The sequence below is a fragment of the Ambystoma mexicanum genome, chromosome 13 (genome assembly GCF_040938575.1).
Source record: "Ambystoma mexicanum isolate Mex_15411 chromosome 13, UKY_AmexF1_1, whole genome shotgun sequence".
NCBI lineage: Eukaryota > Metazoa > Chordata > Amphibia > Caudata > Ambystomatidae > Ambystoma > Ambystoma mexicanum.
The window spans coordinates 408223855-408295943 of NC_090938.1; positions in this window are offsets into that span (position 1 = coordinate 408223855).

The window sequence follows — 72089 nt, forward strand, 5'->3', positions numbered from 1 at the left end:
ACTTGTACTCCTCGAGCAGAGGAGAAGTTGCAATATACTATTATACAGCAAGCTGAACCATAGGCCAGGCTTTGGGAGGAAAACCATGGGGCAGGCGCCATAAAGTTATTACTTGGCAACTCATCTATCAGATACCATCAAGTGTTTCCATCAAGTGTTTCCAAACATTCCATCCAAGTAAAACATGGTTGCTCAACTTGTCATGCAACAAAAACTGAATAGTTACCCTCGAGGTGACCCTGTCTCCACCAAAATCCAATAGAATAATGAATGTCCAATGGAACAAAAATAGGGGAGAAAAACATGTCCCCCCTAAAGAGCCTTAAGCCCTGCAGACCTCACTAGAGACACTCTTTTTTTCTCCTCATGTTGTGAGAAAATACTGTAGCTTAATCAGCACGGGTATTGGGTGGAGCAATTGAGGTCGGGGAAGCAAACCTAAGGAAAGGACTGAGTTGTCCTGAACTAACTAAGGTAAAGGGCGACAGAATTTTTAACTAAAAGACGAAGGATAATACCAGACAGATGGTTAGAGACGAAGGTACAACCCCTCCATATGGGTCTGTTTACAACCACTTCCACACCCTCTTTTCTTCAAAGTACTTAATAAATAAATAATATATAAAATATATAATATATATCCAACGAAGAGGGTTTACGCCCTCACAGGGGTCCGAACCCCAGGCCCTTATATAAGCTGATACTCACTGAGCTATCCGGGCCACTGACAATTCTGAAAAACGCAAATGTGCTCCAGTCAACACTTAAACATATTGTTTATCAAAAGCGTACACTGAGCAAGTGCACCTCAACTGCTCACCCCAGCAGGGTGTGGCAACTAATAGTACACGAGGGAGCACCTCGCAGTATAAACCAGGCGAAGCCTGAAATCGACGGTTACTGCACGCCTACCAGAACAAACAATGGCGTCAGCCATCTGCAGCACTTAAACAAAGCTGCCGACCTTAACGGAGTAATACACTGAGCAAGTGCATCTCCAACTGCTCGCCCGAGCAGGGCGTGATAATCAGCAGTATACGAGGGGGTAACCTTGCATTAGAACTCAGGCAGAGCCTGAAACCGAGCAGGTTATGGTGCATGCCAGTTAAGTTAATTACCCAAGTTGCTGACTTTAAGGGAGGAAACACTGAGCAAGTGTACCTCAAACTGCTCACCCTAGCAGGGCGTGGACCCAGCAGTATACGAGGGGACCCCTCGCAGAAAACACAGGCAACCTTGCCACCGAGCAGGTGACTGCACCTTTCCAGGGAAGATAATGACATCTGCCACCAGCAGCCCCCAAACAAAAGAAAACTGTCATGTTTAAGGTAGGAAACACTGAGCAAGTGCACCTCCAACTACTCGCCCGAGCAGGGCGTGATAATCTGCAATACACGAGGGGGTAACCTTGCAATAGAATTCAGGCTGAACCTGAAACCGAACAGATGGCACCTCAGTGAAGGCAAATCACCTAACTTAAGAAATAAGTAAATAAATAAACAACAAAATAAAAACTGCAGAATTGGCAGTGTATGAGGCTCTGCAGTAGGCGAACCAGTGTTAATATAAGTTGAAATATCAATATAAACACAAAATAAAATATCAATGTTTAAATATATGTATACATAAACATTCATATTCAAAAGTAATTAAAATTACATATAATCTTGTTAAAGTGGAAAAATGCGGACTGGGCTGTCTCAAGTGGTCTCGCATAACTAGGGTGAACAGGCAACCCGGATTCCATTTGAGAAACCCCTCTGGGATTTGCATGGTTGGGCGGTATGGAAAATAAAATTGTAATTATTTACCCCAACACGTTCCGAATTTAAAAGTTGGAGGATTGGTTCGAACCTGGAACCTTCCAGGTACCAGTGACAACCTCTACTGCCTGTGCTACAGAGACTGGCTTCAAAATAATAGAAAAGAAGGAAACATAGGAAATATATAGGACCAAGCACGCCCGCAGCACCTGGCAGTCCCAGGTGTAATTCAATGAAAAAAAGAGGCGCAAATTAACCATGCATACATTTTTTAAAATATCCATGATGTTCAGGACATTGTATTAGAACCCTGGCATCCAGCCTCTCAACACCAAGCACTTAGCTGTTGAGCCACTGGAGGCTGTGTTAGCCCACCAAAGGGCTTTGTAAACAGGTCGCCAGCAGTGCAGGCCCTGAATAAGCTAATGTAACAAACACCATAAATAACCATAATAAATAAATATATACATAAATAAACACAAGAATGCTCCGCGCGCGCACACCTGCACAAAGCATTAGCTTCTGTTAGCCAATAAATCTTTACATAAACAAAGCTTCCATTCAGACCAGTGCGCACGGGATAAAGAAAACAGTACACACTTAAACATAATGCCCAGAGGCAAACCAGCGCGTTGGAAGTTAAACAAACAGTACTTTAAAATATAAAGGACTAATATATATCTTAAATGTAACACAAAGAAATGCTACAAGCATACAATATTTTTCCCATAATATAACCAATTAAGGTTTAGCTTCTACTGACAACATGTAAGACACAAACTGAAAGGAGTGTACTTAACTGTGGTGTCAGCAGCAAAGAAAGAGGGGTTGGGATTGGAGTAATGGACTTATATGGGGAAGGGCCCCTGCTCATTGGTCGCCTGCAGGGCATGATCTGTCCTCCATGATGGATTGGGGAGCTCCCATACATTGCCATTGAACTCTATTTAGTTCTGTTCTTTACAACTTGTTTGTTTGTAAAGTTTTTTTCTTTGCTGCTGTGGTTTCAGAGTAAAGATTGTAATGCATAATATGAGCCTCCTGTCTTGTCATAGAATTGAGTGATCCTGGCCAAATCAATGTTAGCTAGACCTGGTGTGGTGACCAGGCTGTTTCCAACTGGAGTCAGACGCCTAAACACAAAACTTGACTTGAAATGCATGGAACATCTGTCCCCAAACCTCATCAATGTCGCACCTGTGACAGCCATTAACTCCTCCCACCCTATTCTTTGTCTATCCAGCGCCCTCTATCAGTCCTACCCTCTGCCACTTCCTACGTGAGCGGGATCCTTCCTCAGTTCACAATTGTTGTCCATTAAGCGTGAAGCTTGAGCTGCTACTTCTATTGAGGGAACAATAATCAATCTTTCGCAAGGGAAACGTGAGCTGGCGACGCTGCAGCTGCGCTTGCTGTACGCCTGTGAGGGAAAGTTTGTTACTCTGCTGAGCCAATGTCGCACCTGTACTCTGCAAGAGGGAAGCTTGCCCTGACCATGAGTGTTGCAATGACAGTTGTCAGCGTACTCTTGTGTATGTGTCCATCTGTAGCGGGAAGGAGAATATTTTCCAAGATGGTACCCTGTTCGCTATAAACGTGTTAATCACTTTATCATCCAACATTTCCATGCATGTATGGTGAGACTATCTGCCTGTCAAATCAAGTGATATGGAAGTCAAGGGGAGGCCAATCCAAAAAGAATGCATTTTTAGGTGAGAGTGTTGGGGGGTCACTAACAGAGAAGCATGAGGGTACACCATTTTGCCAATAAATCATTAAATAAGCCCCATTGTTAGGGTGTATTTTTTTATATACAGGGTGAATTGCATCACTTTTTGAAGGACTCCAATTTGTCCAGTTAAGTCACAGTGAAATTAATTATTTGCCTAGGATCACACTCTGTGGCTAAACAGTGAAGCAGAGATTGTACCCACTATGCAATTTAAACACCTGATCACACACATTCCAGGCTTTACTTTAACGTTTGGATTTTAAAGCCTACAATAATTCTCTAGTAACCTGAAAGCATGTAAATTTTTATAGACAAATGTTAAGCTAAAAAAATATCACTGTAGCTTTATTTTTCACATTCTGAAAGAACATTTGACCATTGAAATAAAGCAACCACGCTGGCCCCGCCCCTACCATGTGAACTCGAAAACATGGGTATAAGCAAATGTTTATAAGAGGACCTTTTTCAAGTAACGTAAATAAACTCCAGATGATTTGCTGTGCAGTGGTTATAAAATTATAATTACCTCTGTTATTAGAAACTCAATTGATTTAGTCATACATCTTTTGATAGTGCAACTTAATTCAAAAGTAATTTATTAATTAATCTCAATGATGACAAAATTATCCACAATTGAATTGAAGCAATAGTGACAAAAGTGCCATGACAAAAAAAAAACAATGATCTGAACAAACACCTACATTAACTCATTAGCGAGCATGTGAAAATGTTCTGCCCATCATGTCTTTAGGGCCCATCAAGGATTTATCCAGGCAGTAACCATATAATTGTAATTGGTTATTTATAAAATGCATATATCTGATATGGCATGTGCTTACTACCCAGAGGTTTCTAAGCATAGACCTGGGGATCGAACTTGTGTTGCCTCGTGTCCTCTTGCTTCCAAGGCAAGCTCATTGCCCCTGAGCTATCCTCCCGACCCTCAGTGCAATTCCTAGCAATACTACGTTGCTTCTGTAAGCACAAAATCATAGTACGCACACAATCATAGTCATGGAATTACTCTCCCTCCTTTTAGATTAGAGATCAGATAGGTTTCACTCTGAAATGGCATTTACGCAGCAAAAATCAATGTACAACCGGCAGTTATTATTGTACCAAGGTGGCCCAGAGGCATATGCGTGCCGGGAACTTAAGACCCTAGGAGGAGGTTATGGATAAAAACAAGGACACAGGGCCATATCAGAGTTCTATGCCAATCTAATGCCACTAATCAATGAGTTGGTGGAAACCCATGGAACCACCAAGTTTATCTCCACTCTCAAGTTGAATAATGGATATTGGCAGGTTCCCTTACACCCCGATTCAAAAGAGAAGACTACATTTTCCACACTGGAAGGCCTGTTATAGTTCACGGTCCTCCCGTTTGGATTACATAGTGCCCGACTTCCTTTTAACGTCTGATGGATGTCATCATAGAACCATGAGAGATCTTTTCTGGAGCTCATCTGGACAATATTGTCATCTTCAGTCAAACATGGGAGCAACACATAAAGCATCCTTGTTTGATCTGCAAGTGTCTAAGGGAAGTGTGACTAACCTAACAGCCAATCCAGCGTATAACCACTTAGCCCAATCTACCCTGAAGTACTTGGGAAATGGGTGTGTCTTGCCCTAAGAAACAAAACCCCAGGCCCTACACAAGGCCCTAAATTCAGAAACTAAGAAAGATATTCAGACTTTTTGGGAATTGGTGGGATACTACAGAAAGTTCATCCTTCATTTTTCATCAATTGGTACCCGCTTGGGGAATCCCTTTTGCCAAGGACTAACCAAACCTGATTTCATGGGAAAGCTATGCGCAAGAAGCTTTTGAAACACTGAAAACTAAGCTATGCAATCCCCCAGTCCTAATCATGCCTGATTTTGAAAAAGTGTTTGTCTAACAAGTGACCCTTCCATTGTAGGGCACAGAGTGGTGTTATCCCACATGAACGATGGGGAGGAAAAACCAGTTTGTTTTATTAGTCGGAAACTATCTCCTAGAGAGCGGAACTATTTCATTGTGGAATTGGTGTGTGTAAGTATCGAGTGTGCGGTGGACAACTTAAGGTACTATTCTATCAGGAGACTCTTTAAGTTGGTCACAGTCCATGCCCCACTAGTATGGATGTCTCGTAATGAAGACAGAAATCTCAGAATCTTGCAGTGGTTCCTAGCCCTACAACATTTCTACTTTTTAGTGGAGAAGTCTTAAGGAAAGAAGCAGGAACATGTAGATTTGTTTGTCAGCAGATCCCCAAGACCTGGTTAGTGGATGATTGTGGTCCAGAATGTGCCTCTCTCCTGTGGCTCAGCTGTTGTCTCACCAGCACCTTCTCTTTGGTGTCCAAAGGTGCCCATGAAAGCAATCGTCAAAAACATCATATTTAAGAGTTAATATCAGCCTATTCAAAATTCGAAGATGTGAACCAGCGGTTTACAAAGATCTCTGCAACAGATGCATTAACCTCCTGGGTATCTTTCCAGGAAAAGGGATGTGCGTCAACTCCACACTTTTGAGTCAAATATATTTTAAGAGTGTGTCTCTGACGGAGATACAAATGCACAAACAAAGTCAGCCTGTAGTAGCATTACAAGAGCTCCATGAATCTCTCTGTAGTCCGAAATTAGGGCACGTGGAAGGTCAGGGAAGATTTGCATTGAAAGAGCTCTCTGCATGTCTCAATCCTCAAACAGAAGTGTGGAAGAGAGTTGCTTTGTGACATAACTATGTATATTTAGTGTTGGGATATAAATGCTTGATGCTAATCTGAACAGCAGTGCATTCTGACTGGACTGTCAGTGTTTCCGAACTGTGATGCAAGCGCATACTGCAGACCAGGAAAAAGCAGGGACGTCATTTCACCAAAATGCCAGGAGTAGCAGAAGTGACACCACACGACCTTTGACCTATGATGACATCACAGGAAATGATGTAATTTGACCCCACCCTGAAGTGACATCACGGGAAGCGATGGAACGCACCCTTTCACCCCTTGACAAAACAGGTAGTGGCATCACATAGCATTGTTCCTAAGTACACTATGAAAAATATGGTTATGATATCACTGTAATGTGATATACATTTCCTACAAGAATGGATCACCAGATGTATCGTTAATATGAGTGGGCATAGGCCAATATTACCAAATTCCTGTGAATGCAAGCAGACATCCAAGGCCAAGTGATCATGATGTGTTATTATATAGCACTTACGCTTTAGCATTTTATATAGACCATATATACATACAACATCACCCAACCCGTGTTGGTACTCATTTATCAACCTCAGTGCAGCGAGCACTCAACCCACAGAACTATCTTACCGGCTATACTATCTTACCGGCTATAGTAAAAAGAGCAATTACATGTACGAATGTTCTCAAAGTCAGAAAGCAAATTACACTCTGTAGTGGATACCATTAAACTGGTAACTGATATTTAACAGCAGGCCAGTTCATCTGTAGGTCTGGGGAAAAGTTGGGCACATGTCAAGCCTGCGTGGATCTACTTTTCAGGCGTCCTAGGTTGGCAAAATGCATACCATTGGGAGGGTTCACAGCTGTGTATTAATAAATTTAGAGTAGCGCAGGGAAAGCAGCGCACTCACACGGCGTCCCGTTCTCTGGGCACTCGTTACCTCATACATGCAAGCAAACATTCTGAACAGCATGCCATGGAGATTGGAAAAATAGACAGCATTAATTGTGGCACAATGAAATCAAGGGCCACTTTATGTGCTATGGTCAAAGATTTCTAAAATGTACACAAGCTTTTCGGCACAAGGATTTTCTTAAGTGGCCGAGGACACTGAGATGGAATGTCTTGTGACGATCGTAACAGACAATGGCAACAAAAAAACAGGCTATAACTGCAACTTGCGAAAAGCAAAATACATAGTCCGAAATGGATGATTATTCTACTCTAAATGCTTTTTCGAAATGTTTGTTTGCATTGTGATATTGAGGTGAATTGTGCAAGAAATAAACCTTTAGTGAGTCTAGCACTTATTGTATAGAATTCCAGAAGGACAAATTATTTGTTATTCCTATTCTTTCTTATTTAGGGTCACTGGTCAAAGTGTTACACTTGTGGAACCCCTGTTTTTTTAAGAGGTCTGAACAAGAAAGCCAGCCACTCCAGAAACAAAGGGCCACATGGTTCTGGCCACAGCCCAGGAGCATCAATATAAAAACGTTTTTTTAAAAAAAGGGTGTTTAAGGGTAGCAAGGGAGACCACATGGGTAGCAAGTGAGACCTCAGGGGTCGCATATGCGACCCCTAGCGGCCGCCAAATGACATCCCTGATTGCAAGAGGTGAACACCACGGATACACCGGTACTCGGATTGTGAAACCAGATAGTATGGAGAAGCCTGGTTTGTTATCATTACAGAATCATTGCCCATTGTTAGAGAATCATTACCCATTTAGGGATCCAGTTATCCATCATTAGTACTGATTAGTAGTGACATGAAGTAGTGACATTAGACCATCCACATTATTCTGCCACTTTGTATGCATTTGCAATTTGCTATAGAATGAGGCCTGTTATATTTGAAGTGCCATTTAGAGACACGTTATATTTGTAGACACATGTAGAGATATGTTGTTATGTATTATGTATGCATGTAGAGAGACAAGCATGAGTGTGCACTTCGAATATGCATTGAGCTTTGAGTATAGTGCTTGGTATGAATGAATGTGTTAGGCACTACATTCGAGAATAGAGAAAGCATTAAGCCATTTCAATGAGACAAACAGAAGCGCTGCGGAGTGCAAAGTTGTTTTGAGTTATAGTGTTCAAGTATGCATAAACAGTTTGCTTGGCAGACAGATAACGCAACCTTTGTCCGAGTGGAGAAGGCATTGAGGCCTTATCAGGCCCTGGGCTGGTGTTTGCAGACAGAGAGAAGATGGGGGCAGGCAGCGCCATGGAGGGAGAGCTTTTGCAGGCAGAGACATGCAGGAAGAGAGAGGGATTTGAATGGAGAAATATGAGGAGATGGTAAGATGCTGACCGCAGACAGAAGAAGTTATGGTATAGATATGATGACACATGTCACGATGACAAGAACATGCAGTGATTTAAAAGTACAAGACATGCATCACAGACATTTAGGCACTGCTCAGATTTAGAAATGCTGACAGACAGAAAGAGAGGCATTTTAGCTTAGAGAACGAGTGTAACCATGGATATGTATACGTCATTGAACAGTATAATGAGAGGTGAGGCTCTGAGATTTGGGGGGCTGCGCTCTGCTGGTCTGCTCTCTGAGGAGAGAGGAAGTTGGAGTTGTAGATGGCACACTGACACTTTGAGAGATCGAGAGATGACTTGGAGAGGCATTTGGGAGTGATTGGATGTACTTTGGGAAGTACAGGCCTGGCCCTGACTGACTGACTTGTTGCAGGAGTTAGCAGGAGAGAAGAGACAGAGCAACACAGAGAGAAAAAGGGGAGTATTGCTGAATAAGACACGTGCGTGGGGAATTAGAACAGACACTCACACAGAGCTATAGGTGGGGTAATCAGACAGGGTTTGTCTAAGAGAGGAAGTTTGAAGTATGGTGTGAAATGGAGAGGAATCGTGTGGATTGGAGTTGTTATTAGATTGCTTGCATTAGAAGCCTGCAAGGCTTACATTGATTGCATTGCTAGTAGATTTGCACCAAAAGCATAAAAAGTGCAAATTCGAGATTTGCATTATAGTAGTGTTTGCATCATGCATTGCTGTGTATGAATAAAAGTGTTTCTATTGTTGAATCGATTCATGTGTTTTCTTTGTGTCTTATGTTAGTGTGTCCATAGGATAGTAACTTAGGAGTAACACAGTGCACAATTGCCCTCAGATACAAGAGCAGGGGGGCATTAGTGATTCACCCCCCCAGGTAGATTTGTTGCAGTGCCACATGATACAAATGAATATTGCATTTCAGGATAGTGGTGAGTGGTTAGAGCTTTGTGGGTGTCTCAGTATTTGGATACAGCTTCACACTGCATGTAATAGGTGCATTTTGAGAGATGTGTGGGTGTCTCGTTATTGGGATGCAAGTGCACACTGCTGGTCTGGAAAGGGGCACATGGAGAGACCTCTGTGGCTGTCCAAGTACCATGCCTCTTGTCAAAGATGTTTGCAGGTGTTTTTCTTCTTGTGACAGATCTGAAGCGATGGCAGATTGTCGACCTGACCAACCCAAGAGAAACGAAGGAACAATGATCGCCCACATAAAAAACAAGTGCTACGGAGCGACCCTCATGCTAGAGCTGCCCAGAGAACTAGGGAGAGAGAGCTGCGGCGGAGCGCCACGCACAAAAACAGCAGTCTCAAAGACAGCACAGTCCAACAATACTCACCAGAGAGAGTCCCTGCATACATTCACTAAACCACAAGGAAAATTATAATACTTGCCGACACTGTCGGGTAGACCGCGTTCCGACATACTAACTGTTGTATTGAACCTGGTACACCGCCATTATGAGGTAAACAACTACAAAACCAGTGGGCGCGGCTTAAGCCCCTTTTCAAAGCTTCCCTGCACACATACATCTTTCAGGGCAGGGAGAGCAGCTCAAACTGGATAGGAAAAGAAGACCAATCCCAAAGAAGTAAGGGATATTTAAAGGAAGACAAGATGCAGGAAGTTGTGGGTGTACTGGGTGAGGTCAGTGGCGGATGTGGAGGTTAACCAAGAGAATAGCAGGACCATGGAAGTCACAAAGGATTGTGGAGGTGATGGTTGGAGAAGGTGAGGTGTTGGTTAAGGAGTGATAGTGATTCTCCAGTGTGTGTGTACTTAGGTGTGAAACAAGTGTGTAGAAAAGGTAGCGTAAGGTGTGAGCGTGGGAAGGCTGGTACAGAGTGAAGGGAAGGTGGTTGAGTAGTAGTGTGGGAAGAGTGTAGTAGAGGGCAAAGGAGGGTAGTAGTGTGAGGGGGAATGTGGTAGACGGAAGAGCAATGTCATAGTGGGAAAAGCGGTGTCATAGTAGGGGGTTTAGAGCAGTAACCAGGGTAGGGGTGCAGTCAAGTGGATTGGAAGGAGTTGGTACATCAAAGAGTGGAGCCAAAGAGTAGGAGGAGTGAAACATCAAAGGTACCGAGGCTTGGTGAGAGGAGTAAGTCGAGGGTAGTGGTTGAAAGAGTAGTAGATAAGAATTGAGTGGGCATCACTGATGTAATTTTAATACGTGCACGGTTCTATCCAAACCCCCCTTAGAAATGTTAACCTATTGCTGGAGTAGGGACCGTTAGGAAGTCCCTGAGGGACCATTTAGGGTAACCATCATTAGTTTGAGAGTAGAATGTAGGTGGTAGGGTTGTCAATCTCTAGAACTAACCAGGGGTGAGGGACGCCTGGGTTATGGAGGAGATCCAAGGGCAGACGGGAGAGAGAGCAACGGCCCTAGAGCCCTCAAATGAAAATATATAGGGGGTAATTCATGGATTATTTGCGGCGAAAAAAACAGGATTTGTGATCCAATCTGCCCGCAAATCCCTGTTTAACAAATGGGGATTTGCGGGCAGAATAGCGCACAAATCCGTTTTTTTTCAGCACAAATAATCCATGAATTACCCCCATAGTTTCGTAATGTCCTCAAGGCTCTGAGTGGTTTCTGTGCAATCTGGTATATTTTGTTGCATCTTTAAGTCTGGAAAGTACATTTGCAAGTACATTTTGGGTGTCCCAAAATTGGTTGAAGTTCATCAGCGATGAAACAGCGATTATGATAGCAGGTCCCCCCATGCTCGCTCTTTCTGGCATTCTGACTTCTGGCCTGACTCCCTGGAACCCTGTCCCTCGGTTAAGAGTCTAGGGGTTAAACTTCCCCCCTCTGGTTCCAGAGAAGGTCAGATTGCGGCAGTTGGCAGTTCAGGTTTCTGTAAACTAAGACTTCTCAGAAAAGTGCTGCTGTTTGTGCCACCACAGTTCTGTGCGCATGTGGTCAGTTTCGATTATGGCCGCGCTTGATTACTTTAAGGGAATTTGCTTGAGTCAACCGGAATAAAATGCTGCTGTGCGCCTGGGACTGAATGCCGCAAGCCGGTCCTCTGCTGCACTTCTGTTGCCCAAACTTCATTGGCTCCCTGTTAAAAGCTGAATAAAGTTTAAGGCGCTTTGCATTACACATCGTGCCTTTTTTGTCTAATCAGGACCTCTTTCTTTCGATTTAAATTGACCTGCTATCTCCCCACATGCTCTCTGCGGTCATTCTCTGCCGAGCCTGAGCTGGAAGCCGCTCCTTCTCAGTATTAGCTCTCACATTGTGGAACTCTCGTCCGGCCTCCCTCAGAGAGAATCTGGATCATTTGTGCCTTCGTAGAGCACTCAAGACGTTTCTGTTCTGAGACTAGGGAGGGTCTCTTTGCTTGTTCTCCTACCTGATGACTAGCGCCCAGGTGCCTTTTTGGCCCCGGTTTGAGCTCAATATATTATATTACATCACATTGCATTACTTAAGGTGCAGACTGGCCTCAAATCCCAGCTTCACCACTTAATTGCCTAAGGTGTGTGATTCTCTGCAACTAATGTTATCTCACTGTGCCTTATCCAGAGAGTTTTGATGAAAACTCTACATTCTGTTTTATGTACTGAATAGATTGTGACCTAATAAACAGATCAAGTGTGTGCAGTTATTTTTAATTGTTAGCCAAGCAGAACTATTCACGTTTGTCAAGATGGAAATAAATTAGCAATGCTAATACTAAGATGCAATTTTTGCATTACTTTTTTCAAGTTCCTCCATGTTTGCAAATCTTTGGTTTGAGAAAAGAGAGAGAGAGAGAGAGAGTGAGAGACAGAGAGCGAGAGAGAGAGTGTGTGTGTGTGTGTGTGTGTTTGTGTGTGTGTGTGTATATATATATAAATATTGGGCTGATCCCTTTCATTTTGACATAGGTGAAAATGTGCATCCTTTAGAACTTGTGCAGAGAAAGTCACTGGATGGGTTTGTACCGCATAAGAAACAAGTTGGGCACAAAGTGGTGCAGATGTGCCTTTCGCTGGTTTGCTGTATATCCATCTAGTTTTTTTTTTTAATTAAATTTGATGTAGAAGGAGGTGACTTAGCCCAAAAAGCAATTATATATCTCCCATGGTGCATTGCAGAACTCAAGATCTTCAGAAACGGTAAATTGGCATCTGTTTTTATCAATGCGATCCTTCCTCACGTGAATTTCACAGTAATTTCAGAAATTTGTGATAAATTTGCAGGAAACTCACGCAAGAATAAAATGGTGGAAGGGGGGGTTCCAAAAAATGTTTTTCAAAATGTATGATAAAACATACATTCTGTTGGTTCCCTGCATGCCATTTTTACCATTCTTTTCTTTTACTCTCTGTTTTTGGTAAAAATGTTGCTTTGCAGACAGCATTTACAATGGATGGATTCCTATGGAACCTGCCTGCTTTTATCCAGGGTTAAACACAGGTGGATTCGATGCTTTAATCCTGGCATGAAAATCTCACAGTGTTAAAACCATGTGCTCTTTAAAGTGGAAGGACAGCAGCTTGGCAGAAATGTTAATTCCACCTTGTGCTACCTCTCTGCTAACAACTAAACTGCCCTGGGGTGTAAACTTAAGGCGAAAATGGCGAATGCTTTGCTGTAGCACCACGAGGCTTGTGAAAGAACCAAACACACCACTTTTCATACCGAATTTCAAGGGTTTTGTTGCATTGAACCATCAAGATAAGGTCAAGAACTTGTGAGAAACTAGTGAGATCTTGAGAAAATTAAAAAGAACGTATATTATGACACCTACTGAATTCTTATAACATTTTTAAATGCGAAGTAGGATTTATGTAAGATCGAAAATCAAGACGAAATGTATGTATGGTGGGGTGACCAGACGTCCTGGTTTTGCGGGGACTGTCCTAGAATTTGGAGCTCTGTCCCCCTTTGTCAAGATTATGTTTCTATTGGAAACTGCAGTGGTCCCAGTTTTTGGGAGTAGGTCTTCATAGCTGGCAGGCACAACTCGCAACGAAGAAATGCTGCATTTTACAACTTAAGATAGTGTTCGTTTGTGATAAATTAGTGAGAAATTAATTATAGTATGTGTTTTTTGGAATAGTAACACTTAAACCCTCTTCTCCTCGAACCGCTACTGAAGTATAGTGCCTTGAACAGCCACTTTCAAGAGTTAGGGCCTCATTACGGCTTTGGCTGTAGCCATGCCCTTAATAAGGGCATGGCTGCAACCAAAACCGGGTCCGGGTTCCCTTAATGGGGAATTAGCGGGCCATTCCGAGTTTGGAGGGCCCGGTAATTCCCCCTACAGGGAATACGGGCCCGGACCTTCCCCATTCCCATTCGAGCCCTCATAGTGCTCAATAGGAATGGGTACAGGGAGCTAACACCGGGGCGATTACGACCGCCCCGTTGTTAGCTCCCTGGTCCCCTCGCGACACCCGGTAAGGCCGCCTGGTAAAACCAGGCATCCTTACCGGGTTCCGCGAGGGGACCTCGTAATGAGGCGGAATGGGTTTAACGGGTCCGCATCCATTTGCGGCACCCGTTAGCCCATTCCGCCAGGGTCGTAATGAGGCCCTTAGTCTTATTTTTATGTTAGTTGCCCTGTCCTAGTTTTTTACATTTTAAATCTGGTCACCCAAATGTATGGGAACTAACGTTTTTTTCATTGGATATATCTGTACCCTGGGTAGGGTGAGGGCAGAGTTTAAAGTGTATATGGATGCTGGGAGGCGTGTGTGTACCAAACGAAGCAGACATTGCAGAGTTTTTGGTTTTCAAATGAAGGCAATTTTGGTTTCCTTCGAAGGGTGAGTTCAAGGCACTAGGCACAGTCAAATCGAAGGTGATTTGCGGTAAATTCCTCAGAACATAGTTTGTCATCCACCACAAATATTTGTATCACCATTTACTTCAATGGGATCCGATCACCGCCCCTCTTTGGGGGGGTCTAACAGAGGTGGGAGATGTGTAGCTAAATGAACATCTTCCGGCAGAATTGGCGCCTACAAGGCTCAGGCTGTACATGTATTAAAGGCTGGAGTAGACGAGACCTGATTCATGGAATTATTTGCGCTGAAAAACGGGGATTTGTGCGCCATTATGCCCGCAAATCCCTGTTTGTGAAACAGGAATTTGCGGACAGAATGGTGCACAGATCCCCGTTTTTCGGCGCAAATAATTCCATGAATCAGCTTTTGGTCCTGTTGGCTGAGACTAATGCTCCCTAAGCGGCGCCTCTGCGTTCTAGAAAGTTCTCTGAGTGAGAAGGCACTGGGCGGCGAGGCTGTGTAAAAACAAAAAGCAGAAAACCTAGCCAAAAGCAAACGTCTTGGAGACACGCTCCCCCTCCCTTTCGAGATGCGGTGAGGATGATATCTGCGCGGACACTCCTCTGAGGTAAGCTCACCTCCCTGCCCCCAAAATGTATACTTGTGAAATCTTCCGTTATTATTTCTCGCTATTACCACATTCTGCGATTTCACAGAGGCCGGCGTACCCCGTGGGCTTAAACTGAACCGAAGCGCGAGGCCGAATCTGCGCAGCACGCTGCCATATGGCCGCCGGGATACCGTCCATACCGCTCAACTCACATGCATTTGCGGGTGCCAGCCACCGCAGTCGAGTCACACAAACGGCAGGTCCAACACACGTCTATAAAGCCCAAAACAAAACCTGTGTGCCCTCGTGACTCAAAGGTTTTAAAGATGCATCATCACTCATTACTGGAGAGGATATTGGTAGGCCCAACTCTGACTTTTAGACTGGGCAATGTCATGACTTCACTTGACTCCAGTATCTAATCCCCCAAGGCTGCTATTTTAAGGTTTCCCCTCTGCATGTGAACACAGCTTTCCATGCTTTGTAACCTGTTGAGTGGCCAAGTAGGGCGGAAGTCAAATGGCAAGCCCTTTGATGACAGTGGGATAACATGTGTTGAAGGTGATAAATGTTTGTATGGAAGCCAATGTGGACCCCATTGAAGGCTATGAAATCCGTTGAGCATTTTGGGAGGGTGAAATTAGCCTCAGGCAGGCGACACTCTTCAAATGAGGGTGGCTTTACAGGCCTGCTCTTCATTTTTCCTCAAGTCAAGACATGGCCCACCTGAGCACCTGCAGTACAGTAATGCGTTTTTATTATCATGATTACAAATAACCACTTTCTGCTGTACCCTCCCTCCCCCACAGTCACTCATGTAAACCAAAGGTTAGTTACTCACAGACTCTAATCCACATTTGGATTTGCCAAGCCGCAAACCGCCCAGGCTTGCAGGCCTCCATTGGGGGTCACAAACAGATGGGTAGATGCTCACTAGGCCACAAGAGATGGGGCCACCATCACCCTGTCCATTAGGAGCCGGGCACCTCATACTTGACAATACATGTGTGGGGGGGGGGCGGGGCAACCACTTCCCTGTCTACCCTGATGGTTTCAGGTGTGGGGGTTTTCACCCCTGGCAGTTACATCTCCAAAGGGGCTACAGGGGATGCAATGTCGAGTGAGTGCTTGACCAAAGCTGTCGAAAAGAGGAACACAAAAATGACCCATACTGATAGCTTTTATTTAGTGCTTGACCAGATTTTGATGTTTCCTTCCGTTTGCTTTTCCCTCAAAATAAACACTTTTTTGCATAATGCTACAAATAGTTGCATACAAAATAACTTTACCCCCAGCTGTGCGGGTTTTGCTTGGCATCTCAGGCGGCAGGTAGTGAGGCAAGCGCCACCATGAGTGGTATGGTGTAGATGTACATAGTTTTGCAGTCGTGGTAGTTAGTGGGTACGAGGGGAGCACCCCATTAATTGCTGTGGGCATTTCACAGCCTGGTGAGGCTGACAAGCTGTGGTGGAATCAGTGGAGCCACCTGTTTGCACCAACTCAGTATGCAGAGGGACAGCTGTGGCCAACCGAAGGTCAAGGTTCAATAGCAAAGGTCATCTGTTCCCCATTCCTCTTCTCAGGGCCAGGGAGAACACAGGGCTTTTTCCCAGGTGCAAGGCTCTATTCAAGGTTGAAGCAGCCAAGACTGATTATGTATTCTTGAAGGCTGTGAGATGCTGAATCATCACTTGTTAAGGTGAAAAGAAGGAACACCACGAGTGTCAATTTCTATGGACCAAATCGTGGTCTCCTGTCACGTGAGCCAAGGATGGAAATAGAGTTTGGCATGGAGGACCAGAACAGCGATATAGTGCATGCTCGCACTCCCTTATATTCCCAGAGACCATGATCTCTGCAAGGCCCAGTTTAAAGACAATCTTCATGGCAGAAGGCATGGGTGATGAGAGATGTTGGGATAATTGGGTGGGGAGGTAGAGTCAAGTCCACCTCCTCGCACCTGGGGTATGAACTTACGTGTTGCTAGTGAGCTGAATGTTCCAGACTGGCATGAGTGTGCCAACCAATTGTAGAGGGTCCTATTATGAAAGGCCTTATAGCTTGAAAGTCAATGATATATCGTGTTCTTAATAGTGTTGAAGATGACTTGCACTAGGGGTGGGCATGAGTTGTTCATCTGACAGTAGAGATCCAATCACAACCCAACCCCTTATAGAAAGTATACCTAGATGTTCCCCTTCAACGTATCACAATCCTTCAAAGGTGTCCCTTATTTGCCATGTAGTATGACGTCACATGACACATTTTTACCATATAAATGGAATTTTTGTGTGATGCGCCTAGTGCACTTGCACTGTCCGTTGATGTCCATTGTAACTCCCTGTTTTAGACAATTGATATTAAAACAGAAAACTTTGCCATCTTCCTGAGTTGGTTCCGTTATTTGGTGAAAGAGGTTCTGTGCTTCCCATCCACTGCATGACACGCTACCCAAAGGGCCTTACGTTCATGTGGCAGCAGTGTCAAGATCAAAACAAGTTCAGCTCCAGTGTTTCAGACGATCGGGCATCCTCCGCCATTAAGCCGGAAGATCACGGGGTTTCCTGTGGAGAGTGGCTGAAAAGAAATCTTGCAAGAAGAACTGAGATGGTGGGCAGGTCCCCTTTTGATGAAATTCGTGCCCGGTTTCCACGGGCGCTCTGCGGATGGAAGGCAAAGTGGTTTGTTGGAGCGGGAGACGATACCGAAGGCCTTGAGCCGATTAATGAACGAATGGTGAGTAGACTAAGGGGAATGGCAAATTAAGGGGGCGGGGTTGTGATAATTTTAAGTAACCGGAAATATTGTGTAAAGATAGAGATAGCGCCTAGAGGCCTGTCTCAAGGAAGCTTCATAAGGAGACATCTCAAACTCCAGTTGGAGTACAGTGAAATATGTAACGTGCAAATGGGTTTGCATAAGGTGATTTCTCAAACCCTATGACAGGGTATTTAAAAATAGAGGTGAGAGGAAAAAAAGGTGATCACAGGGTGTTTTTATTAATCTGTAAAGTCGACTAGTCTGTGTATTGAGTAAAGGTGTCGAAAAGTGGTAAAAGTTGTGAAGGAATTGAGACGAAGTCAAGGAGCTATAGCAACCATCTAGCAAAGTGGTTGGTACCAATCCAGTGGTAGACATAGCGAATTGAAAAGGTAGAGGCTTGAGCGGCGATTGTTGGTGCACGCTCATATTTGTTGTTTTAAAAAGTATTGAAAAAGTGGTGAGGGTATTTTATAAAGACTGATAAGTATTGACAGTCAGTTGAGACTTGCATTAATGGGAGACAATCCTTCGATGCATTTATGCAAGACACTGCCAAAGCACATGCCCAAGCTCAAACAGTACAGTGCGGAATGGGTGAAAGGCACAGCAGATAAGATGTTCAGGCCGTGGCCACAAGGGAGATCACTATCAAAAGCGCTATTGCAACACATGACCACATATTTGCATGCTGCGTACACAGGGAAGAAATTAGAGAAGACATAAGCAATCCTAGAGCTCTGGAAGATGTACCAGGGAGAGAGGAAAGATCCGCCACCTGAGGAGTGGATGCTTAGCCAGTGTGAGAAGGAAGGTGTTGAACCTTCAGCTCCCCTTACCTCGCCTGAAGTAAAAGGCGCTAGTGTGGAAGAAGTAGGGTGGTATCCTTTAAAGGAACTAAAAGTGGCTATGGGGTATACTAATCTGATATATGAACCGCCCGCTTATAGCAGTGATGATAGTCCAGAGGAGAATAAAAGAAAAGATGAGATCTTTAAGATCATACAAGACAAAGAAGAGAAGAGTTAGCGATCAAATGCATTGACAGAAACAGAAAGAGAGATTAGGAGATTGAAAGGGGACAAGGATAAAGCTGACGAGGTAACGCTCTTGCAGAATGAATGGATGGGAGGACAGATATTACTCAAGCTAGATGGGAAAAGCATTGAGGAAGCTAGGCAAAGAGAAGATACGGACAAACCGGATAGAAAATACAGGGAATGAGAACAGAGATTGAAGGAAGATGAGCACAAAAGGAAGAGCAGGGAGCAGCGAGAACAGATGTATGAAGAGGAGCAAGCGAAAAAAGAGGAACAGGCAGAAGAGCAAAGAAAGGTTGACAACAGGCAGTGAGAGATAAAAGATAGGGATAAAAGAGAAGGAAGAGAGAGGAGGAGGAAGCCCAGAAATTGAGGGACAAAAGGATAGAGAGGCCAAGAGAGGAGGAAGAAAGGAGGTCAGGAGTGAGGAGAGAAGAACGAAGACAAGAGGAGGAGACAATTAGAAGCGAGGCGAGAAATCTAAAAGAATTAGATGAAGAATTAGAACGAAGGAGGAGACAGCAACATCTTGATATTAGTCTCATTCGAAAGGAAACAGTAGGGCTAAGCCAAGCAATACGATGGGACAGAACAGAAGAGTTGCTTCAGTTAAAGGGAGCAATGTCAGGGGCATCTAGAATAGTATTAGAAGAAGAAAACTTTGATGCAGGAAGCATCAGAGACAGGATCGATAAGGCCAATCAAGAATTAAAAGAAAGTAGCAAATATGGAAGTCGAGGGAAGCAGGATCAATCCCTAGCATTTCAATCACAAAGCGAAGAATACAATCCATTCAGTCTCGAGCATAGAGCCTTGTCCTTAAGCAGACTGAACTTACATAAGGGCAAAGGGGATGACAGTCACATCAGTTCGGGAATATACATGGTAGATACGGAAAGAGAATCCTTCCTTGGGGAAGAGAGAGGGAGTGTGTGCACTCCTGAGGGAAGCCTGCAGATAGACAAAGAAGTAAGATGGTCTGATCTAGAGCAACCTAAGGATAGGACGCCAGATCTCATAGCATATCCAGAGCATCCCTGAGGACGCTCATATGGTGAGAAGGGAGAATCAGCGCCATATGTGAGCAGGTTAAGGTCGCTACCAGCAAGGAGACAGTCAGGGACGATCGTCCCTGCCATGGATAGGCTGACGATGGGAGCCGACTATGGGTTAGGTTTTACGCTGTTTCCCTTATTGGGAAAAGGGGGAGCAAGACCACAGAATATTCCATGGCCGCAGATGGATTAGGACAATTTAAGGTTCAAGCTCCTAAGATTGACTTCATTTGATGGAAAATGGATATATGAGTTAGAAAAAATGACAGGAGGAAACACATTGGCCATAGGGGACATAAAGGGTCTCTTGGCAGCTATTCTTGTGGAGAAAGCTGATGATATATGGAGGAGAGCGGGGTATGCAAGTGTGACAGCACAAAACACAGTGCACGTCTGAGCGCTGTTTAATAATTGCAGAGCGAATGTTTGGAGGGCTCTCAGGGTACAGTATCCTGACACATGAGATATGGGTGTAATTATGACACGTAAGATGAAGGAAGATGAAGACCCTTTTTCTTACATTCAGGATATTTAAGAGCGATGGCAACTTGAAACGCACAAGCCATGTGAAAAGACGGTGACATTATTTTACCACATCTTATGTCAAGGGTTACCTGAGCCAGTGCAGAGACAATTGAAGAAAGAAGTGGGAATGGAAGCAAAACCGTGGGCTGAGATACAGCTAACGATAGTGCATCACTGTCGGTTGTTGCAAGAGAAAAATAAGAAGAAAGATGAGAGTAGGAATATTGTGGAAGCCAATTTAGTTCAGAAATAATTGTCAAAGTTTGCCATGGAAGGGGCAGTATTGACAAGCGGAGAAGGACAGGGAATGCAGGACGCAGTGGGTGCATCACAGGCGAATAATCAGCACCTGATGGACCAAGGTGGTTATAGGTTTTTACCACGAGGCAGGGGTATGGGCTACAGATGAAGAGATGGATTCCAAAATAATCAAGGTGGGTTTCAGAATGCACAAAATGAGAATCAGAACACACAGGGAGGCTTTAACTAAGGGGACTAGTCAGGCGGGCTCTCCCTGTATGTTGGACTTGCGGGATGACAGGGTACATTTCACGCATATGTGGGAGCCAAGGGAAGGTCCAATTTTCAAGAGGGGGGACAACTTATCCTCCATCATAGAGCACACAGTCGCGAGAAGGGTTTTCCCAAGATCAGACATTGTATCAGACACAAGCGCTGCAAGTTCAGCAGGTACAGCAACCAGAGAAAGTGCAGATGAATCCACCGCAAAGGCAGTCACAACAAGCCCCCATGCAGATACAACAGTATGCAAACACAGGACAAGTGCTGTCACCCAGAATAGGAGGTGTCACTGTGGTAGGAGGAAATCCTTTCACAGGAACGGGGATGAGCATGTAACCACAATAGGACAGCTCACAGGGTGACTTGATGTGTTCAGTACTGTCGGTGACACCAGACCCCCAAAAGGAACCAAGGGTTGATGTGACGATAGGATGCAAATCTTTTATTTTTCTAGTAGACACTGGGGCTACTAGTTCATGTATATGAGAGGGAAAATATCCAATGTCGGGAATTGCCATTAATGCTCAAGGGTTCTTTGGAGCTACAAATCGAGTTCCTTTTACTGATGAATTACCAGTCTCTATAGGAGAGTGTGACATGTCTGTTCCTTGGTTGTATTCACAACAGACACCAGTTAACATTTTGGGAAGAGTTTTGTGGACAAAACTAAGCATGACAATTCACTGATCAAGCAATAGTATGTTCCACTCCAGAATACACTATTTAAATGTAGGAACATTTAGACTGGCATTCACAGGGCTGGTGGCTCGGTGAGGCATTCCAGTAGATCCAGATGTTTGCCTATATGGGGTGAGCATTCTATTGACATGGCTACCTGGCTTAGTGGGAAAAATTGTGAGACTACCTGATGAGTTCTTCTTTAGACCTATGGAGGAAGAGGAGGGACCGACAATCCCTATAGAACTGGAAGCAGCCATGGTACGAACAGAAATGGCGATGCTTGAAGGAATGGACGATGCGGGTAGACCATTGAGGACAGTAGTAGCTCTTGAAGAGGGGTACAGATTGGCTGATATAACTGATGATGACATGTTTAGGGAAGACCGAACAGATGATGAAGTGGTGTTTTTTATGAGCATCACATGCTGGATAAGAATAAAGAAGAGGTAAGTACCACAGCGAATGGCGATAATGCGGCATCGTCCAGCATTTGTCCAGGAAGTCTTGGAGAAGGTACCCACGTCCTTTGGACTACAGGCCCTTATGATGTAGGGTTGTTAAAGGGGATAGGGGAAGTAAAAATAAAGCTAAAACCAGGAGCAATTTTACCTTAAGCAAGACAATACCCCATGTCTTGAGAGGCTAACGAGGGTATATTTAGGACAATTTCAGCACTGATGAAATAAGGTATTCTGGTTCCATCAGAATCATTGTGCAGTATCACTGTGTATACTATCAAAAAATTGAAGGGAGGGTCGTGGAGATTTTTTCAAGATATCAGACGGATTAACCAGATTGTAAAGGCAGAGTTTCCTCTAGTCCCTAACCCGGACGACGATATTGTATAGTATCCCAGTGGAAACTCTGTCTTTTATAGTGATCAATTTGAAAAATGCGTTTTGCACAAGGATTCAGAAGACTTGACTTCCTTTATGTTTCGCCAAACTTGACTAAAACATATTCATTTGCCCCAGGGGTACTGTGAGTCCCCTTCGATCTTTAACAGAGTCCTACAGATGGACTTAGACAATATTGATCTTAAGAGTGCAGTGATACAGTACATAGATGACATTTTAATTTGAAGCGCCATAGAAGATGAGTGCAGACAAGATTCGATTCCGTTGATGACTATCTTAGCAGACAAAGGATGCAAGGTAGACAAGGAGAAACTGCAATTCTGTCAAGAAGAGGTGTTATATATAGGACAATTGATCTCACATGAAGGAATGAAGGTGACACCTGGAAGGGCTGAGGCAATTATGAAAACTGCAAAACCAAACACAGTAAAACAGATGTAACAGTTTTTGGAGCTAAGTAATTATGTTAGAGCCTGGGTGTTTGACTGTAGTACGTACACAAAACCGCTTTTGAAGGCTTTAAAAAAAGCACAGGTGAACAAAGTAACAATAGAATGGACTGAGGAGATGGAGGAGGGGTTTCAGGAGTTGTAAAAAGCAATTTGTACAGCCCCTGTTTTGGGAATTCCCAACTATGTTGAGGAATTTTATTTATTTCCGCACACGAATGGGACAGTCATCACAGCAGTGCTTACACAGAGGACTACATTGGGGTACAAACCTCTTGCGTATTACACTGGGATTTTAGACCCAGTTATGAAAGGACACTTTCCTTGCGAACAGTCATGGCATTATGAGCTGCTCTATGACTCTCTTCGTGAAGCATGCCCCGCTTGCCAATTTAGAGGTCCCCAAAGGTACATTGACATCTAAAAGAACTTCTGCCTATGAACTAATGATTTCAAACCCAGCGATCAAAATTGTCAAATGTAAAATAGTAAATCCTGCCGCGTTTGTAGCTGAGCCAGTAGCAGAAGGTGATTAAGTTATGTTATGTTATGTTACTTTGCATTTATATAGTGTCTTATATACCATTGGTATGGTCTGAGGGCGCTGGTAGGTTGAACGCCTTTGGGAACCGAAGTTCAGGTCAGTAGAGAATGTAGAGAGAGTCAAAGGTGCGTGTGAGCACCAGATATGTGTGCAGCTGATGTGGTATTCGTGTAATAGCTGCTTCTTAGCGGTAGGTGTGGTGGTTGAGATATCAAGAGTATGTGTTCGTTCTGGCAGGATTTATCCAAACTGATTGTGGCTGCATTAGGCCTGAGGAGAACACCTGGCTGGGGGTGTGTAAACAGCAGTGTTTAGTTAGAGTGATGGGGAGTATGAGGCAGATGTTGGTATGAGAACAGTTATACCGAATGGTGTCATAGTATCTCTGTGTTCTAGTTGAATGGTGGTGTAAAGAAGAGAGTAAGCGTGGTGATGGGTTACATGCTCTTCAAACGTTCCATGCATTCCAAATCATTTCATGTAAGTCGCGCAATTCTATGCACTCCAGTCTGCTCCATGCACTCCAGTCAGCTCTACGTACTCCAGTCTGCTCCATGCACTCCACTCCGCTCCACGCATTCTAGTCCGCTCCATGCACTCCAGTCCGCTCCACGCACTCCAGTCCATTCCATGTACTCCGATGCAGTCAGTGTATTTCTAAGTTGTTTTGTGCACTCAATCCACATATTTCATCCGTACCATCCACACACTTCCCGGTACCTTTCACATATTACACCAGTACCTTCCACTTACTTAATCCGTCCCATCCACATATTTCCCTTTCCATCCACATATTTCACCCATTTCATCCACATACGTCACTCGTTCCATCAACATACGTCACCCATTCCATCCACATACATCACCCATTCCGTCAACATATGTCACCGGTTCCATCCACATACATCACTCGTTCTATCTACATATGTCACCCATTACATCCATAAACTTCACCCATTCCATCCGCTCTAGGCACTCAACGGCTCTACGTAGTCATCCGCTCAACGCACTCATCCGCTCTACGCACTCATCCGCTCTAAGCACTCATCCGCTCTAGGTACTCATACGCCTTACGCAGTCATAGCTCTATGCACTCGTCTGCTCATTGCACACGTCCGCTCATGGCACTGTGCATGACTGTGCTAATTATGTTGAATTTTATGATGATATACCCCATGTGAAAGAGAATGTTTTGTCAGGGGGGGGATTTCTCTTTATTGATGGTTCTTCAGCAATTGATCAAATGAGTGGGGAAAGGCATTCTGGCGCAGCTGTAGTGAGGCATAGATTAAATGGAGAATTTGAAGTTGTAGCAAGTGCCAGGCTACCGTCTCACTTTTCAGAGCAAGCAGCGGAATTGGTAGCGCTTATTGTCATGCTCGAGAAACACAAAGGGCAGGAAGTGACTTTGTACAGTGACTCCGCCTACATGAGATCAACCGTACACGCAGGGGTAGCATGTTGGAAAAGGAGGGGCTACCTCTGTGCTGATGGCACTCCATTGAAACAGGCATCCTTATTGGACAGGCTTATTAAGGTACTACAACTCCCAGTGGCCATAGTGGTAATTAAATGCGCAGCTCATAGTAAGCAAACAGATTGTATTTTTTGTGGGAATGAAGCTGCAGTTTCTTGAAGGCAAAAGGGTTGCATATTCTCCAGAAATGTCAGGTTTTGATACACAAGTATAAGGGAGAAATTAGTCACAACCATGGTGATGCAAGAAGGGTTTAATAAATTACAGATGACCCACCTAATGGAGATTCAAGGAAGTGCTCTGCAGGAAGAACAGGAATTATGGAAACAAACGGGGTGCTCTTTATCCCCCACAGAAGCATTATGGTGACAGGATAGTACTGGAACACCAGTGATGCCAGTAGCATTATTGAAGGTCGCGCTTGAGCAGCTGCACTACCCCGCGCTTATAACTAGAGAAAGTCTTGCTGCAACTATTGCAGAAGACTGGTTCGTTCCGAATCTGTTGGAACACATTGCACTATTTATAGAGAACTGTATCGTGTGTCAAAAGTTTACTACTGGGCATACACTAAGAACTATAAGAGGGGTAATAACTTGACCGAATGGTCAGTTTCAGCACTTACATATTGACTATGTCGATATGCTGCAGATATGTAATGGATATAGGTATCTAATGATGGTGGTGTGTCCCTTCTCTAGGTGGACTGATGCAGGTCTGTTTACACACCCTGATGCCACTTGCACAGCAAAGTTGTTAGTACGTAAAATCTTCCCGAGATGGGGCGTGTGTGAATTGCTGAGATCCGATAATGGCCCACATTTTTTTAATGAAGTATGTGAACAGATAGGGCTCTTATTAAGTATTAAACACAAGTTTTCTTTTGCTTATCACCTGCAAGCAAACAGATGTTTGAGAAACTCAACGGCCTCCAGAAAGAACGGATTACCAAGATTAAATTGACACTGAAGAAGGGATGGCTATATTGCCTATCCTTAGCTTTATCTGCCCTTTAAAATCTGCCTGGTTCAGACCATCACCTCACCCCTCACCAGCTAGTGACAGGGCAGAGAATGAGAACGCCTCTTACACCTACGTCTAGGAGTAGAAGTGATGCCCAGAGTGTAGCCAAAACGTTAGGTGATGAGTTGCACGACTATTTGACATGTATGAGCTCTAGCATCTCTCTCATCTCAGATCAAGTCAAGCGCCAGGGGGGTCAGTCTCAGAACACAGATGAAGACCATTCAGCAACCAGATCATGTGAACTTTTATCGACACCCAAGATATATGTTGGCGACTCTGCCTTTATAAGAAACTTCACACGAAGCTGGCATGAGCCCCGTTTTAATGGCCCCTTTTGTGTTGAAGACATAACCCCAGCAGCAGTAAAAATCCAAGGCAGGTGAGCTTGGCTCCACTTGAATGACATAAAGGCCTCCAAAGGTGAGGCCTACCATCCCACTGGTGTCAATCCAGAAGCAAGACCAGAAGAAGAATTTCAGCGTGTGCAGACTCGATCAATGACCAAGAAGCGGACAATAAAACAACCAGCTGTTAATGCAGATTTTGCATTTGGAATGTGATATGAACAGATAGTCCTTAAAGATAATTTAGCATGAGTGCAAACCCTTGCTGAGGATCACAGGAACCTTTAGAAAAATGAACTTTAGAATCAGATTGATGTATAAAGGTTATGCCTAAAAGTCAGTTCTTAATCAGAAATTGGAAACAAGATCAGTATCCAGATTCATTCCTTGGTGCATACCTGTTCGGAGTGGTCAGCTCCATGGTGTTGACTGATAGTGATGTGCATAGGCTTGTGCTTGCTGTTTTTGTATTTATCCTTCAAGCTTATACTGTTCTTTTCAGAAGAGACATGTATATTCACACTTTATTTTACAGGATCCTAAAAATATACCTGTAATTAGAAGGTTTCTTATCGCTATAATAGAACAGATACTGCAGTTGCAAAAATAACATTATTCTCTTATTATTATAGTAGAAATGAGACATGCAGAAGTTGCCACGATTTTAGAAAATGAACACATGCAGCCAGCACCTGGATGGTGCGAAAGATAGATGTCCATGGTCTTGTGCATAGTGTAGGCCTGTACAATTAGTCTTTTTGTCTTTCTGTTCCTCCTGTTTCCCACTCTCTATCATATTGGTCCTGATAAGGCAGATGTCCCTTTGGTTCGTCCCATTATAAAAACTACTTTTGATTCACTTCCTGGACAGTATACAAACCTTGCATATGGGAGATATAGAAGAAATGCAGAGGAAAATAGTGAGGGGATAAACACCTATCTAGACTATGCAGCACACTTGGCTAATAACATGTGGTATCAGCACATGAGAAAGGTGGGAGAGAGAACATGTAAGGAGAGTTATTACGTCTGCGCTCTCATACCCTATGCCTTGAATACAGTACAAACTTTCATCTCTAGAGCAGTTTCAGAACATGATGCCAGGTGTCTCATTCATCTTGCAGCATGTATGACCAGAGGACAATTCCAAGGAGGTTGGGCTACTCTACGATGGAAATCGAAATGGTCGTTTCCATTCCAGGATGATTATATAAAGGCTACACAGATGGAAAAGGAACCTGCATGGAAAAGCAAGATGCTCACGTATATGGTGACAGGACAGGAAGAAGAAGTCATTAAAGGGATGAAGAGAATGGATTGCCCTGGTAAAACAGAAATAACTGGATCGCCTGGATGTTGGGAACGAACTCAAGTCTTAGTCTGTGGAAGAGTGAAATCCAAGAAGGGATGGGAAGAGGGACTGATGTCCTGTGCAGCTCATCTACTGAAACTAAAATGTGTACAAGTGGTACAGAGAATGAACAATGGGTGTTTGAAGTCATGGGCCAAACATGCCAAGCTGTTGACATGGGTAGAAGATGAATTGGGTCCCTTGGTTGTGATCCCATTGGAGAATGCAACACTGTGCTTCCGTAGAAATGGAAAGAAGCATGTGGGAGATAACATAGGCTGCAAAACTACAGTTGGTGTTACTAGAATGGGAGCAGGAACATCTGTTCTGATGGATCGATATTGGGCTTGTTTGCCCAGGACCTACATGAAGCTGCCCAAGGATTGGGGAGGGCAGTGTTCCTTGGTGCTTTAGTGATTCTTCAGAGGGACCTGAACATTGGAGAATTTCAGAAAGTAGATGCCCATTTGAGAAGGAGCAGATTCCTCAAATGTCTTAATTGAACAAAGAGAGAAAATTACTTCTTAGCTAAATCAATAGATGCATATGAGGCTATTCTGTATGAGCATAGGCTGTTCAGCAAGACTGCCTCAATTTTAACAACTATCTTCATGCTTAGGATCCAGATGATGGATAATGCTAAATGGTTGCAAATGTCCAGATGGGAGCTTTTGCAGACAATCAACACCACCATAAAGGGATTCAATGCTATCAAAGAAGATGGAGGGCCATACGACTAATGACCCTGCAGAACAGATATTTCCTTGACATGATCACTGCGATGGAGGAGTTTGCGCCAAAATTGGGCCATCATGTTGCACATTCATACCTCCTCACAATGATGAGAATGGAAACTTGACAGAGGCCATAACGTTGCTGATGAACCTGCACAAAAAGATGGAAGATGAGACAGAGGACTTTGCAGATGACAGTTGGTGTGCGTCTATCTTCTCGTGGATTCCACAATGTATGGTGAATATTTAAAAATGTCTTGGAGCAGTACTAGTGATGGTGATGTTTGGATTCTGTGTGTTAAGGATAATAATTACACAGTGCAAGAAGACTGCAGAGAAAGCAGTAGGGATGAAGATAATGATCAATGTCGAATCAGGTTTTGGACCCAAGGAATTGACTGATGATGTTGTAAGAACATATGTAGAAGCCAGCATAGTAGCACCTGAGGGGACGAAGTTCCTGCATCCGAAAAATCACAATAAATATGTAGGATGATGGGTCTATTGTAATCCGAATGGACAGGGCAGTTACAAGACCTGGAGTGTGTATCAACATGTAAAATCAGCCGGTTCCATGAAGGGAGTAATGAAGAGCTGGACTCCAAAGAATCACTTCTTCAAGAGATGGTATCAAAATGTGGAGACCAGTGAACGTGTGGTCGATGACTCAACCAGAGGGGTAAGTGTTGAGGAACAGCTAATTGCCTCTACAGGAAGTCCCACCCCCGACGATCAGTATGCTGGAAGTCTGAAATTGTGCCATGCCCGACACCAGCTTTTGCAACCATTCAACTGCGAATATTTGAGAAAATGTATCCATTGAGAAAACCCTATTAGATATATCCCTGAAGAGATGATAATCTGAGGGAGGAGCACCCCGAAGGAATATAAAAATGAATGAAACAGAAATTGGTGATGTCACAAGAGATGAGCGTGATGCACTGAGAGACTGGCTGAAGAAGAGAATGTATGGACCTTATATAAACTGATGACAAAGTAAAGAACCAAGTAAACTTTCATATGTGAAAAGAAGATTGCGCGTGTGAAGAGCACCACAGAAAATACAAGTCGTTCAATAAATGTACAGATGCTGCAACGCAAGTAGATCAAGTAATCTTAGAAGCAAGCTATAGTAGTCAATAGACTGCAGGCGGAGCAGCCATTATATAGAAACTGGACATTGGTGTCACATATTTTGTAAGCTCAAACCCATGAAGAGAAAAGCTGAGAGCTATGTCGCAGCAAGGAATTAGCCGAGATCGTGGATGAGTCTAGAAGGGCTGTCTGGCCTGGTGTCAAGGCTGAAGCAGCCAAGACTGGTTATCTATTGTTGAAGGCAGTAACTGTGATATGCTGGATCATCCCCTGTTAAGGTGCAAAGAAGGAACACCATGAGTGCCAAGTTCTATCCATTTAAGACAATTAAATGCTGAAATATGTACCAAATCGGAGCCAAGGATGGAAATAGAGTTCGGCCTGGAGGACCAGAACAGCAATCGTGCATGCTCAAGCTCCATTGTATTCCCAGAGACAATCTGCAAGGCCAAGTTCAAGGACCATCTTCATGGCAGAAGGCATGGGTGATGAGAGATGTTGGGCTAAGGTGAGGAGTTACAGTCAAGTCCATCTCCTGGCACCTGAGCTATGAGCTTACGTGCTGCTAGTGAGCCGAATGTTCCAGACTGGCACTAGCGTGCCAACCAATTGTAGAGGGCTGTATAACTAAGGGCTTTATACTTTGAAAGCCAATGATATATCATGTACTTAATAAATGTTGAAGATGACTTGCACTAGGGGTGGGCATGCGTAGAGATCCAATCACAACCCAACCCCATATAGAAAGTATACTTAGATGTTCCCCTTGAACGTATCACAATCCTTTGTAGGTTTCCCTTATTTGCCACGTGGTATTACATCACATATGATGAATTTTTACCATATGAATGTAATTTTTTGTATGATGCGCCGAGAGCTTGTGCGACATCCGTTGATGTCCGTTGTAACTCCTCGTTTTAGACAATTGAAATTAAAACAGAAAACTTTGCCATCTTCCTGAGTTGTGACCTTTATTTGGTGAAAGAGTTAATCTGCTTCCCATCCATTGCATGGCACGCTACCCAAAGGGCCTTACGTTCAAGTGTGTAACACATGCTTCATCTATAAACTCAGGGGTTTCTTTGAAGAAATTGCACTAGATTTTATATATTTTCTACAACATCCCTCAATGATATGTGAATTATTTTAAAGAGACACTCAGTGTGGCTTCCTATTTTATTCACAGTGATAATAGTGATACCTTGATTCTTGCCCTCCCGCCTAAGTGCTAGGTTGATCGCTCTGACAAGCCTTCCCTCGCGGGGTCCAAGGAAGCGAATGGGAAGACTTGTTTTGATCAGGAAGTGAATCCCCCTCTTAGACATAAGACTGGAGGAAAACCCACAACAGCCAGCCAGACAAAGGCGCCAAAGCAAACTTAACCTTCTTCTCACCATGAGAACGAGTTAAAAGGCCAAACAGTTGTTGGCCATTCAAATGGCTGCACTGTGCAGTGATTGCAGGTTGGATCACATAACTTTGATTGGCCCCAGTTTTCAATCTTGGCTGATGCTTGCACAGGCCTAGAGAGGGGCTGGTCTACATATATTCAGGTTCAAGGGCTAATGCTTGGGGGCTTCCAAGATTCAGGATTGAGTGCAGATGGTGTATTATGCTTATTTGGCCATCAGAGCAATCAGCCAGAAGAAGGATCAAACCTCCCCTGGTCAGAGACTGCTGACTACCATGCTTTGCTGCCTTAACCCATTGTGGATTGTGGAGAATGTGTCTTGTTTGCTACTGTGGAAGAAACTCTGGGAGGAGACTGCCACAACACTCAAGAGTGATGCTGGAAAGGTTCTCAATGTATCACAAATGATTGTCAATATTCTGGGCAATCATCCACACCATCCTTTTTCAGCCTGTCATTCCATCACAGAAGGGGAATGACCTTATGCAAATCAGGCTTTGTCCCACCTCAGTAGGGCAGTTCAGCCCAAATTGCAAGGGCATATCCTTTTTGCCCAAGATCACAAGCTTTCACAAACATGTTTAGGTCTCATTTGGCAACATCAATGTGGTATAGCTTCGTTCTCTAGGCACGGCAAAGTTGGGACCCCGTTCAGGGTAAATAATACAACACCAACGAATGATGACCTGAAGTTTCTGGGGATAGGTTGATTTAATGGCAGACTATTACCACAAGTTCGATTTCATAGCATCTTTTACAACTAATTGCAGCAAAAATATAGATGGGGTTGGGTTGGGGTATTCAGTAAAGTGGGGATGTGAGCGGGCAGTGGGGGTGTCTCCACCTGCTTTTATTTTGACTGAAATTCGCTGTTATAAAAGTGATGTAATCACATCTGCAGTGATGGGTGCAATGTAATAACGTAGATCCAAGTTTCTGAACGATACAGAAACCAATGGAAAGCTCTGGGTAACCCGCCGCAGCATCACTTTTTCAGTCTGCTATACAGAAGGGGAAAGATCATATGCAACTGTCAACTGGGTCCACTTCGCCCTCCAATTCCAAAGCCAACCCCGCCTCCTCACCTGGACTCTGGTGATACTCCTGATACTTCTTTTTCTTCTTTTTCCAGGGGGCTCCTTTTTTTTGTAGAGGTATGGCCTGCCCCGAAAGGAAGCCACTGTAGATACTGAAAAGTAACAGCAGCCCACTGGCTCCTTTTTCGAGACAAGCCCTGAACAGGGGAAAAAAGCCAGAAGGCAGAAAAAAAACATAGATATTTCGGTGTAGATGTGAGCACAAGGACCGTTAAGGTGGATGTGCGGCAGCAAGGATTGGGTACCGTAGCCTGGGCTGACAAATTGATGGACGAATGCTGGAGTTCCAGTATCACCTAGAAGAAGGGGAGAAATGGAACCGGAAGGAAGCAGAGTGTATCCAAGGAGCGCGCAAAGTAGAGCAGCGGTGAGAAACAGACCCAAAAGAGTCAGAACGGAGCAGAGAGGTAAGGAGCGAGAGGGAATGGTAGGAGTAGCCAGTAAAGAAATGGGAAAAAGAAAGAAGAGAAATCACTGCGACAAGCGGGGAAAGTCAAGAGGGGGATAGCAAAAGGAAAGCAGAAGCTGCACAACGCGAGGAGACAGAGAGGGTGCGGTGCGCACCGAATGGGAAAACTGCAGTGTATTCAATGGAATGAAGGCAGAAAGCAGCGGTTGCAACGCAAAGGCCGTCGGCAAGGAAAGAAAGTTAAACCTCTCGGCGGCCGTGCAGCCGCAACAGTAGACCGCTAAAGTGCGTTGGGGCCAGTAATGTGATGGAACCCTAATGGCGCCCGAGTCACCAGCGGTTCCAAATGCGCTGGGATGCCCGGCGCATGACAGCAACTCAGCCTTGGTCACATCCCAAGAAGGTCAGGCCAGCCAAAACTGCAAGGTTACATCCTTTTTGCACAAGAGCACATGCAACACCAGACATGCTTCAGTCTCATTGGGTGTTATAAGTTAGGTACAGCTTACGTCTCTAGGAAAGGCGAGCTAAGGACCCACCTCTTGGCATACCCGTCCCACTCGAAGTGACAAACACACTACCTAAGAGTGATGGCTGGAAATGTCTGATTGAATCAAAAAACATTGGCAAAGCTCTTAGCAAGCCTCCAGATCATTGTTTTTATCTTGCCATGCCTTTACAGAAGGTGATAGGCCATTTCCAAATCACGTTTGGTCAAACTTGAACTGCTAGGACACATCCCTTCTGCACAAGTACACAAGAAACCGCAGACATGATTCGGTCTCACGTATGCAGACTGGCCACAGACAGCGTTCAAGCTCAGGAGTGCACCAACAGACCTACACAAAATTTCTATTGACCATAAGACTGAATGAGTGATCATATTAGCCTCACAACCATACCACCTTCACTGCTTTATCGTGGCCACCCAACCACTGGAGCCTCTCCCACTGTGTGCACCTTGGGAATGAATTTGTGAGTGCTATTCAATGGAAGTCTTATTTTTTACCACATGTTCAAGAGATCAAACTTCATCATGTTTCCAACTCGCAATGCTTAAATGCATTCTTTTGTTTTGCTAAAGTCAACCCAAGTGGGACGGGTATACCCAGACGTGAGTCTCGAGCCTGCTGGGCCTGGAGACCCAAGCACTGATGATGCCGAATGAGGCTGCAACATGTCTGGGGATGCTTGTGATCTCGTACATAAGGGATGCAACCTAGCAGTTCAGGCTGGACTGCCCCCTTTTTAGTGAAGTCAAGTGTGATTTGCATATAGTCTTTCCCCTTTCGGTAACGGCTTGGCATGCTAGAGAACAATGGTTTGGAGGATTGCCCAGAGGTTTGCCAGAGTTGAGATTCATTTTAAAGCTTCCAGCCATCACCTTTGGTTTTTTTCTAGTCACCCCAAGTTGGTACGCATATACCCAGAAGTAGGTTGCGAGCCGGCTGGGCCCAGAGGCCTAGAGACCCAAGCTACGTCTCACTGATGATATCAAATGAGGCTGAAACATGTCTGGGGATTTGACACTTTTGGTTTCGAAATTGTATATCCCATTAATCTCTCCTGTGCTGCCAAGGAAATAAAATTGAAAGCAACCACTTGGGATAAAGATGCCAACATTAGAGAATTGGACTGGAAATCTACCTTTGTTAATGATGTAAAGCCAGTCAACTATATCACTAAGATATCCAATTCTAAAGTGAGAAGGTTTATCCTCCAGCTTTGGGTGGAACAGCTTTCTACCCTGTCCCGGGTAGGCGCTTCGACGTATTTCCCGAGACAGGAACCTTTACGTAGATTGTGCCATATGGAGTTAGAGACCTCCAGACACCTTCTAACCGGGTATCCTAAACTTAGTGAAGTATACAGGAAGGGATATGGAGGCTTCAAGGGTATTGAAAATGTGCAAGGTGACCAAATTTAGCAGTATATTTATTCTGGAGAAAATGTTTTATTAAGTTGGTATGTGTACTATATATGGCAGTTTCTGATGAAGAAAATTGATGAGCTGAAGTGAATATATTAAGGACTCTACATAAGAACCTACAATTAGGTCATTTTAAATAGATTTTTATCTGAAATTGAAGTTTGGAACTATTGAAATATGAAATTAGAAGATGTTGGTTTAAATGTATATTAACATGCATATAATATTCATAGGGATCATCTGTTATGAAGTGTATATTTTATCTGTATGTAGTGTTTAAGGTTTATTTTCTTTAACCAGAAACACTTTAATACAAAATTAAATAAATCTATCAAAAAGTATTGAACAGGGGGTGTGGCCAGCAGCAAAGCAATGCAGACGTGAGCCTTCTTTGCTCTCGCGGCCACCTGCACACATCCTGATAATCCAGCCTAAAACCGAATAATTTTTGACATTCAAGAGACCACCACTGGTGCTATAAACTCTGCTACACCTAGGGCTGGTGAAATCTGCAAAAACCGCACACGCTTCACAGAGTAAACAGACTTTGAAAACTCACCCCAGAGTTCGGAGAGGGAAACCAAGATGGCCGCCCGGTGAGGCTCGTTTTCGAGGCCGGACACAGAGAGAAGCTAAGCGGCACACAGTGTAAGTGCAGCGATAGCCCGAGTGGAAGTCAGGGCGGAACCCCGGAAGAACCTGCACCACCGGCGCAGAACAACCGTGGCGACAAATCAAGCCCCACCTGCAACCCCAGCAGTGTCCCGCCGATGGAGCGGGGTGCATCTGAGATGCACTTGCGGCACCTCTTGGGGATCGTCCGCCAGCCCTAAGCTGGGGGCTGCTAGTGGAACAAGAGAACCAGTGGTGGCGTAACAAGACCGGACCGCTGAGGCTGCGCACCGAATAATCATCCGAAGGAGAGCTGCTCCGCGGCATAGTACGCTGTTGTGGGGTGACCGCGACCACTGCCTAGAACCGCAGTAGCTGCCTTTTGTGATACTGGTGGACCCAATAGACATTCAGCGTCCCACACACACACAGATAAGGACAACCGCAAGTAGGAGAATTTACGCCCAACCTGCAACGTCCAGCACACGATCGGCGGCAAAGAACCCGATCCCCGGGACGTAGGCCCGGCACACGAGGTACAATCGGCAGCCAGACATTGAAAGTGGCTTGCAAACCCTGCCCGGCGGTGAAGCAACACAGTCGGAACAGACGAGAACGGGGTTGGTGTGCTACATCCCGCTCTGCGTGAGCCACCTGCAGAGGGACAACAACACTGAAAGGAATCTCCGGAGCCCCCTGCGAGAAACCATATACAAGACCAGCAATACACAACCTGATGCACGGGAATGCCACATAACGTATCTGCAAAACCACGAAGAACCAGATCACCGGACCCCACAGTCCCGAACCCACTGGGCGGCATGGGGAAAGACAAAACCAGGAAACACTCTGTACAACACAACATGGACCAATATACTACGACCACACAAAGTCAGGAAGAGCTGGACCCGACCATTGGTGCCCCTAGCCCAGAAGCCACAATATCCCTATAGGATGTCATGGCCGCCATAGCAGACTCACGTGCCTCTATGGAGCAGAAAATAGACGGCATAATTATAGATGTATCGCTCCTCTGTCACGACCTGCAAAAACTGACGTCTTGCATTGGGGAAGCGGAGCAACGCATTTCCAACGCCGAAGACGGAATACGCGACCTACAACACCAGCTCGCCAGCGTCAAAACAGAACTCAAAACAATGGCTGATCGGGTGGACGAGAGTTAAGGCCGGTTGAGGCGCAACAACGTCAGGACCCTCGGCTTGCCTGAAAACACAGAAGGGGCAAACATGGAGACATTCATCGAACAATGGCTAACAGACATGTTCAAACCTGACTCCTTTTCCAAATTTTTCTCGATCGAGAAAGCGCATTGCATGCCCTCCGTAAAACCGATCCGGGTGCACCCCCCGAACAGTGATCGCGAAACTCCTTAACTATAGGGATCGTGATGCACTACTCCAGAGAGCAAGAGCCAAGGGCATGCTGATTTACAATGGAGCGAAAATTGCCTTCTTCCCGAATACACGAGGGAGGTTCATAAAGTTAGACAATCTTTCGATCAACTGAAGAAACAACTGCAGGTCCTCAATGTTAAATATGGCCTCCTCTTCCCATCCCAGCTCAAAATATATTACAATAGAACAACCGTCCACTGTAATTCAATGATAAATTCAATTCAATTCAATGTTATGTATTGCTTGTTGTAATTGCGTGTTCCTCATGTAAAGCGCTTTGGCTTAAAGCGCTATATAAATCTAAATAAATACAAATACAAATTAATGACCCAAAGGAAGCCTGGAGATGAGCAGAGCAGCACATCGAAGGAGACTGGAGAACTCTGAGAAACAACAGACAGAGGAACCCTCTGCCCAACAAGAACAAGGTCCACCGCCACCACAACAACCAGTGGTGGTCCCCCAAGATGAAGAGATGGGATGATTGTGGGCGATGCTCACCAAACATGGAATGTACGATAGTACACGCTCACCAAAGATCAAAACATTATGGCAGTTGCTGTGAAGGTGGGCTTCCCCACACAATGTTTATTTGTTTATCTGTTGGCTACTATGGCCGGCTTTGTGAGATGTTCAGACTACAGATACTTCTAGTTGGGTGGAGTGTAGGGAGGGGGATGGGTTGGTTAATTGTATATATGTTTGCGATTAAGTGGGTCTGGAATAACACACCTGCATATCCTGTAAGAGTCCTACACACCGTAAAGCGAATACCACTGCATCCACGTGCAATGCGCGGGAAAACACTTACAGCCCCGAACACTATACCGAATGGCCCTTATCAGTACTGAGGTCAGAACCCTCAGGTTCCTGACCTGGAATGTAAATGGACTGGGTGGAGGGATCAAGAGGTGACTAGTCTTGCAATTTTTAAACAGGAACACGCCGGATATAGTCTTTCTGACCGAGACACATCTCACAGGTACCACATGTAATCTGTTCAAATGCACCCACTACAGACTAGTAGTACATGATAGGTTCATTATGGGTTCCTGTGGCGTCCTTATTTTAGTACACAAAAGATGACATTTGCTCTCACAAATGTCATACAAGACACCAGTGGTAGATTTACATATATCACGGGATCACTGTGGAACCCGACCATTGCAATGCTGGCGATTTATGCTCCACCGGCACTATTACCTGCACTTATAACTGACATCACGCCCATAATCACCAAGGATGAATCTGACCTTCTTATCATTGGTGGGGAGTTCAATGAAGTTATGGATGTAGAAACATACCGCACACATTTAAGGGGGAAAAACCCTGCTACCCGTACCAGACTCGCCACATTTGCTGCAGCGCTAGGACTGCACGATGTGTGAAGAGACTTGCATCCCATTTCTTTCTCCCAGCACCAGATATACACAGGGCTTCCACTGCGACTCTACTACCCCGAGGCATATCAGATCACTCCCCCTAACTGATTGAAATACACACAACCTGGCCACGCCCCCCTCCCACATGGCATCTGAACAACTATTACTTGGGATTCCCAGAGCTCCTAGAACAAATACAATTAGCTACGACAATGTACTTTGAACTAAACACTGGTTCTGTTGATGATCCGAATGTACTATGGGAGGCCTTTAAACCGGTACTACATGGTGAGATCATCTCTTGAACCGCTGCACACAAGAAAAAACACCAACAGGAACTGCTTGAGGCCGAACAACAGGTCACACAGGCTGAAATGAACAACTTGACCCTCGACTAGCCAGACACCCACCGCTTGCTGACACTAGCTCAAAAACGCCTTCAAAATGTAGCGCTAGACTGTGCCAAACAGGCCCAAAGAACGATGCGGGCCAGGATATATGAAATGGGTGACAAAGCGGGTAAAACGCTGGCATGGGTAGAAAAAAGAGACAAAGGTAGTCGCCAAGTTTGATCGATCAGAACGGAGAGTTCGGAACCACTGGTGAATGATGGAGATATAGCTGAAGGATTTGCTTCCTATTATGCGGAACTAAACAACTCTCCCATGACACCAATCGACACCTCCATATTGAACAAAATTACTCTTCCCGCCCTTAATGCAGATCAATGGACCCTTTTAAAAAAAGATATCATGAAAGAAGAGTTAGTAGCAGCCATGTCTCAACTCCAATCCGGGAAAACACCAGGTCCGAATGGCTTTCTGATAGAAGTGTGGTGCAAACTGGGAACAAATATAATTTCCCCACATCTGTTACAAATGTTTTCATTTTCCAAAACCCAAGGATCTCTGCCCGCGGATCTCCGGAGAGCCACTATAGTAGTAATCCTGAAAGCGAACAAACCACCGGAACGCTGCAGTTCTTACAGACCTATCTCCCTTATCAATAGCGAGACCAAAATCCTCACGAAGGTGCTTGCCAACAGATTGCAACAAGTCATAACCTCACTGATTCATCCCGATCAATGCAGATTCATGCCACAGAGGTCTACCCGAATGAACATACATAGACTGCACTCAGCACTAGAAAGAGACCCCAACCTACAAAGCCCTCTAGCGTTGCTCTCAATAGACTTTGAAAAAGCTTTTGATTCTGTACATTGGGAGGCTATATGTGAGATAATGCGTCACATGGGCTTTGGGCCCCAATACATGAGCTGGGTCCAGCTTCTGTATGAGTCCCTAGAGGCAGAAATGCGACTCAATGGATGGCCCTCAAGACCTTTTAAACTAGGAAAGGGAACTAGACAAGGGTGCCACCTATCTGCAATGATTTTTGCATTGGCCATTGAGCCCCTGGCGGTACTGTTACGATTATCAACATTGTGGACTGGTTTCCGCTGGGCCGACGATTGGGAGGATAAAGTTACTTTATATGCGGATGATTTGCTTATCTATCTGAAAGACCTGCATAACTCCTGTCCTATAATAACGAGATTACTCAACAGCTATGGAGCATTTAGTGGACTACGGGTGAAGTGGTCCAAATCAATACTATTCCCAATGGATAAACTGAACTTCAAGACTCCGGATAACTGTCCGTACTGAATCGTGACGACTCAATTCCGGTACCTTGGCGTACAAATCACAAATGATCTGGGGGAATATGTGGAAAAAACCTCCACCCAATTACGGCAGTATTCACAGAAGATGTCCGTCACTGGGTCTCCCTTCCGTTAACCCTATTAGGTAGAGCTGCGGTCTTCAAGATGATGGCCCTTCCCCGCTTCCTATACATCTTACAAAATGCTCTGCTACATATCCCACTGGAAGAATTTTAAAAAATCGACCGCGTACTCAGGAAACTGCTGTGGTGCAGTGGACACCCTCGCATTCCACTGAGTACCCTTCAACGTTCCATATGGGAGGGGGGATCGGTTTCCCAGGCCTACAGTCCTATTACTGGTCCAGCAAAATGGCCGTGGTTAATGATATGCTGCATGGAGATACATTACTGCCACACAACAGGGTAGCGATTGCTGAGGGACAAGGTAGAACCCAACTTGAGCACCTTTATAGAACGCCAAACCTTGGAACCCCACAGAGCATGATGTCCCATATGTCACAAGTTTGGAAAGCAACACACAAATACATAGGTTGGGATGCGAAAATCACTCCACTACAACCATTGTGGGAAACGGAAACCTTCTTGAGGTGGGCAAACTCCTGAGATGGCACAGTTGAGTGAATCGGGGAATCACCACAGTTGGGGATGTCATTGCTGACGGTACGTTGGTGCCCTTCGAATCTTTAGTATCCCGCTTTCGCCTCCCACCCACTGAGCACTATCTCTACACACAACTGCGACACGCATTAAGATCCCACCTCCCAGAGTTAGCAGATATCCCGGAAAGCACCCCTCTTGAGAGAAACATAGTCCAGGCAAAAATTGACACCAAAACCACATCCACAATGTACAATGTCATAACCTCCTTTGCCACCACTGAATTATTGAGCCTGAAAACGAAATGGGAAAGAGATATCGGAACCATACAACCATAAAACTGGGTGACGACTCTCATGTACCCCCGTGAGATAGCAATCTCTGCTAGTCTCCGACTCATACAGCTCAAAATCCTGCACAGGATATGTTACCCTAGGGTGGCACTTTATAGATGGGGGATAATTACCGACCCGCTCTGCCTACGTTGTAAAAGGAGGAGGGCACCTTCTTTCACATATTGTGGGGATGTGATAGAATTCAGCAGTACTGGCAACAATGCTGCGACAAACTCACACGAGTACTTGGGAAAGAGATTCGCAGAGATCCAAAACTGTTGCTGCTTGGGATGGAGGGCGAGGAAGATTTATCCAGATATGAAAAACTGTTTTTGTCAACAACCACAGCATTAATCAAAAGGAACATTGCGAAGCTGTGGGGCTCTGCAACAAACCCACAGTATGAACAATGGATTGCGGACGTGAAAATGTGCATCATGATGGAACGCAGGGTATACACAGCCAGAGGTTGCCCAAGAAAAGATGAAAAAATATGGCAAAGATGGGAAGATAGGCAGTGAACACTGCAGCCGTTTGTGTGACTGACATAAATTGCGAGGTGTGGTATACAACCTGAAAAATGTTTTCTGTGAATGGTGGAAGAGCTTTCGAGACCCAATTTTATAAGTGTGTATGATAACATGTTAAAGGTCACTCCGGCCTAAGTTTGATTTTGATGCTTTTTTGTTTGTAAATGCTATAAATGCCAAAACAATAAAATGTGTTATAAAAAAATATATATATTGACCACAACTGTGTCCTTGTCAGACTGGCATAACTGTTTCTTATACGCAGAATCAGCCATTTTTCTCATGCAAATATTCCATCAATGAACCAGAGATGGTTGAGTATGGTCCTTTTCTGGGCTTAAAGTAAACAGACACAAGTTGGCCTTTTTTTTCTCCAGTCAATAGGCTCCTGGTCCTATTATTACCTAAACATGGTACCAGTGCAATGCCTCTGCCATTGAAGTGTAATATGTCAAGCCATTATGTGTTGTTGCCCGGTATTCGTTTGTGGATGGGAATGTTGCCAGAGTACTTATTGGTTTCTTGCAGTATTGGAGCTAAATATACCATCACTGTACTCCTTCTATCCCATTGAATGGAGCTAGATCACTGGTATGCAATGCACTCATAGTAGTCATAGTTTCCAGGCCAAAGCATTTGAGGTGTATTGGTGCATGGAAGGTGTCTAGCCGAGGTTCCTAAGACATATGTAAGCAGCGAAATTGTTGTGCGGTGCAAAACTGTGGAAGCAATGAGTGCACCAAGAGGTGGAATTAAGGAGATGCACTGGCCCTGATACACAAAGATCTACAGTGGCGCAAATGAGGAGATGACAGTGAGCATCTTAGATTTTCGTGTTTTCATATACCTGATTCACAAAGCCTAAAATGGGAACATTTTCTGGCGAGCAGGAGCATCTTTTTGATGCATATGCACAAATGTGATTTGCAAAGACTTGCCAAGGGCATCTCAACAATGACAGAACAGCTTTACCACCACCAAGTGCAGGTGGAAACATCTGCTGCTGAGTGCTCCCACCCCCCGCACCCCTATCCTCTTAGTTGTGTCCTTTTCTCCCTGTGCTGGGTCAGTCAATTTTTATTTAATTATTTATCTCCCCTGCCTTATCTCCCCTGCCCACTCCCTCCAGCTCCATCTGTTTATTTTAATTATTTATCCTCCCTCCAGCTCCAGTTATTTCTCTCCTTGTGATCTCCTGGCCTCCCCTGTCCCACCTCCCTCTCCTTTCTCCCCAGCTAAGTCTGGTGCAGATAGGCCTGCTTTGACCCATGTTTTCGGAAGAGCAGCCCAGCATGGAGACCACTCTCCATGCTGGAATACACAGAAAAGCTTGGCCTGTGCCGAGCGCAGGTGGAAACATCTGCTGGTGAGTGCTCCCCCCTGCCCCTATCCTCTTAGTTTTGCTCATTTCTCCCCATGCTGGGTCTGTCCATTTTTATTTAATTATTTTTCTCCCCTGCCCACTCCCTCCTGCTCCGTCCATTTTGTTTAATTATTTATCCTCCCTCCTGCTCCAGTTATTTCTCTCCTTGTGATCCCCTCGGCTCCCCTGTCAAGCCTCCCTCTCCTCCCTCCCCAAGCCGAGTCTGGTGCAGATAGGCCCGCTGTGAACCAGGTAGCCGGAAGAGCATACTTTAGACTCTTTCGTAGGGCAGCCTTGCCTGGGCAGCTACCGGCTAAGGGCCACAAGGCAGAGGGCAGCTCCCCACTGAGAAACTCCACTCTGTGTTTACCCATGTTTGCCTGGGACGCCTGTCACAGACTACCTAAAGCAACTGAAAAGGTAAGTGTGGTGTGGGCGGGGAGTACAGACATAACTATACTCATTAAAACCCTGCCACTCTTATTTCCTATTACAATATAGCATATTTGTGTAAGGTAGCCATGTTTTGCATTTATCCTCTCATCTCCAGCTGTCCCCTACTCTCCTCCCTTGGCTACCATGCCCTCTTTTCCTTCCACCTCTGCTCCCTCCACACCTCTGCAGGGTGTACCCCTGACTTGTATCCCTCCCCGGAAGGTTTTTAAGGCTGGCAACCTTCTTCATCTTGCCACTCTAAACTCTCGCTCGGCTGTCAACCACTCCTCTGACATCTGCCACCTCCTAGAAGAACATGATCTTGATGTCCCCGGTCTTACCGAGACTTGGTTCATGGCCAGCTCTGTCACGAGTTTTGACACTCTCCTCCCTGACGGCTACAAGAGCCTCTCCATCCCAGATCCAACCGGCCTGGAGGGGTTGTAGCCCTGATCTTTCCTGAGTGGATTCCTGCCTCTATCATCCCCACTCAGACTTACTCTTCTTTCGAATGCCTTGTCTGTAGGCTCTCTCTCTCTCCTAGCCACTCTCTCACTGTTGCTACCCTCTACCGACCCCTTGGTCAATTACCTCTTTTCTCTCTTAGTGGGCATACCTCTCCTCCTCCCTTCTGGCCTCAACCACTCAACTTCTCCTCCTTGGTGACCTCACCATGCATCTTGATTCTCCTTGTTCCTCAACTTCACTCTTTCGCGACCTCTGCGATTCACTCTCCCTCTCTATCCTCCCCTCCGGCCCTACTCACTCTGCTGATCACACACTTGATGTCTTAATCTACTCCAGCCGTCCCCTCTCTACTCCCCTCACCACTCCTCTGTCCAGGAGTGATCACTGCCTCCTCTCCTCTCATCTTTCCATCTCCTACTCCCAAGCCAAGCCTACCCCAAGATTGCCACTCACCTTCTCGGCCATCCGGCCCATGAAGCGTGTGTCAATCGAGGCTTTTGCTGCCACCTTTACCCCCTCCTCCACCTCAGGCTGACTCACACCCTGACACAGCCCTGTCCCTGCTCTACTGCTCTATTTCTGCTAATCTTGATGTTCTTGCCCCTGTCATGAGGATCCGTTTGAAGTCTAAAGTCAAGTGTAATTCCTGGTATTACTCTGACCTAGCTACACTTAAACGTAAGTGTAGGTCAGCTGAGAGAAAATAGAGGGCTTTCTGCTCATCCTCTGACAAACTGGCCTGCCGCCTGCTCCAGAGGCGATACCGTCTCACTGTCCGCTCCATGAAGAGAGGCCACATTCAAGCCCACGTCTCTGCGGCATCCAACAACTCGGCCGAACTCTTTAAAATCTGCAAGTAGCTGGCCAACCCTGCTGCAGTCTCCACCCCTCCTCTCACCTCCCAGGCTCTTTGCAATGCCCTTGCCTCTCACGTTAATTCCAAAACCCAGGACATCTTGTCCACCCTCTCCTCCACTCCCCCTCCTCTCCCCTCCTCTCCCCTATCCTTTCCGGCTTGATGACCTCCCTCTGTCACCCACCCTCCCTCTTTCTCCTCCTTTCCTTTTCTCCCCTGATGAGGTTGCTAGACAAGTCCGATCTGTGAAAGCCTCATCAAAACAGGTCCATCCCTGTTCCTCTAAAACCATTAAGGACCACATTGATACCCTTGCTCCGGCCCTTGCCGATTTCTGTAACCGTTCCTTTGCCTCTGGATCTTTCCCCTCCCATCTGAAGCACTGTTTTATGCATCCTCTCCTCAAGAAACCTACAGCTGATCCCTCTTGTCCAGCTAACTATCGCCCAATTTCCATTGCTCCCTTTTTGGAGAAGCTCCTGGAAAAGCTGGCCATCTCTCAGCTTAACCTTCATTCCGACTCTCTCCATGACCACCAATCTGGTTTCAGAGCTGCTAGAAGCACGGAAACTGCTCTCCTGAACATTCGTGAAGACCTGCTCTCCAACCTTGACTCTATCTTTTCCTCCATCCTCATCCTACTTGATCTCTCCTTTGCTTTCGACATGGTCAACCATACCATCCTGCTGAATCGTCTCCGTGACAGCCTGGGTATCACGATCAGGCTCTGGCCTGGCTGACCTCTTTCCTTTCTGATCGACCCTCCCAGGTACAACTTGTGTCCTTCCTTTCCTATATCTCCCTCTCTACCTGTGGTGTTCCCCAGGGATCTAACCTCTCACCCTGGCTTTTCAACCAATACCTAGCAACTCTCGCCTACTGCATTTCCATTTTCTGCTCAAACCTCCAGTGCTATGCTGATAACCCCAACTCATTTTCAGGCTCCCATCAGACACCTCATCTCCTTCCCTCATCTCCGATTATCTAATCACCATTCAAAATTGGTGTGCCGCCAACAATCTTTGTCTAAATGCCAACAAGACTGAGATCCTCCTCATTGATACACCTTCACCATCCTTTCCCCTCTCTCTCTCACTGACCATCCTCTCTTGGTCCTCCTCCTACCCCTACTTGCGAGGCTAAGACTCTCTGGGTCATCTTTGACTCCACACTTTCCTTCTCCGCACACATCTCTGACATCTTTAAAAGGTCACACTTCTTACTGCACCTCCTTAGAGGTACTCTGCCTTTCCTCTCCTTCCCTCTGAAGCTCACTGTCTCCCAAGCTCTGGTTCTCTCTAGCTTGAACTACTGTAACAGCCTCTTTCTAAATGTACCTGCCTCCACGCTCTGCCCTTTACAACTAATCCAGAACAGAACTTCGAGACTTGTCCTTGGGCTCAAGCCATTGGATCGTATCTCTCCAGCTCTGAAATCCCTCCATTGGCTCCCAGTGGATGTAAGGATTACATTTAAAGCCCTCTGTATTGTCCACAAGGGTTTCTGGGGCCTGGGTCCAAAATACCTTCAACTATCCCTCCGTAAATACCTCCCCTCTCGAGCCCTTCGCTCCTCTACTTCTAACTCCCTTAGGGTCAGTTGTTTTACAAAGAAACGAGCTGGGAGCAGATCTCTGTCTTCAGCTGGGGTCTCCCTTTGGAACAGCCTCCCGGCCATCTTGAAACTTGAGGAGAACCATCTCCGGTTCCGGAAGCACCTCAAGACCTTCCTCTTCGATTCTGCCTTTGCCCCTCTTCTCCCCTGATGATCTGTTTTCTCTCTCGGCACCGTGCACCTGGCAACCCTCTGTCCTTCGGGCCCAAGTACCTGCTCACACTGTCTCCCCGCTGCACTGCCACCGAGCCACCCCTTGCACTAGGATCTGTATCAGTACCCATACAGTTCCCCATTTTTCTTCTGCACTTATCATATATACCCTATCTGACTAATCATGCACTTGCCACTCGCTGGCTGCACTACCACTTTTCACTGCCTGCATTTATTTATTTATTTATTGCACTTATTTATTGTTTTCTCCTCTGTTCCACACTTTCCACTTCTCCCCCTTCCACTAACCTTCCCCCTTTTCCCTTTTCCATGCACTTGCGCATTCTTAATGTCGCGGGGCCTTGTTTTTGTTCTCCCTTGTTCCCCTCCCTTTGCTTGGTCGCGCTCTGAATCACTTGTGTATGAGCGCGATATAAATAAAATATACCATATCAATTGCATAAGGTAGCCATGTTATTGCTCTAGCCTGATTGTGTAAGGCGGACATATTCCGCATTGGGCCTCATTGTGTATGGTAGCCATATTCTGGTGACACCACATTCAATTGGTATGTTAATGAGTCCTACCACATTTCATTTTAGGACTTGACCCCTGCTAGCTGCACACATAATCTGTTACCACCTTGCACCGGCCATTAGAATGCAGCTATCAACCATGATCAATTCGGTCTAGCTGCACACATAATCTGTTACCACTTTGCACATAGCAACGACCATTAGAATGCAGCTATCCCCCACGATAAATTCAGCCTAGCTGCACACATAATCCCACATACCCCTACTCACTGCACAGCACCGCATTCATTAGAATGCAGCTACCCTCATGTCATATTCGGCCTAGCTGCACACATACTACCTGTCCCACATATTCTGCACACCACCTCCAGCATCACAATGCAGCTATCCGTACAATAAATCTGGCCTAGCTGCACACATACCTAGTGCACACACACACTATTTATTTCTCTGACCATTTGCACTTACCTGGACTGTTGTCCCTGAGGGTGTTCAACCTACAACGCGTTGAGACCATACCAATGGTGAAAGGCACTGTAGAAATTCCCATTAACATAACATAACGTAAAATAAGTGAGCATCAGGCAACTATGGGGTCTGTTCTGTGGTCTGAGGTATTGGGTCCTGACTGCGGCCCAAAGTCCCAAATAACCACAAATTCTCTGTTCTACAGGTTGGATATCAGGGTCCCCCAAGCAACACTTTCCTGAGAGGGTGGGATACTAGCTCTAATTTCCGAGCTGGGTGTTGACCCGTGTGCAGGCTCATCTGGTAATTCATTAACAATGTTAGCTACCATTTTGGAGGTCTGGTGACTTTCTGAAGACTGGGTCCTTCTTACTCCAGTGCTTGGTTGCTCTTGGAAAAGCCTGCATACAATACTCCTTCCAAATATGTCTTCTTAATATACTGTGACCTCCTTGTGTTAAAAAGTAGCAGATGGGGGGATCCAGATACGTACACAGGGACTGGTCAGAGGGCCTGCATTTGACACAAACTCTGTAAACTTGCGCAGGATTCAGAGTGCAGACCAAGAAGAGTCCACAATCTATGCTCAAGATCTCTGAATTGTACTGCGTGTTTCTTCACTGCGGTCTATAACACAGAGTTGGAGCATGAATAGCCCACTGAGTTGCCCTTGGATGCTGAGACCCTCTGCCAGTACTTAATTTGTAAAATATGAAGTGCCAGAGTCCAAATATTTTCTGCCAGGCATGCAACACATCCGGGCGTACAGCTCCCTGCCCACTGTTGGCACCACACACAGCAGCTCCCTACAGTGGCAACATATTTGGTTTAAAGCTCCAAATCGCACCTGCTTTTGGAGGGTGATGGATACACACGGACTATGGCATATGTGTGATTGACAGATACCAATCGGCATACCATACTAGTAGTTTGCCGAAGTAAGTTAAGTGTTTAAGTATTTCTTTAAAGACTTCATCATCTAGTCCATTAATAGCAACGAGTCAGCTCAGGGTGCAGATTGTGTGACCAGTGCACACTGTTGCTGCTTTTTGTGTGACTACACTTGCCTGACAGTGAAAGTCATCAAGTTGCCAAACCACCACAACTGAGGCTGACACAATAAGGGCTAGGGTTCTGAAATAAGTGCCAGGGCTTGTCTTTACCAAGCATCCCCACAAATGAAGCACCTCCCTTTGCTCTCTCTCCGAAGTTGAGCCTCTCAGTTCCTCCACAGCCTGCGTATTTGTTATACAGAGATGACAAGTGTATCTAATTATCTGTTTTCTTCTTTATATTAAAAAATACATTTGCAGTTCCATATTTGAAGGTCTTCTGCTGCACAGCAATGTAGGGTCATTTCTGTGGGTTACTTCACCCGTGTGTCCACAGGCCTCTGAACCTTTAGCACAGTTGCACTCGATTAGTTGGTTTTCCACAGCCTTATTCCAGCCCCTTATTCTGCCTCTCATCTGTGGTCCCATTTCACTCAACGAATTAAAGCAGCAGAATAATCTCTGTTGCTGTCTAGTGGTGGCCTATCCGCTTCTCTCTCTCTCTCTCTCTCTCTCTCTCTCTCTCTCTCTCTCTCTCTCTCTCACACACACACACACACACACACACACACACACACACACACACGCCCCCCCCCTCCCCCCCCCCTGTCCAATAGTTATACATTCCAGGCTTGAGGACTGGAATGCTCTGGTTTCACTCCATCCTATTGGGCCCCTAGAAAGAGACAGCCCATTCTTTAAGCCACATTGCATCCCTTGTTTATGCATAGAGATGGCAATGTTGCCAACTGGAAATGAATTCAGGTGGAAGAAGCTCATTGGCAAAACATGAAAACCAAACTTGCACTGCTTTCTGGCAAACCTGTGAGGCGAGCTGTGCAGGTGCCTGCTGGCAAGCTAGCTTTCATCAACACAGAGCCCAGAGACAGAAGAAATGCACTGCACCTCCCTCCATCCCATCGCCAGCTGCTCACACACACAGAGCAGCAGCCGATGGCGGGAAGAGAGAGTGCATGATGGGCCAGATATACAGAACAGGAAAGCTCCAACCACATCAATGACTTTAGGCAACAAAGAACAGGAACCATCAGAAAAAGTAGAAGACATCTTGACACACATATACTCTTCCCACTTCAAGGGATAAAGCAAACGCCTAACTGGCCCCTAGCCCAACGCAATGTGAGGCAACCTGACCACGCAAATAAAGGAACAAGATGTAAAAAGTGTAACACATTGGTTATTCTTGCCTCTGGACTGTTCAGGGTCGGAGGTCATGTTGTGTCACCCTTTTGTCAGTTGGTCCGATTTTTGAATCCCAGGTTCAGACTGTGTGGATTCAATGTCCCTTTCCCTGACTACTTGTCGGTGGTCTGTTTCTCTCACCCAGCATGCATTGCAATCCTTCAGTATCCCTTTCTTAAGATGCTTCAGGAGCCCTGACTCGCTCTATGCAGCATACAATGGACCTTGTGTATGTGGCTTTCTCATAACTCCATTTTTATTTTTTCAATGCATTCTGAGAACTCGAACTCAAAGTTCCATCACTCAGTGGTGCCATGGAATGTGTCTTTCTCAGTGCGCCCGATGTAAATTCCAGCGTTCCTCAGTACTTGGCAATGTATTTTTAACATCCCAGCAGTCAGGAGTTTTAGTTATTGTGGCTTAGTGCATCAGGCTTCAGCCACAATTTCTTAAATTCACTTTGTGAGCCCTCACTCAGACTTCTCGAGCTGGAATTTGGTGTCTGTCCGTAGGACTTGTGGTGAAGCCACTTCAGAGAGGCTGGAAGATGTAACCCTTTAGACCTTGGCGGCAGGGACCGCCACATGCACTGTGATGCTGCCCCCGCAGGTAGTATACAGAGAATCCCAGAGGGTCTCCACCCCATCCCGAGTCTAGTTTGCTGTATTCCCCAATATTGCCAGGAACTGTCACCATGGTCCTAGGAACACAAGTATGCTTATAGGAGAGGGGAAATGGGGGTCTGCAAAGTTGGGCTGGGGAGCACCGGCTCGTGGGATTCTGCGAGCTGCGTACTGTGACAGATAGAAGAAAGAATCTGTTACATAACAGGTGCACAAACGTGGTTTCTGAAGTGCGGTGCAAGACCTGCCCAGCTTGGCAGGAAGAAGCTCGCCTTTCCAGCAGCAAGAGAAGGGAGTGTATCAGCATAGAAACACACCAGCAGCATATACAGGTTGCACCGTCCTGGGGTCCGGCTGCCATGCAGACAAAGCCGCCTGGGTCCAAGATGTCGGACAATACTATTTTGCCTTTGGTGTGCCGAGCTGCGGACAGCCCCGTAGACCAAGTCAAATAAGATGAGGGGTTGGTAATACAATCAGGGGCCTGCCAATTACACAGTGTTTCATGTCCCCATTACCGGAGTGCCATTAGCCCCTCCCCCACCAACAGAGCCCACACACAGACACGTGTTACTGGGTCAGGCTCCCGGGTTGCTCTGCCGTGGCCGGGAATGCCCACTTTATTCATACTGCATGTGGCAGAGTGCAACGTCACTGCCACATGCATGTGCCCTTAAAGGGGCAGCACCACACTCCTCCATTTTCATAACAAACAGAGAACAGAGGATAGCTACGTACAAAACATAAGAACACACTGCAGACAAAGAAACTGACCCCTTTAATCACAGCCACACCCGTCCCGCATGTAACTTCCAGTCAATGGGGTGTTCCCACCAGTTCAGGGGTCTAAAAAATAAGCACTCAGTTGGGCAGGCTGCCCACTCCCGACCCTCTGGGGATACCTCCTGCCTGCCTCCCGGTTTGGGCCATCTTTACCTGAACTCCCCCAAGCCGGGGAGCTTGGCGGGTGGACCAGGCCACCGCCCTCGTCCGGTACATCAGTCATGTCCCTTCTCTGCAACGTCTCCGGCCTGGCTTCTCCCAGTTTCTTAAAGAAACTAGCGTTGCTACTCACAGAGGCAGTCCCATCCGACGCTGGTACCATCGATCCATGCACTGCTACCACGTCCAAAGGACCAGGCTCGTAAGTCAAAGATAGTTTTCCTTGCGGATGACGATTCCTGACCAGTACTTCATCGCCCGGGGCGAACTGCTGGGGGCAAAGTCCCCTTCGGATGTTCTCCTGCTCAGTCCTGACTCGCCTCTCCCTTTCCACCTGCTCATCATTGATGACTGCTGGCTCACGGCCACCCGCTTCCGGGGTGAGGCTCCTCGGGCATCGTTTGAACAAAGCTTCAGCCGGCGCCACACCCGTGGATGTGTGTGGGGTGGCCCGGTACTCTTGAAATAATTGGGAGAGGGCCTTCTGCAGACTGTCACCCTGGCCTTGAGCAATAGGAAAAACCTTCTTCAAAGTCCTCATGAGGCGTTCTGCCTCTCCGTTTGCCCGAGCCACACTGGTGTGATCTTTTGGTGACGGACCCCATATTCTGCCATCATCCTGGCAAAGCTCTTTCCTTGGAAAGGCGGACCGTTTTCCGAGCACAGCACGTGAGGCAGTCCGTGGGTGGCAAAAATCATCTCCATCGTGACAGCGACGTTCTCAAAAGCCACTGACTCTACGAACTCTACCTCCGGGTACCTGGACCATTCATCCACGACCATGAGGAAATGTGTGTCCCGGCCTGTGGACCCAAAGTCAGCTTGGACGACTTCACATGGCTTGGTACCCCGCGGCATTGTCTCTATGATGGGTTCCCTCTGAGCTGGGTACGCCGCCTGACACCACACACAGGCGGCCACAAACTCTTTGACCCGCCTCTCCAAATCCAGAAACCTCACCTTTTGTCGCAGGCGTGCCTTAGTCTTGGCTGTGCCTTGATGTCCGTGGTGTGCCAGTTCAATTACCTGCACAATCTTCACTTGCGGGATCATAATCCTGTCACCCCTTAGCAGAAGCCCTGACTCAGAGAATGTCAGCTCATCCCAGACCCTTCATAGCTGTTCCAACGCTGCCTTCACTTCCTGAGTCCTCAGTGCTAATGTGTCCACCACTGATCGCCACGAGCCATGTTGTAGAGCCGCCTTCAGAATGATAAAACACTCGTCCTGCGCTGCTACCTGTTCCAGTTCACAGACCGGCACAGAGTTCGGGGTGGCTGCCTCCACCACCAGCTGGACGTTCTCATCGGCCTGCTCTGCACTGATGTTTTGTGGCCCGTCTGGTTCCCCCATCGGATTTCTGGATAGGTAATCATCTGCATTGTTGTTGCCGGGCTAGTACACGAGGGATACCCCGTACTCTGGCAGGGCCAACATCCACTGTTCAATCCTTGCCGGCGGCTTCGAGGAGGACCCCGCCAGTATGGGCAAGAGAGGCTTGTGATCCGTGACCACCATCACTGGCCTCCATAGGACATACAGCCAGAAGTGCCGACAGCCCCACAGGACCCCCAAGGCCTCTCTCTCAATCTGAGAGTATCTCTGCTCCGTCTCAGACAGCGCCTTGCTGGCATTAGCGACTGGACGGACCTCAGAGTTGGCGTTTATCTGAGTGAGCACAGCACCCAGGCCAAATGGGCTGGTATCTACCACAATCTCAGATTGAAGACACGGATCAAAGGAGGCCATGGTGTCCTCCGCCGTTAAGGCCCCCTTAACGTCCTCAAAAGTGGCCTGCTCCAGCAGCCCCCACTGCCAGGTGACATCTTTCTTAGTCAGAGCGAGCAGCGGTTCCGACTGGGATGCAAGGTTCTTGATGAACCGGCCACAATATGTGATCATTCCCAGAAAACTCTGGACCTCCGAAACATTCTCCGTTGGTCGTGCCTCCACAATGTCCTTCACCTTCGGAGGGTCCGGTGACACCCCCCCTTCTTTGAAGACAAAGCCAAAGAACTCGATCTTGGTTTTCAGGAACTCACACTTGTCCATGTGCAGTGTCAGTCCAAGAGATTGGAGTTGCTCCAGGGTCCTTGCCAGCCTGGCCAGGTGTTCCACCTCTGACCATGCAAACACCAAGATATAATCACTTATATTCAACACTCCCTCCAAGTCGGCAAGGGCACCACGGATAATATTCTGGAAGACCTCTGCCGCCGATGACACCCCAAAGCTCAGACGCTTGTAGCGGTAGAGACCACAGTGCATGGTAAATGTTGTTATGTACCGTGACTCGGGTGCAGCACCACCTGATGATATCCGGCCCTCAAGTCCAATTTCGATAAGAACCGGGCTCCCTGCAATTCAGTGATGATGTCATCTGTGGTGGGGGTAATATGGCGTTCCCTTTTAATGACTTTGTTTGGAAGCCGCATGTCCACATATATTCTTACTGAGTCCGGCTGCTTTGGTTTCTGGGTGATAACAATGGGAGAGACCCAGGGTGTCGGGCCTTCCACCTTCACAATTATGTCCAGTTCGACAAGACTGTCCAGCTCTTTGTCAACCAAGTCCCGCAGATGAAACAGGACCCGGCGATGCTTCAATGCAATCATTTAGATGGATTCATTGATATGGAGCCTCACCGGGTCCCCTGCCATGCGCCCGATGCCCTCAAACAGCCGACTGTATTTTGCCAGGAGCTCCTGTACATCCTCCACGAGACAGAGTAGGCAAAACTGACAACGCCAAGCACCTCAGCCGCTGCACAGCTCAGCAAGGCGTTACTGCTGATGGTCGTAACATAGCAGCGGACCCTGATCGATGCCTCACCATGTCCCACACTGGCTACGAATGCACCACCCAACGGGATGGGTTGTGGCCCACCGAACATAAAGATACGTGCTTTGGGAGTTAATAACCTCAGTGGGAGTTCCGTGGCATCAAAGTGTTCCCACACCATGACATTCACTGATGCCCCTGTGTACACCAGCACTGGAACCGATGATCCGTTCACCTGTACCATGCACCATGGCTGTCTCCTGTTCTTGGACCACAGTACTCCCACACTCGACACAAAGAATACTTTCTCCTCCTCCTCCTCGTCATCCAGAGGGACACCTTCCTCCCCCTGATCGACTTGGGTGACGTTGGGCGGGTGTTGTTGCTAGAAGAATCCTGTTCTAATGGGCCCCCTAAGGACCATGACCGATAGTGGAGCTCTGCACATTTGGGCGTAGTGGTCTGACGCCCCACAGCGGCCACATGATTTCCCCTGCGCAGGGCATTCTGCGGGGTATGGGAGGTTTTATCCACACTTTATACAGGAGTCCATTGTTCTTGTGCCACGGTCACACTGGTTCCCACTTGGACTTCTAGTGCCTCTGCCGCCCTTGCCACGTCCTACTGCACAAACTTCTTCTGACCTACCGGGGCGCACCCCCGCCTCCATCCTGGATGCTCTCACCTCGGACACTTCCTGACAACGTCCGAGCTCCAAAATGCAATGCAGCGTAGTTCCTGGTTCACGCAGCACCTGCCTGCGTAACTTGCCTGACACACACCCCTGGATAAGTTGGTTATGGATCATCGTGTCTGGATTGTCCCACACACATGGCAGAGCCAACTGGCGCAATCTGCCATAGAAAGTGTCAAAAGTCTCGTCATCCTTCTGGTGAGTGGAGCACATGATGAAGCATTCATAGTCAGTGTTCGCCAGTGGCAAGAAGTATTCCCTCATAGTGGCTTTAGCTGCATCATAAGAGGCATTGGGAGGCTGCAGAGACTGAAACACCTTATGTACTGCAGGTGCTGCAGAATACAACTGTGCCGCCACCTTGCTGTCGTCGTTGGTCTCCCCCGTAGCTCTGAAGTACATGGCAGCCTGTCGATCCACATTTTCCACCATGGCCCCAGACTGGACGGAGCACTCGAGATGTCAAATTCGGGCATTGGTTGAAGTGCCCCTTGCTGTCTCATCACAAGTGGTGCCTGGGGCACCAGAAGTGCCCCGCACCTTAACCGTCCTGCATGATAGCGAGCGCACAGGCACCCCACCCAAATTAGATGGGGCCGCAACTCACCACTCAGCACCGCGTCCCCCAAGGTTCTGTCCTCTGACCCTTTCTTTTCTCACTCTACACTTCCTTCTTAGCCCCCATCATCTCCTCCTTTGGTGTCTCACATCATTTCTATGCTGATGATACCCAGCTTTTCCTCTCCATCTCCTCTTTCTCTCCTGACATCCACCATAAGCTTTCTTCTTGCCTCTCTGCTATTAAATCCTGGATGTCCCCTCACTTCCTTACTCTCAACACTGACAAAGACGAAGTCCTTTTCTTCCCTGCCAACACACTCCCTCCTCCCTCCCCTCCCCTTTTTATTCTCTTTCCCCCGTCCAAACTCTCCTTCTCTCCCCATGCCTGCAACCTTGGTCTTCACATTGACCCCCACCTCTCTCTTTCTCACCACATTTCTCTTACTGCCAGATCTTGACGTTTTCATCTTTACAACATCCGTAAAATTCGATCCTTCCTAACCTTTCACGCCATTAAACTCTTAATCTCCTCTATCATCTTCTCTAGGCTTTTCTACTGCTCTACTCTTCTCTTTGGACTCCCTTCTTCTCTCCTCTCCCCACTCAAATCTATCTACCACTCTGCCATCCACTCCCTCTGCCTTCTCTCTCCTCAAGACTCTATCTCTGTTTAGTCTTCAAATGCCTCTATGGTCGTGCCCCCCCTTACCTTTCATCCCTCTTCACTTTCTATACTCCTTCTCGTTCTCTCCACTCTGACAGTCTCTTCCTACTCTCTCCGCCTCCACCCCCCTGCTCCCTTCCCGCTTCTGCTCTTTCCAACTACTGGCTCCTTTCCACTGGAACCGCCTCCCCCTCTCCATCCGCTCTACTACCTCCTTCCCTAACTTCCACACCTCTCTAAAATCGTATCTCTTCCATTCACCTCCTAAATACCCTTTGCTTCTTCTCTCAATTCTGCTACTACTTCTACCCTCTCCTCCTACTCCCTTTCTTACTTCTGTTCCACCTCACCCTCTCCTTTCACTCTACTCCCTCCTAGCCCACCTCCTGTACTTTTTTAATCCTCATCCCTTCTATTCTTCTCTCTTACACCCTCTGCTTCCTCTCTTACTCGTGCTCTCACCACTGCTCATACCTCCCACTTCCTCTCACACCTTGGCCCCTCTCTACTCGCCAATCCTCTTCCATAATGTAAATTGTTTTTGTACTGTTTCTGGTTTAATTCAATTGTCATTTATGCTTGATGTATTTGCGTGTTCCTCTTGTAAAGCATTTTTGGATTAAAACGCTATATAAATTCAATAAAATACAAATACAAATGCACCCAAATGATGAGTTTGACAATGTCCGCCAGGCACTGATAATGTAGCACACAGAGGATGAGTGTGACAATTTTAATGAGACCCTGCTCCTGTGAACTTCCGATGACTCCTCTACCACCATGGAGCAAGTAGGCCTGTACTACCTTCCAGGCACCCTGGAAAAATGTCCAAATTGCTCATAAATTGGGGGCACCAGGCATGCACCTAGTTCAGCAGTGGGCAGATTGGGCAGATGTTGGTGCCAAGGGACTTCCAAGCCACTCCAGTGGCTTCAAAAATGAGCAGGGTGGGCCCAGGGGAACAAAGGAATTGCAGGCCTCCCCCAGCTCCTCACCACAAACTCGACATGAAAATGAAGAGAAATTACTTCAAAAGGACAGCATGGGCATTATCAGCTGTTCCGCAATGTAATATTCAACAATTCAGCCCGGATGGCGCACAGGCACTCTAATAAAGAGTCGCGACCATCCCGAGCATGTGTCCCAAAATAGCAGCCAAACCGCTTGGCTTCTGCCCTCTCTGCGACATTCAGAACAGTGAAGTAATGATCAAAACAACGAAATAAACGTCACCGCCTTCACCGACATACCCGGGTTCATCAGATCACATACTTCGCCGCCACTGTTGCAAGTCTCTGTTACCGGAGCAGGAAGAGAAGGGAGTGCATCAGCATAGAAACACACCAGCGGCATATACAGGTTGCACCGTCCTGGGGTCCGGCTGCCATGGAGACAAGGCCGCCTGACTCCAAGATGCCAGACAATACTTTTTTGCCTTTGGTGTGTAGAGCAGCCCCATAGACCAAGTCAAATAGGATGAGGGGTTGGTAATCCAATCAGGGGCCTGCCTATTATACAGTGGTGCACATCTCTGTTACCGGAGTGCTGGGAGCCCCTCCCCACCAACAGAGTCCACACACACACACGTGTTACTGGGTCAGGCTCCCCGGTCGCTCTGCCGTGGCCAGGAATGCCCACTTTATTTATACTGCCTGTGCCCTTAAAGGGGCAGCACCACATACAGGGATCAATAGAGGAGGAGGAGGAGGAGGAGGAGGAATATCCAGGGAGGGAGCAAGGAAAGGAGAAACCTCAAGAGAGAGAGAAAGGATCAGAAGAGGAAAAAATAAAAGGGGAGAGAAAGAACAGAAAGAGGAGAAACACAATGAGCGACAGATGGGAGGGGAGGTGGAGAGACAACAGGGGAGACAAAGAGGAGCAGAAGATGGGCAATAAATATAAAGACAGAGGGGAGGAGAAGGCACATTAAGAGAGACAAAGGGAGGAGAAGACCAAGGGAAAGGGAGGGTAGACGAGAAGGAATATAAGAGAGAGACAAAAGAGAAAGGACAGAGTAGGGGGAAAGGAAAGCGAGTGAAGAGGATCAATAACATCTGAAGAAGGAATTAAAGGTGCAGCGGGAGAAGAGGAGGGTGATGAATGCAAGGCGGAATGGGGGTAGTGGATTGCCGTTTAAGTATTTGGCCTGAATGATGCTCCGGAACTGGTGAAGAATGTGGCGGTTAAAGTACAAGAGACATGGTATGAAATGACTAGGGAACCCAAATGTAGTGCAGCCCTAAAATGTAGAGAGTCATTAGAAGCCTTGTAGGAGGAACGGGTGAACATGCCCAGAGCTTCACCACTTCCTGAAGAGCCTTATGCCAGACAGCCCTATTGGTTGAAATAAGGATGTGGGGTGGTGGCGCTCGGTAGCAGAGTCTGCAGAATGTGACAAGGTCTGGGACTTGACTCTGTCAGAGGGGAACAGGGGCCCCCTTGACCTTAAGAGGTGGGGAGAGGGAGTGCCCAAGTCCCTGAAACCCCCTCACATGCCACAATGTATCTGTTAAACAGAAACAATTTCAGAACTTGTTCCCTAGAGTCCTTCCTGGAAAATAAAACGCGGTAACCGGTATGTAAAGAGTTTTCTTATCTAGGCCAGCAAGTTGAAAAGAGGCCAGTTGTGTAGTTTAGGACAGTCTTTGGCTGGAAAGAGTTACCTTTGTTTGGAAGTGCCCCAAAGGGCCATTTCTGGAGTTCCAGTGGCGTGAGTCCCACGGGAGATGCTTGGTGTTGAAGAGGTCCAGGAATACAGAATCAAACAAAGAAAAGACTCTCCAGCTTCTCCGGAGAGTCAGGAGAGCAGTACTCTGGAACCCAAAAAAAGTTTTGCAGGAAGTGCTTGCCAGTTTTCAGATGCGGGTGCTGTACATCTTGTTCAGTGATCACCAAGGCGTTCCAGCCATGGCTCCAGAGTCCAGGAGGGATGGCAAGACCCTTGCAAGATGTGGTGATCCCTGCAGTTTGTGGTTGTCGTCCATACAGGGTTCACACGTTGTCCTCGCACACAGGACTCAACATTTTCTTTCAATATGTTTTTATTCAGGGTTAATTCAAACAAACCTAAACATTGGATTCTACACTGGATGAGGTAAATTACTCATAGGCCCGCAAGAAGACAAGTTTTCAGTATTCATTTATTCCAGAAATAGAAAAACAAATAAAAAACAAATACCCAGTTGACATCAACTTCCACGTTAACCTCCCATAGATCCGTCTTTGTTATCAATTGTAATGAGTAACAATTTCAATGGGGTAACAATAATAATACTGTATGTAAATATGTCGAATGTAAAGCGCTTCAGATAAAAGCACCATATAAATATCAAATTATTATAAATTATCTCTACCAGGTCAAAATCAAAATGCACAATGGAAATATTTCTGAACATCCAAGGAGTGGCCTTCCAAAAATGCTTGCTCCACCCCTATCCTGCTGTGTTTTTTTTAATATCTAAACCACTTTCTGCCTCCTTTTCTCCTCCTTTTCTCCCCCTTTTTCCCCTTATTTCCCCCTTTCCCTCTTCTTTCATCTCTTTCTTTCCACGTTGTCCCTTTCTTCTTTCTTTCCCCCCATTTTATCCTGGTCCCCTTTCTCTCTTGTTTTTCTTACATCTTGGCTTTTTCAAATCTTCAAATCCATCTCACAATACATTATATAGTAAAATGGGCACCTTGTTGCCGTCATCCTCCTTTTGCACTCTAATGTAATGTAATAAATCTGGGAGGCGCTACACCCCGAAGGTAACTAAGCGCTCAAACTGAAGAGATACACAGGATGAGACAAGCTAAAATAACACGGTGTGTATTCTTTCTAAAGGCAGTCAAGTTGCCAATGCAGCAAATCTCTTCTGGCAAAGAGCTCCAGAGTTTGGTAACCATAACCGCACAGGATCTACCGAGGCCTCTGCAGAGTCTAAAGTGGTTTATGATCATCCTGTACCTGCAGGCCGATTTCAGAGGTCTCAGAAACGTCTACCATTTCCAGTGATTCTGAATGTAGGAAGTGGTAGATCCTTCTAGAGCGTTCAGCTATAGTTAATATAATAGCTTGAAGTCTATCCTTGCTTTTATTCGAGGCCAGTGGGCGTGTCTGGGAGTATTAGTTATAATACTTGCTGCTGTTTTCTGAATCACCTGCTGACGTCACAACGTAGATTGCGGGTTCAACTCACATTCCATTTTAAATACATACAATCGTTTCCATGAAGACAAAACCCACTCGAGGGAAGAAAAAAAAACGGAATGATTACTCCCTACTCCACCACTCTTTCTCTGCCCCACCATAACCTCCAAGATAGCATGCAGCCACAAAGAAAACCATAAGGGGTTAGAAAATGGGACCAGGTCCAACAATAATAATAATAATTTAGCATTTATATAGCGCTATGAACCCTCAGGCCTCTGAGCGCTGCTTATTATTACCTATCAACCTCAGAAGGATGAAAGACTGAATTGTGCCCTGTCGGGATTCCTGTGTCAGCAGGCTCTGCACAGATGTCAAAGCAAGCACTGTACTTGCTGTGCTTTCAGACCAGCAACCACAAGGAAACAAGTATTATACATCCCCCATCCTTCTCAACGTATTGGGAAAGACACCATCTCTTTTAGCTTTGGAAGTCAACCCTGATGGGTAGTGTTTTTCCACAAAGCTCACTAGTCCCCCATGAAGGTATTGATATTATTATGAGCCATATATGTGAGCTTCTACATAAAGAACACATCCCACTCCTTTTGTAGCCAAAGTGTTTTCACAGGTGTGGCGTGGGCTTTCCACTTCTGCACCCCCACTAATTTCCTGCCTCTAAGTACTGCCTCCCACATCTTTGCTTACTTATGATAATTTGAATGAATGGACAACTCCACCACATGTGCATCCTGACGGCATACGGGTACAATTACCAAGAACATGCTGGATAGTCTTACTGGATCCAGGTGCCTGTGTAAAAATTGAAAGTTGAGCAATATGGTGTAAGTCAAAATGTTACCACAGAATGTTCTATAACAGGTCTTGTCCCACCATTTGTCCGGGAGCTCGTTCCCCAGCGTGTTTTTACATTTTTGTTTCTCTCTTGAAAGTAGGGTTGGTCTATATAACTTCGATAAAATCACTTTTCTGGGCTGGGCAATATTAAGTGTATTTTCCAGTTGTGTGATTTTGCTCTCTACCTTCCCTTTCTGTTCTGGTCCTAAAGCTGTAACCTTTATTCGAAGGCACTGATTCCTCCCAAACCTAAAATCCCCCAACATGTCCCTGACCTCCTCATATCCTTTAAATCTTCCCTTTGAGACAAAATGTCCACCCACTTCACCCTCACATCTGACTAAGTCTGGGGTGACAATCTCTCTAATTTGGCCATCTATTTGGGGACTCCAGACTGAGCTTGGGGTTGGGTGGGGGTGGTGGGGTAGCAAATGGACAAATATTTGTTGGAAACATCATCCTTCCAAAGTAGTTAAATAATGGCTGGTTCCGGATGTGTTTAAACTCTGTTTCCTGTATGCTTCTTTGGAGTTCATAAAAGATCCCAAGCGTGCACCCAAGCAAGTCCCCACAAGTCCTGCTTTGCCGCGAGATATCCTTGCCGTTGCTGCTCCTGTTTTTGGACGCGCTTGGACGTGTTTTTCTCTTGGATCCTTGGACGTATCGTGAAGAAACTTCACTTACCAGAAGGCTCTTGCAACGTCAGCAGAGGCGGGGCTATAAAATCGGCTTCGCGCGCGCACTGCGTGCGTGCACCCAAGCATGTCCCACAAGTCCTGCTTTGCCACGAGATATCCTTGCCGTTGCTGCTCCTGTTTTTGGACGTGCTTGGACGTGTTTTTCTCTTGGATCCTTGGACGTATTGTGAAGAAATTTCACTTACCAGAAGGTGAACATACCAGCACCTATATTGACTTTAATAATAGCACTTTCAGTGCTAAAAGCACTTTTTAAAACGTTTTGTTTTTCTTACTCTTCAGGCTCTTGCAACGTCAGCAGAGGCGGGGCTATAAAATTGACTTTGCGCGCAAGTAAGCCCCCACAAGTCCTGCTTTGCCGCTTCACTGCGGTGTCGTGGGGTTTGTGGGGTTTGCTTTGCTCCCACCTCTAGCCTTTCTTGTTGAATGTTTCCGACGCTAAAAACCGGCATGCCCAAGGGTTTACAAACTGGTTCTGGGGCGCTGGCCCTGAAAAATACACAGGTGAATGTTGTGAGCTCCACTTCTACACCTTAAACCATGCGCTTCAAAAGAGGCGTAAATCTTACCCTGAAAAAAACCGAGCTCATATTGGGATATTCGCAAATTTGACAAAGAAGCCATAGCCCGGCCTTCCTATGTCTCTGAAGTTGAATGTCATACTTCAGCGCATTGCGATATCCCTCGTGAAGCATTACTACAAAAAATTAGCATTCAGTCACGCCAGGCACTTATTCACCCCAGGAGCTTTCCATTTACTCCACAAGATCAACAATTTATATCCACATGCAATGATGCGCCCATTCTATCTGGCGTTCCTCTTGCCAAATGCCCCGGTGAGCTGAATGCGATTACTGATAACAGCATCCTGGAAAATGTGCCGCCTACTGCAGAGCTTGTACACAATCACCGCCCTTCTCAGTGGCGCACGCATCAGATGTTGCTGTTATTGATCTCAATTTATCTAACTCTTCCTTTTCCCCACAGTTAATGTCAGATAACTTATCTAAATCCCCCATTATGTTTTCGAGTTGCTGTTCTTCCATCTCCAATATTTCCTTCTGTGCTCCCACTCCACGTAGACCAGTAGTGCCCCACGATAACCCCAATGCTATTTCAATCACTTCCACGGTTATCAGCCGAGACCAAGTTCCTCTCCCTGAATGCTTATGCAAAAACCAAAAACATAACTCTGCTGCTAACCAGGCGAGGCTAATCGAAAACAATCCGGCATTAACTCAATTTTCTCTTAATGCCCTCCACGTGTCCTTAACAGCTTTAACAAAGCTGTATGACACTAGATGTGAAGCTGCAATCACAAATGGTGCTACTGGAGAAAATATTCACGTGGCAAACAGAGTGGGCAAATAAATCCTTAAAACCTGGTCCCACTATCTCATCTCACCCATCCCTGCTCCTTCTGGCCTGAAACCATTGAACGAGAACCGTATGCCAGTGCTATCTGCTGCTGCGACCCAAACCTCTACCTGTGATACCAGGACCCAATGCTTGCCTTTCTTTGACCGAATTATTCGATCTTTTGAGGGGACCGTGGAATTTGTGTGCCCCACTACGGGCTTGAATACTGATACTAGTGAGGTTCCCACCGGACCTGGGGGCTTGCCACCAGACCAGGCCCCTGATGTGCGCCCCGTCAACAGCCAAAAAAACAACAGCTTTGCCAGTTGTCTCCAAAGTTGACCTTGTGGCGAACGCGCCGCAAAAGGGCACAAGTTTGACCTCCTCTCAAACACAAATGAGTTCACCCAATAAAGAGACTTATACCATTTTCTCCAAAGGCAAAAATAATCCCTCTACCTTCCCTAAACTACCTAAAAATATTTCTGGGAACAATAAAATCAATACTGCAAAATCAAAACTGTTCATCAAAAATCTGAATTTGGCTAAAAAAACTATGATTGATGCTGCACGCTCAGTCTCAAAGAAATATCTTTTATTAAAACAGTCTAAAATGCAAAATAATTTGTCTGTTACGAACCTCCCTCCTGCTACCTACACACCCTTGGACCAATAAGTAGAGGCCGCTACTCAACAATCCCAACTCAAAATGAATAAAGTATCTGGTGCCAAAGTTGCTTCTGTTGAGGTCCCCAGTGTAAAAACGATTTCTACACCTGCTATTAGATGTGATGACTTGCATCGGGAGGAGATCAGGAAGGCGGTGGATGCTTACATGTCTACCATAGCACAAAAACCATCTACTACTGGTGACTTGAATAGTGTTCCATCTTTTGATGTGCCTCACATGGCGCCCCTTAATGATCTGCATGCAAGGCCGTTTGATATGCTTCCCAAAAGACCTTCAAACGTCCCTTCTTACACTCCCTCTGTTAATACTGCACCAGTGCCCACAATTGACCCTTATACATTGCTTGCGAAAATCACCCCCGAAATGATTGAAATGCTACACTCAGTCACTAAATCCAGAATAGTACCAACCATTCCGCCTTTGAAGGCGCCTAATATTCCTCTTGCTCATTCGAATTCTTTGTCTTGAAAGCCTTCTGGCAAACCCCCAGCCAATTATTCGCTATTATTAGCATGCAAACCTAGCCCCGCTACTCAGTACAACTTGAATAGAAGCACCCTCTTGGCCATATTTTCTGACATCCACTCACTTGAAGATATTAGTACAACTGACATCGCACTAATAGAATTCCTAATACAACAGAATTCTAATTCCATCAGAATTTGGATCCATTCTAGAGCCATCCAAAACCTTATATGGATGGCAAGAATGAAACTCTCTTCTTTAGGTTTTGCTCTGTCAATCGACACCCTTAATACTCTTGCTTTAAATCAAAACACCTCTCTACCAGCTAATAGTGAGAATGCTCACCAAAGTTACCAAACTCATCAGGTCTCCACCTCAACTGGTTGCCACTATCACACAAGCTCGCAGCCAAATTAGCTAGTCTGTGAAATTAATGAACAATCTATATCGTTTATTAGCTGGAACACCAGAGGCTTTTCTCACTTGATCAACAATAATAATAATTCTCTTGCCTGCCATAATATACTTCTGTTCCAAGAAACTTGGATGATGTCGGCTCAATTGTGGGACAACTATGATGTCTTTCTCAATCCAGCACAACGTGGCACATCTGGCAGACCTACTTCTGGCCTTCTAATAGCTATCAAGATGGGCTCAGGAATGGTCACCCAAGAATGATGTTGTCCAAATCAGTATTTGCAAATGGTCAGATTAACTATTCAGAAAACCGATTATGCCTTAATTAATGTATATTGGAATGTGGTTGGTATATCTGATGTATGCTTTTTTAAGGCCCTAACAGACCTACTTAATTTGGTTGCTCTTGACTCCTTAGTATCCAATGTAATCATTGCGGGCGATTTAAATTTAGATTGCTTCACTCCGCGAACCACTAATAAACTCAAACTAACCAAATGGTTAGATTTGGTCTCCAATTATGACCTAGTCATGCTCAATGGAGCCTTTCCATCAGATACACCACCTAAGTCTACTTGGAAGAGAGGGCTCAGTTCGACCACAATTGACTATATCTTTGTAAATGCATCATTGTTTTCAAGCATGGACGACTTTCATGTTATCACAAACCATAACAGCGACTATAATCAACTAGTTGCTGAGTGGACGATTCATAGTCTGGGTCATATGTCTGATGAAAATCATTACCATGGAAATCTAACATTGAACAATGGAGGCAATCGTCTTTGATGGTCCCCACAAACCTTGTGTGCGCTGAATGGAGCTTTGGAAAATCATTATGAGTATGACATTATTCACTATCCTAACTTACAACAGCATTTCCAGTCTTCTAAAGTATCAAATCCTCGCGCTGGGCTCACAGAGACTGGTCCAAAACTCCATGGGCCTCATTACACGGACGGCGGTGGACCAAGGTGCTATTAGCACCTTGGTCCATGTCGGTAAAATACCGGCACTGCCTTGGTGGAAAGGGGAATTACCGCCCTATTCCAAGGTTGGTGGGGCGATAATTCCCCCATCCCCCATTGCCCTTCCCATTCCCATTTTTGCCCCATAGGGCATAATGGGAATGGGGAAGGTGCTAATTACGGCACCGCAAATTGCGGTACCGTAATTAGCTCCCTGTTCCCTTTGCGGGTTGGTTTTTAACGCCTGCAAAAAGCAGGCGTTAAATTCTCCAACCCGCAAAGGGACCTCGTAGTAAGGCGGTATGGGTTAACGGTCACCGGTACCATTAACGCTGACCGTTAACCCTTACCGCCGTCCGTGTAATGAGGCCCCATGTCTTTAACTCGCAGGTTCAACAACAGAAAGCTCATACTCGGGCTCTAAAGCGACAAGCTATGAATGCACCAGCAGCACTTAGAGCCTCCATTTTGAAGACCATCAAAACTAGACACAAATATGCTATCAAAGCCCTCCAAGCTCAAATGTATCAGCTTGATGGGGAAGCCATATTGTGCTCCTTCCGAACCAAAAACGCTGCAGGGTTGTGGTCATTAATGAACAAGACCACTCGCCTCCCTCAATCTGTTTTGCAAGCTAACGCTGTAACTGAGTTAAAGTGGATCAATCACTTTTCACATCTCTATGCCCATCCCTTATATTCCCCTTGCATGATAACTCATGATGTACAAAGTTCCTTTCATCTTTCTTTTGACATGGATGATATTAAATTCTACATCTCCAAAATTAGCAACTCCGGTGCTTGTGGTCCAGATGGCCTTTCAAATTGAATGTTCAAAATACATCCTGATCTTTGGGCTCCTATATTATATAAGATTTTCACTACCATCAATACCACACAATGTTTGCCGCAACCTGGATCCATTCGATAATAGTCCCGATTTATAAAAAGGGTGATCTTTCCTCACCGGCCAGCTATAGGCCCATGGCGTTATTAGACGCACCGGGGAAAATATTTGCCAGAATCATCCTAAGGGACTTCAATCAATGGACACTTCACAATAACTTGAGGGACCCTTTCAAGATGGGATTTGTTGCAGGCCTTGGGACTTGTCCTAATCTCCTGACCTTTAACACACTTAAATCAAAATATGCAGATAAGAATCAAGTGCTATATTTGGCTTATATTGATTTCAAAGCCGCATTTGACTCTATTGACCGGTCCATTTTACATCATAAATTAATTCAATACAAGTGTCCCACTTCTCTCCTGACCCTAGTTATGTTGCTTCACACCCACACAACCATTCAAATTAGACTTTCTATGGCAGGCAAACTTTCATCCATCATTAAAACTGCTCGAGGCCTCAAACAAGGCTGTATCTTGGCATCTTCCATTTTCAATTTCTTTCTGTTTGATTTGGGAATCACTCTACGAACCATCAAGAGTGACTTCCCCAAACTTAGAACTCATATTATAACTCATCTCGTATATGCGGATGATTTAATTCTCATTTCCCAGACCCCTTCTGGGTTACAAAATCTATTGGATTGTCTGGCGTCATATGTATTGACCAACAATCTTGTAATCAATACACAAAAAACACAAACCATGATATGCAAACCTCATGGCAAATCGAGAGTCAAGTCTCATTGTTGGCATTTACAAAATGACCCTTTAGCGCAAGTTTATCATTACAAATATCTTGGCGTCATCATCCAGGCCTCCACCTCCACTCAGGAGCTGGAAGATGATATCCAGTTTAAACCTCGCATGCTGATCACACAAGCTAAAGTCCTCAAGAAGAAATATGGGAAATTCACTTTGAAACATGTTCTATTATTCTATCAACTGAAAGTGATCCCCACTATAAGTTATGGTCTTGAAACTATGCTACCAAAGAAATCCAATTGGTGGCAAATCCTAGAAGCTAGATTTTGGAAACAACTATTACAATTGCCCAAGAGCACGCCTTTACCGCTAATACGGCATGAATTGGGAATTACATCCCTAGAATCCCAAATCAAATGGAGGATGTGCGCCTTATTCAGAAAAGCCATTCTGGGTCTAACTTCCGGAGGCTTGCTGGGTGTCTTGGCACATCATCTCCTAGCACATGATCATGCTTTTACTAAGATCTGCTGCAATACAGTCTTGGATACCTTATCTGATGCTTCCATCATGCTAGACTTGATTCTAACAAATCCGGTCCATGCGAAGCAAAAACTCTTTCTCCACGACTGGATAGAAAATTGAAGCCTATGCCTAAAATATAAGGACTTTGACACTTGTGTTTTTGTCACTAAATCCCTACACTCAACAGTGTCTTATCTATTAAAATGCCCAAGTCCTTACATCAAACAACAATTTCTTAGGTTTTGTCTAAATCTCTGGCCAACAACAGAGGTTTTGGCCAGACGAAACCTGATCCAGAAAGATCTGAACTATTGCTGCTTTTGTCTAAACAAAACACAAAGAGAAACCTTGGAGCACTGCATTTTATACTGTCCAATGTTAGCTAATCAAAGGATGATTCACTTCAAAAGATGCAACTTGACTAGATACAATTTCATGTCGATGGATGATATATGGTCTAATATAACCAATAACCCTAATTTGGGAATGCGGGTGGCCATAGTCCACTACTTAAATGCTATTTTTCCCAAATGTTTCCTTGATGAGGATCCTATGTAACCCTGTTTACATTTCCATAAATTTGTACCGTGCTAAGTACTTTTCTTCTTCTTCGCACCATGTTCAGCCTTTCTCCTTCTTATTGCTTATTGATATCTAGTGAGTATTGCACATTTTCTACCAAAAATGTATCATATATTACCTCAAAGCAATAACGAACATGTAAAGTCATCTCTTAACCTTCCAATGGAAATGCATCATAATCAGTGCTCAAACTTTGTTTTTTTTCACGTACTGATTAATTCTTGTGCTTGTGACCACAATGTTTTTTTTTATTTTCTCCTTCTTTTTCGTTTTCCTTTTTTTATCATTATTTTAAATTGTAAAGTTAAGATATGTTGTAAAATGTAATTGCTTTCGTTTTTATACATTTGAAAGGATGATTGTATTATCCATATCAAATAAAAAAAATTAAAAAAAGATCCCATACTTTATTTTTTGGTGAATCACACAATCTTCTAGATAATTCCAAGATTGAAAATGTACCCTATCTTTCCAGGTCCACTCTCAGCATCTTCCGTATTGGGCACACATTTAGTTATGTTGATTTATACCATGCATAGCTACCGTTTCCATGTGCTCTTGTGTTTCTGAAAGGGAAAGTGGGGATGGGTTGGTGAGGGGAGAAGATGGAGAAGACAGATGTTGTGCTCAGCTGTTGATGCATGTAGAAGCAAGAGTAACTTGGCATCTGTGTTTTCTAGGTGTGCTATTGTGTTTACACCAGAGGAATATTGTTGCCAGATGGGAGACATCCAGTGTTTGAGCTTAGGCGGGGATCTTTGTAAGTTGGTTAGAGAGATGTGGTGTTTTGCAACGTTTTGTGTGGTGAGTGAGAGTGGTTGAGTAGAAGATAGTATGTTTTGGAGTGTCTAGTTGCAAGATTACAACTACCAGCTTGTTGTCCAGAAGAGCCTGGTTAGCTCATGACCAACATCTACCAGGAGCTACGTTTGGCTCCCTGGGCCAACTGATGTTGAACAAACACACCTATACGAAGTAAACTCTGCATTTAGGACATTCTATAAATAAACATTAGTACACATCTGTACAACATTTAAAGCATAAGGCATCATAAATATTGAACAAAATGAAATGTTTGTATCTTATGTGGAAGTTAGATTTGAAGAACACAATCTACTAGCTCTTCGTTCCTTAGTGGTAGCTCGTGGCCACTGCCTAATGCTGTATACCCAGGAGCTAAGTTTAGCTTCTGCTGATGCAATCAGAATGTTGAGGCCTGTAAGTAGTGAGTAACCACTGGGTACAGTGCAACAATGTGATTTGTTTTTGGTGGGGAACACACAAGCATGGGGAATGCATAGCTTCAGGCATGGTGTGAAAATACTGGGCTTGTCTGGGTATGAAGAACAAGATACAAGGTATAGAATGCTGTTATTGCCGAATTATTGCTTGGGGCATCCTAAGACTGTTATTCACTTACCATTATAGGGTAATACATTCATCTTGACGACTGGGGTATAACTCTTGCCAAATAGAAATTATACAGATCTTCCGAATCCACTATCATAGGTACTTAGGTTTGAAATGCCTCTGTGACTGGCTTGGGCACTGTATGGGAAAGGTGTAACTCGTCCAAGAGGCTAAGGGGTATCTGTGGAGTACAGATCGATGTGTGGGTAGGGGTAGGGGTAAACTGGCATCTGTGCGGTTGAGTTCTCTTCATGTTTTGTTGGAATCTCCGGTGGGATTTTTTTTAGTTTGATAAGTCTGGGGGCAGGAACTCTGTGTGATGTGGGTGGATATTAGTAGTTAGTTTGGGGGGATGGGGCATTATCATTATTGGTGTTGTAAACGTTGTAGCTTAGTGAGTATGGTGATGACTTCATAATGGTGTGTATTGCGTATTTGGAGTAGTGGATTGGACTCTACCCCAGAGTGTTGAACAACCACATTTTTAGCAGTTTACGAAAAGTCAGATGGTCCTCTTGAATTCTTTAGGAATCAAGTTCCATATCTTTGCTATGAGAATGGAGAAAGCGGTTAATCAGAATTTATTTTTCACCTAGTTTGTATGAGTAAGTCGGTGCTTGATCTCAGGGTTCTTCCTGCCTGGTAGTGGGTGATTTTTGTTTGGCAGTATTCTGCTCCTTGTACGTGTAATGCTCTATTAGCAATGCAGAGAGCTTTAAAGTTGATTACTTTTTTTAATTGGTAACCAGTGTACACCTTTCAGGGTGATGTGTTCTCTCCTGTTTAATCTGAGAAGAGGTCTTGCCACAGTGTTTTGGATGTGTTGTAATTTCCTGGTGAGGTAGTCTGGAATTTCTAAGCATAGGCCTAATAGGAACGTTGTTTGTCTTCTTCCCTGCTCATCCCCACTTTCACTTCCTCTCCTCCCCGTCCCCTCTTTTCTGTTACTGCATTTGCACGCTCCGAATTGTCTCACGACCTAGTAGGAATGTTACTGTTGGTCTTCTTCTCTCTCTCTCCCCCCACCCCTTCACCTCCCCTCCTCCTTTCCCTTCCCCTCTTTCTCGTCATGGCACTTGCACGTTCCAAATATCCAAGACCTAGTAGGAATATTTTTGTTGTTTTCTCCCTTTAGCTCCCCCCCTCCCTTATCTTGAGATGCCTTGAAACACTGTTTGGCTGTATAGGCGCATTATAAATAACCAATAAATAAATAGATACATGTGGGTAGCATCGTCTTTCACACAATGTCTCCCAGTACTGTTTTAGGACAGAATTTTCTTTTTCAGGCCAGCAACTTCCACTGGGGCGCAACTAAGAAAGCCCATACTGGAGCCAGTGCAATGGAATCGGAAACAGGAATGGAATGTGTAGTGCCTATGTCTAGCCAACCCTCCTCGTTATGTGGGCAGGCAACACCACAGGACCTGACAGAGTGAGAAGGATGTGAACAACATAAATAAAGTTTCGTTTGTTGATAAGCCTGACACTGTGTGGACGTTTTTATTGATGGTGGGGCCTGCAAGAGGACACCAAACTGGCGACGAGCAGTGGGGATCCCAACCAACCCGCAGGCGTGCTCGACAGAGCTTTGGTGAGAACTCGTCATTGAAGAGATTTGCAGCGCGATTCGATTTGGGCAAGGGTGTACTGCACATGGACAGATGGAGCAGTGCCATCCGTCCGCATGTGGTGCGGAAGACATTCCGCCTCCAGATCAGGGGACTGAAAGCATGGGCGCAGCATTCGCCAGCAGTTCCAGCGCGGGAAAATCGACGCCAGATAGGTGCGACCTTGTTGTCATATTATGCAATATACCAGAGGACACAGGATAGAAGCCCCACCCCCTCACATGTAGGCACTTCAAAGTGAGAGGGAAATATAACAGAGGGTGTCAGGTTGTTCCGCACGGACTTTAGGAGCCCACATCGTTATGTGGGTGGACCGCCATTGCGGTCATTCTCCCGAGGAGGGATGTGATGTTGCGGTTAGGGAGGGGGGCGAGGGGTTTCCGGCAGTTACTGCCGTAGTAGAAATAAAGCAAGTTACAGATCACCCCGGCTCCCGCGTGATATGTCCTGAAGGCGGTTTAAGGGACCACGCAAAACCTTACAATTGGCGACGAGGGGTGTCCGACACCCGCTTCTGCCGTCGCGAGGACCGCAGTTGAGCGGCTTGGCGTGTCGGCACACCTCGACACAAATCACACGCGGTGAGGGGCAGCAGCCAGGCCTATGAGTGTTGCACAGAGGCGCACACAGAAACAAGTAAGTGGCCCTGCCCCACGCAGCATCCAGGGTGACAACAGGCCCCACGGCCTCATTAATGAAGCCCTGACTCGCACACGCAGAGGCTGCCATCATCCCCCACAGCACGTGCAGAGAAGGCTGGATACTCGGCAAGGCACAGCTCATGTGGGCCACGTGTAGCACACCCCAGGCAGAGGGGACACGTGCAACAGGCACACAAGGAGGAGACACCTTGCAGCCAGGAGGGGCATGCAAGTAAAGCAGCCAGGAAAGGCACACAAGCAAAGAGTAGTGCACACAGCCAGAGAGTGGCACACAAGCCCCAAGGAAGGGAGGAGAAAACGCTAGACCCAGGAACAACGTCCCAAGAGGCGCACAGGACCAGACCACAGCTACCAGAAGCGCAAGCCTCAGGCTCCCACACACGGCGCCATACCCAATCCATCAAGTACCGCAGCATTGTCTTCTGGCGGCGCAGGAACAGCGGCAGATGACGCACAACAAACTCAAGGGCAGGAAACTCATCACAAAACATGCCCATGCCAGGCCTTTTCGATCTCAGAGACACCTCCAACCTAGGACCCAGGTGGGCCATATGGCTACGTGATTTTAAATTCTACACAGGAGCAATAGGCCTCACAGATTACGCAAGACTCAAAAACACGCTGTTCATGGCCGTAGGCCTGGCTGTCAGAGACATCGCAGGTGAACTATTAAACGTGGACACAGTGACATACGGGGAACTTAATGGCAAACTCTCAGAATACTTTGCCCCCCCACACTAATATTGACTACGAGCGTCACATATTCCATACCATGAGACAAGAAAAAGGGGAATCGATGGACAACTTCATGATGCGCCTTCGCATCAAGTTAAAATATTGCAAATTCCACAAATATTCGAATGAAGAGGCGCTAAGGTCCCAAGTGATCGCTGGCTGCATATCATAACCTTTCAGAAAATAACTGCTTCAAAAGCAAAGGTCACTGGAAGAAATAC